Source organism: Triticum aestivum, chromosome 7A (assembly GCF_018294505.1).
Source record: "Triticum aestivum cultivar Chinese Spring chromosome 7A, IWGSC CS RefSeq v2.1, whole genome shotgun sequence".
In the NCBI taxonomy this organism is placed as follows: Eukaryota; Viridiplantae; Streptophyta; class Magnoliopsida; order Poales; family Poaceae; genus Triticum; species Triticum aestivum.
Genome location: NC_057812.1, coordinates 52,610,709 through 52,682,797, shown reverse-complemented (window position 1 = coordinate 52,682,797; position 72,089 = coordinate 52,610,709). Strand labels below are relative to the sequence as shown.

Genomic DNA, 72,089 nt, shown 5'->3' with positions numbered 1-72,089 from the left:
ATTTACAACAAGTCAAATACTTCCTTGTTTTTGCTTATCTATGTTGATGATATTATTGTCACTAGTTCATCTAATGAAGCAGTGGCAGGACTGTTGAGGGATTTGAGTGTTGAGTTTGCTCTCAAAGATCTAGGAGACTTACACTTCTTCCTAGGTATTGAAGTACAGAAACATGGAGATGATCTTCATTTGTCTCAGGAAAAGTATGCAACAGATCTTGTAAAAAGGGCTGGTTTGCAAGGATGTAAACCCTCATCAACTCCCTTATCAAGCTCTGAAAAATTATCTCTGACAGAAGGAAACCTCTTGAATCAAGAGGACAGTGCCAACTACAGAAGTTTGGTAGGTGCACTTCAGTACTTGACCCTTACAAGGCCAGATATATCCTTTGCTGTTAACAAAGTATGTCAATTTCTTCATGCACCCACTACTGTTCATTGGACTGCAGCTAAGCGCATTGTCAGATATGTTAAACATACTTTGGGTACTGGTCTTACTTTCAACAAATCATCATTTGTGCTTATCAGTGCTTTCTCAGACTTTGACTGGGCAGGCTGTGTAGATGACAGACGATCAATAGGTGGTTTTGCGGTGTTCTTTGGGCCTAATCTCATATCATGGTGTGCAAAGAAACAAGCCACCGTATCAAGGTCAAGTACAGAGGCAGAATACAAAGCTCTTGCAAATGCTACAGCAGAAATTATCTGGGTTCAGTCTTTGCTAAGGGAACTTGGCATTAAACGGATTCCAGCTTCATGCTTATGGTGTGACAACCTTGGTGCTACATACTTATCAGCTAACCCAGTTTTTTATGCCAGAACGAAGCACATTGAAATAGACTTTCATTTTGTCAGAGAAAGAGTTGCTAGCAAGCAACTGGACATTTGGTTTATCCATTCTAGAGATCAAGTTGCTGATGGATTTACAAAGGCGTTGCCTACAAAAAGCTTTGAAGAATTCAAGCGTAATCTCAACTTATGTAAGTTGTGAATAAGGGGGAGTGTTAAACATGCTACATGCGACAGGTTTAGCCAGGTTGGACTTGTAGATATACATTGGTTGTTTAAGTTAGTTCTATCTCTTGTAACCAAATAGATTCTTCTCTATCCCTTGTATCCCAAGTTTGTAATCTGAACAACCTGTACGCATGTACCAGAGATAAGCGCTGGTTATATAAACATGAACCCGTCGCCCTCGGTAGGGTACGACGTTTTCCCTAAACTTTCCACAGTTTTCTCCCCCTGTGATTCTCCTTGAACATGCTTGATAATTCATGATGTGAGATATATCTGTATGATTCATGTGGACCCAACCAGTACTGTTGTTGGTCCTTCCAGGACAAGATCTAATGATTTCAAAATTAGAAAACAAAACTGGTTTCATCAACGTGCAAATCATCTCAGTTGCTGCAGTTATTTTTGTGATTGAGAACAATTACCTCTTGGAGAAAGTCAGCTGCCGCTTTTCTTTCTGGGCATATGAACCCACACTCCTCAAAAAAATTGAGAGCTTCATTTCGAGGGCCATGGTAGATAATCTTCCCTTCTGCCATTAGTATGAGGTCATCAAAAAGATCAAATACCTCAGGTGTTGGTTGAAGAAGTGAAATAACCATCGTGTACTCGCTGATGTTTGTCAGTTGCTGGAAACAATTGATTATATGAAAAGTGGTAGAGCTATCCAGACCATTTGATATTTCATCCATAAAGTATGCTTTTGCAGGGCCCACAATCATCTCGGCTGGTACAAGTAGGTGAAAGATTATATACAAGGTGATCCCTTGTTGGTTAATGTATTTCCCATTGGCTTTACTATACCTGTGGTTAATCTTTTCTTCTGCCCCCCTGATATTCCTCTTCTCATTGCATCCCCAACCATCGTGTCTGCACATATCTCTAGCCCCATGATCTACAAATAAATCAGTAGTGTGATTCTGTCAGTATATTGTTCCTATCTGCCTTCAGCACCAAGTTATGCATAAACTCATATGTTTTGGCAAGAGGTACCTTCAAAATATAATCTGTCTGTAGGCTTCGCTCTGAAGCTTCAACTGCTACTACCTGCATTAGCCGCTTTACTTTTGAAAAACAGTTATGTTTAATTTGTAGAAACAGAAACAAAAGTGTTGACTAATAAAAATTGAAAAGCTAGCTTAGCTTTAATACAACCAAATATTATTCTGCTAGAGCAGTTCCAATATTCATTCGACGTTGAATTACCTTGTTCTTTGTAACTCAGATAAGCAGGTCTGCTTTTTTTTTAATTGTAAAGTGAGAAAGGATAATGCCAGCCAGTACATAGGATACACGATTTTTTACCTTCATGTATAGATCGATGTCCGCATCAGGTATGATCCCAGCCACACTCTCCCTTGTGTTCACCTCCTTGAGTATTTCTTTGGGCAAACAAATTTAGTGAGCAACAAATGTTGTGATTATTTAAGAACTTGTTTCTGATCATGAATTCTTGTGAGGACTGTCCAATAGACTTACTTGGTCTTCTTCCAACACCTTGGCACTGGGCTGAGAAGTCTAAAGTTTCCCTCACAGTCATCTCAGCTATGTGCAGATCATGTTGGTTGATATACACAGCTGTTTTCTCAGGTACAAATTCATGAAGTTCATAACCATTATAAGAGATATCCCCTGTTACCTGTAAAAGCTTGCATCGTTACATTCAGTTTGCCATTTTGTTTTCTTTTGTTCATGATTTTGCAAAATTGTAGCTTTGAAACTAAGTGTAGTGTCAATGGCTAAAGGGCATTTGTGCTGTTCTGCTCTGCTTTTCTGTGGTTATATCTCTAAGCAGGAACACCCAGCAGTACCCATAATCTATTGTGTGCTGTTATTTACTCCCTCCGTTCCAGAATATAAAAGGTGCACCAGTGTTCGTGCAAGTCAAACTTATGTATGTTTGACCAAGATTATAGAATAAAATATTAATATCTGCAATATAAAATAAATAAAATATGAAAAATACTTTTCGTGATAAATCTAATAATACAAATTTGGTATTGTAGATACTGATATATTTTTTCTAAAAAATTGGTCAAACATGAACATGGTTGCCTCTTGAAAAAACTAATACACCTTATATTTTGGAACTGAGGGAGTATTAATTAGAAGCTGATCTGAAAATAGTTCTCTGAAAGTACTTGGATCTGAAAATAATTAAAAGCTGTTATTTATTAGTATTCAGCAGTCAGTATCTTCATGATGAACTACTCATTTAAGCCAGTAAATAGTGCCGGTTTCATACATGTGCAGACCATGCCAATAATTATATGTTTTGACATGTTTTGGGACAATATAGGTGGCTTTGCTGGGGAGTTGGGACAGTTCAATTTGAGAACTCCAGCATCAGTTGTTGGCTTGTTGCTGTAAAAAAGCAACTTAAGTATACGGATATTCGTCATTCAGTGCAAGGCATTGTCGAATTTCAGCCTTTGTCAGAGGTCGTTAACCATGTGCAACTAATGAAAACAATAGACTATCAGGTGATGGACAACTTTTGCTTTTGATGTGAGTAGTGTTATTCTGTCAGTTGTCTGACACTCATTCAGATGACAGCCTGGTGCTTACGGAAGCATCACAATGATGTATCCTTCAATAGGGCTAGACCTAGCGTTGTGCGGAGGTGACTTGCTGGGTTTCGCTGCTGCGGCGAAACTCCAGCTCCTCCTACCTGGCGTGTAACCTTGGTTTAGGAGTTCCATGAGTCCTTCTTAGGGCTTGTAATCCTGAATGTCTGTTATTCTCTTTCCTTTTAATGCATCGAGACACGCACAAGCATTTTCTCGAACAAAAGAAAAATCTGTCAGTAGGATTGATTCTTTGTTTCGCACAGCCAAATGTTTGGGTTAGATTTCGGTAAATAGGCTTAATGGTAATATTGCCCATACTTTCTGCAAGGTAATCATGCTAATTTACTGGCAAGTATCAAGCAGGCGCCCATCTTTGCCCGCCGCTTGTTCTAGCAGGACCAGTAGTACGTTAACGCTGCTAGGGCGTATACACAGTTAAAAAGATGGAACATGGGCCTGAGTTTTATATCCAAACATGGTCCAAATTTGACCATCGATGTATCTAATTGGTCTGTAAGACTGTGAGATACATCTGATATAGGTATCTTCCGCTGGAAGGCAAGGCTGTTGTCTCCCTCCTCTTTCTTCTCTCTAGCTTGCTCTCACTCTCCCCGTGCAGTAGTAGCAAACCTACCTAGGAAGTAGGAATTGGATGAGAGCGCTGCCCTGAAGGTGACTCACCCTGCCGCCACAGTGATCGCCTACTTTAGGGGGATCCAGCGGGTGAGATTCTCTTTCCTGGCTGCCGCGGATGCCATGGAGGAGAGGGCCGCGGAGGTGTCATGTGTTGAATCTCAGGATGCTGCTGGAGGTTGGGTCATATGCGGATGATGGTGGCTCGTTCCTGTCACCAGAAGACGGAGGAGGATGTGCAAGAGTTCTAGGAGGAGGTTCTTGACGTCGGTGTCATGGTTAGGGGACAGGAGCGCCGGTGTGTTCTCCGGCGTGCGCGGTGCCAATGAGTAGTTGGGCACATGTATGTGTGGCAACACTATGTATAGGGATTAAGGTAATTGTGTCGTCTTCCCTGGCAGCGTCAGCGTCGTTGCCTGTTCCGGTATCAGGATTTGGGAGCACTGGCGTATGACCACGAGTGTCCCGACGAGTCCGAGTTAGAATTGTCAGTGCGACGGTACCAGAATGGTGCTGCAAACACTTGAGCATGTGCATGAGAGCTTGCTGCTTGTCGGAGCTCTCAAGAGGCACGAATTTATTGTTTGTGGGGTATTGATAAAAAAATTAAGTTTGGCTCTTTGGCTATTCATGAATGATGTAGATTTTGAGAAAAGATTGTAGGTTATACATTTATTTATGTGCTGGCTTCATATGTGGTCTATTCTGTAGCAGCCGGCTGAGATCTTAATTTTGATTTTCTTTCATTTGGCCAAGTATTGAATAATCTTGAGATCTTTATAGGAGCAGATGCAATCAGTGAAAACTGAAAACAAATACATGCATTTTTCTTTAATTATGAAAGGAAGACAGTATTTGTACCTTTAGAGATTTATCTAGTTTCCCGGCAAGAACTCGCAACAGAATGCTTTTGCCACATCCAGGAGGTCCCAGTAGAAGAGTCAATCTACAAAGATGGGAACATATGGAATCAGAACTAACCTTAATCTCTAAAGCGAGAACTATAGACACTTGATGCAGTAAATTTCACACGTTTTCTTTTGTATGTTTATGGTTTCTTTTCCATTTTACTAAACACTCCTGAAACATGGCACATACCTGCAGGGTTTGATGATTCCACTGACATCTTCTAGACCGTTGGTTTTTGCTCTTTCCGTTTCGAAGCCTAGCAACTTCACGAGGCCCTGTAACTCAAATGAAAAACCGGTAAGTTAGTCAATACCATCCAACAAATAACTGTGTCTTATCAGTTCCATTCTCATTGATTCGTCGAAAAAACAGTAGCTTCGGAGGTTTCTTACCGAGAAGGCACCTTTGGTACTATTCCATAGAGACGACAGGTGATCATGGTTTTCAATTTCAGTTTCAGAAAAATTTCAGCACCAACCGAAATCACTAAAATTCAATGAATTTCAGTTATTTCAGTTTCCATTTCAGCCAAATGACCGAAATATTCACTTGAATTCAATTAAAAATTTGAAAATTTTAAAAAATATTTTGAAAAATATTGGAATTGTTGTGCTATACTGAAATTGCTGAAATATTTTGACCGAAACGTAATATTTCAGTGTCTGCTGAAATTACTGAAATTCAGTGAATTTCACTGAAATCTCACTGAAAGTGAAAACCATGCAGGTGATTTCCTTTAGTAACTATGCACTCTGCTTCCACAAACAGATTATTATACCTCACCTCTATTGCTGGCAACTTGACATCAACCCTGGACACGGATCACATGGGAAAAATAAACAGTTGCATAGGCAGAGTCTAATCTTCACCCAGATACTTAGAACAGTGTTCTGAAAAAGAAAACATGCCTGTCAATTCTTTCCTTTTGTCCGCGCAGAAAGCGGAGGTGGTCATCTTCGAGGTTCTTTTGCAGGTTGTCGAAGAACTCGCGCCTCTTGAGAGCTCCGAACTTGCTGCCGTCAAGCAGCATGTTCTCACTCACATGCTCGGTGTTTGCGGCACCATTCTGGCGCCGTCGTGATGCCAGTTCTAACTGGGACTCATCCGGGCGCTCGTCACTCGCACAGGAGGTGAAATCTTGATGGTGGGATGATGAGTTGGTCTCTCTTGTAGCGGGGCCCTTCATCTCAAGATGGGCGATTCAGATGGACGCCCTTTGCTAGTGCCTAGCCGTAGTATAAGCAGTTATTTCCTTCTCTTTAGAGTAAGAGTTTGAAAGACCAGTCATGTGTTGACTTCAAATTAACTATTAGCATGGAAATGCACATTCTGGAACATGACAGCCATAAGTCATGTATTATATACGGTACTACTAGTGACTTCGCAGCACCTCTGATTCGGAGACCTGATTTGCCTTATTTTGGGTTTTCTTTGTCACGGGAAAGAACCCCACCACACTTTTTTTAGATTGTAAATTGGATATATGCCACCGCAAAACGGGACTTCAGAAAAAGAGTGAAGTGCATTTTTAGTCATGGATTAGAAAGGGAGTAACCGAACATGTTATGTTACGCAGGGATTCACACGGATAGGGTTAATGGGGGCTGGATGACAAGCATGGATTATGAGTCGAAGGACAAGTATATGGACTAGACTTCGCAACTCCAGGGCCGACTACACTTCGGTGTCGATTAGTATGTGAATCGCGACTCCAGTGTCGACTAATCACGATTAGTCTATGAGTCTCAACCTCAGAATGACTCGTTGACTCGTAAACCTTTGTGGCAAGTCGTGGATCACCCATTCTCCGGGAGGATAGAAACCACTCGTTTGGAAAGACCCCCTCAGCTGGTCATCCTTGATGTTGCTCTTGCTCGTTTGGAAAGACTTCACGAGACCTCTGCTTGGATGCATGCACTACCGGAAACTGCACTTTTCCCCACGGCCAGAAACACACAGGAAATTGGCGATTACCGTCAGGAAAATATTTCCTGTCGTTCAACCGACAGGAAAAACCCGCCAGGAATAAAACGACAGGGAAATAGATAAATGCCTGACGGTGGACCGACAGGAATTATTTTACTGGCGGTTGTTCCTGTCGGTGGCTCACAGGAAAATGCTGCTCCGTCAGGTTTATAATTTAGCTTCTTGTGACGCCCCCCCCCCCCCCCCCCAGGAAAAGGGCGCCAGGAAAACCAAATTTCGTGTCATTCTACCCGACAGGAAAATGGCAGTGCATCACATAGTGGATGTCCCACTGGAAAATAACTTGGCCTACAGGAAATCAAGCCGCACGTGATTAACCAAGCGTATATCAATATAAATTCATCTGATAAAAAGATAGTAAGCAAATTGTCCACTTCATATATCAATGACAGCCAAGCATCCAAAAGGAATATATACATCACATAAAAGCTGAGTCCATACATAGACTTGACCAAGAGTTGCATACAACAGTACTCTACAGGCCAACACCACTCTAATTATCATCCATCACACTGCACAAGGCAATGTAGTGATAGCAAAATACATAGATAGAAAGCCTCCTAGGTTGAAGATAAGGGACATCACTTACATACATATCACTTTAGAAAAGTGAATGCAACACAAGGATAAGCAGCTAAGTTTGGCCTGGAGCATATGGTACTTCTACACACATATCCAAAATACCGTAAGGACGATTAGTCATCAATTGCCATGCAAGTAGACTAGTGAGATCCTCCTCGTGAGGCACCATCAAGATTGAAGCCACAATTGTTATCGTTGACACCAATGTTCCCCTCATCATTGTCGCCTTCAATATTGCCATGGACGACGTCATGGTCAATAGGGCCATCCTCTGAGCTAACATGAGATGAATCGGTATTTACCTACGAAGTCATACACAACATTAAAGAGAACAAGCATATAAGAACACATGATTTGAAGATATTTCAGTAATCTCAAACCATTTTAGAAGATTGTGTGGACTGATGCAATGTTCCAATTTTATAGGCAATCAACAAGCAAGAGGTTTTACTAGCATAAATGATAGGTTTCATTGGCAGTAGGCAATCAACAAGGAGTATGTCTCACTAGCAAACAGAGAGCCAACAAGTAGGATATACTGACCTGTGTATGAGCATTAGATCGACCAAGAAGGAACCACTCCGGTAGATCTTCTCCCATCTTTGCAAAAACCATCTGCCAAGAATAAAGTATACCATGGATTATGGTAAAACATATTTATTCAAACTTAAACAAGGATTCTAGTACAGGATATTTACATTACCTTGAACAATTGGTCGTGCATTTCTGTTTTCCTTTTTAGACTCTCATTTGCACGACGTAATTGCTCATTCTCTTGGATAGCATTCCGGTAAGCAATGGAAATAGATGGCTTCAGATTTGTTGCCCTAGCAGCGGAAAGAACAGCAGCTTTCTTCACAGCACCGGATGCAATCGCTACACGGCCATGAGGCATGCCACCTGATGTGTTGTACAAGACCCTTTCATCCAAATCTATGTCCTGCCAATTCTCTGGATATGCTTCCTTCATACCAGTAGAATAATCATCCTAGAACAACAACAATAAACTCATGTCCAACATAAATGACAAGCTAACACAAAAAAAAGGGATAAGAGAAGGAACATACAAGGCATTTTTGTGCTTTCTGGCTGCTGATTGCACCACTATTGCCATTGTCATCGAGGTTTTTCATACCAGATTTCATCACAGCATATGTGTTCATTATGGTGGCCTTCTCAGGTCCAAACTTATGTTCCTACAAGTGCAAACAGATAGTTAAGTGAAAGCATGCTACAGCCACTAAAGATAAATTGCGGTCAAATGTATATTCAGTTCATGTCTTACCAAAAATTGCCTACACTCCGTGAATGGTCGTGAACCTCCACGATTTTGAGCAACATCTTCAGATTGCAAGCGGGATTTTTGGGCTCTGCGCCTTGCTTCCTTGAACTCTTTCGAGCACCAATAACTACAAATGTGAGGCCATACAGTAGGACTAAACCAATCAACTCTGCTAGCTAAGTATTGTTCTAACGTTAGTTCCCTTGCACATGCCAGCTTGTCATCAAGCTCCTCTCCTTGGTCATCACAATATATCTTGACTGCATCCACACGAGCTTGGTACAAGATGTCTTTCACTTTCCTCCTCGCATAGCTTTCTAAAATACGATCAGCCTCCACCCTATTTGCCTCATCAACTTCAAAGCAACGCTGATAGGACAAACACTATGAATTAGACATGGACTGCTATTACTTGATGCCAAGTTGAAGTAAATTTAACTCACCCAAAATTCTTGCTTCACCCGGTCAGCATTGGAAACACCTTCATCATCATGCACAAGATAGTAGTCCTCCCATTCTAGTGCTGGGCGGCTTCTAGTTACACCACTATCGTCCATGTACTTAACTAAACCTGGATATTCCCGCTTGAGAATGACTCCCAACTGTGAACCATATTTGTATCCATTGGGAATGCCACCAAGATATTTAAATTGCCTATACATAATGCAAGTAAGATGCCTTAACCTTTTTTTCTAGAGATAAAATTAATATATGTTACCAGATTTCCAGCTAGCTAATTTATAGGCATATGGCATATATGGCAGCAATGTGATAAGTAGGCGTTACACTAAATTTTAACGCTTCAGGAAAGAATGGATAAAACTAATTAATACTTACGTTTCACCGTTAGGTTCGAGTTGGACCTTGCGACCATTAGGAGGCATTCTTAGTGAGGTCCTTGCTCTCTTTGCCCTCCCCCTCTTCTTTGGAATTGCTTCACGGGCATTGATTGTTTGGCCACCACTTGAGTTATTGCTGCCAGCATTGGTCCTTTGGGGGGCATTGTCCCCTGAGTCACCGCCATCACGGTTGGTCCTTTGGGAGTTGCTGCTATTAGAGTTGGTGCAAATACCAATTGAGTTGCTAGCAGCCTTGCGACGTAATCTGGTGTGGCGAATTGTGCCGGTCATCCTGCATTATTACATTTAGACATTAGATCTAGTGCAGCACTAATATATACAATTAATTGCTAGCAGTAAACATAATGAAACTTACACAAAATATTACAACAAACAACTCAGTTTTAGAAGCACAAAGTCAGAAATCATTTGGGTCATAAGATGGGGTTTCATGATCGAGGTCATCGTCTACTTCATCATCTTCATCGTCATCCTCACTGTCGTTAACTTGAACACCATCTTGCTGCTTCTTTAACCGTTCCAGATCCTTCGGATCAGTAATCTCAATCTCGTCTGATATCAATGATGTTGTAACTTCTAGGTCAATCCCTAAGTCTATCACAAAGGTGCCTTCCAAACCATCTTCTTGATAGACAAACACGTCATCTCTTGGTCCTTCATCATTGCATCCATTAGGAGGAAGATAGCCATGTGGAGGAACATGATACGCAATCGACCAATCCAATAGATCTGGTCTGGTCTTACATGCGTACGCCAGATAATATACTTGACTGACTTGACTTCCCAGGACAAATGGATCAAAATTTGACAGCCGAGATGTGTGTTTAACCTCCACCAAGCCCAATTTCTCAGTCCGTTTAAGTCCATCAGGTGTAGGGTCAAACCAGTGACAATCAAATAAAACTAGCTCAAGTTGCATGCTTCCTTCCCAAGTTATTTTGAAGATGTCTTTAATCACACCATAGTACTCAAGCACATTGTTATTTTCATCCAAAGAAGACACACACACACACCAGTATTGATTGTTGATAATCCTGATTTCTCACTTTCATACAACTCTGACCGGAACCTATACCCATTGACATCATAGATGCCATACCTTCTAACTCTACTACGAAATTCATAAGACATTTGGCGCAAAGCATTGTGAATATTAGACGATTCCATAAACTGCAAGGAAAAGGTACTTTTGTCAGTGCTAAATGAGTTTTCAGGCTAACAATAGTTGAGTTTCATATGTCCAGGAACATTACATGTGTTTTAAACCAGTCAAAAAAATCTGGACCGCGGCCTGATTTCCAACCATTTAATCTTAACTCACGGATTTGCTTTGGTGTGGGTTTGGTTCTGCTCTTCCATTGTTCTTTATCAAATTGTCTGGCAATAAAAATTTTGGTATTAGTTGTGTAACAGAAAATTAAAAACTAAGAGTTAACTTATCTAACTTGAATACGTACTTGAAGAAATCATCCATCTCTGGTATGTTGGTTAATATATATAGGAGAGCAACCTTGTACTCCTCTCTTGTAAGTGTACGATATCCCTGAGGGCTAACGCATCGTCCGGAGCATTGAAATATATCAAGATCACATGCAGGGGCGAACGAAGAGGCTCCATCATCATATCGAGGTGCCTTATTTCTAACTGAATGGGCTTTAGGATTGAAGTACAATGATAGAAAATTTGTGGTCTCCTCAACTAGATAAGCTTCAACAATAGAACCCTCAACGCGAGCCTTATTACGCACTTTTGGTTTAAGATTTCCAATGCATCTACATGTCCAGAGCAACAACTTTGGATTAAAAATATAAACATACACATAGTATTTTATATGATAAACTAATAGTTCCATATTTACCTCTCATAGAGGTACATCCATCGAGATAGAACAGGGCCTCCTAGTCGAGCCTCATAGGGAAGATGCATGATTAAATGTTGCATGGGATTAAAGAAACCAGGAGGGAAGATCTTCTCTAATTTGCAAAGAAGCACAGCAACATTCTCTTCCATTGAACGTACAACATCTCTGCTAAGTTGTTTTGCACACAATTGCCTATAGAAAAAACTTAGCTCGGCCAAACACAACCATATATCCTCAGGAAGGAAGCCACGGAATGCAGCAGGGAGCAAGCGCTCGATAAAGATATGGTAGTCATGACTTTTCAAGCCAAAGACTTTTCTTTGAAACAAGTTAACTCCACGTGATATGTTCGCTGCATATCCATCAGGAAACTTTAGTTCTCGGAACCATTTGAGAATGGTTATAGTGTCGTCCTTACCAATGCAAAATGGTGCCATTGGCTTAAACCACTTTCCATTGTTCTTAAGCTTCAAATGCATATTAGGACGATCACAAATGTCAGCTAAATCTTGCCTTGCCTTCACATTATCTTTGGTTTTGCCAGGTATATCCAAGCATGTGTTCCATATAGCTTCAGCCACATTTTTTTCATTGTGCATCACATCAATGTTGTGTGGGAGCTTTAGCTTCGGAAAGTACTCAAGTTGGGAAAAGCAATTTATGTGGGTCCAATTGTGCAACTTGCCATAGTTTTTTGTATCAGCTACATTGTTGTACATGTGAGCACACAACTCCTCTCCCGTTAGACGCCTTGGTGGCCACTCAAGCACTATTGTGTTCTTTCTAAATGCATTGGCTTGGTATCTGAATTCATGATCTATAGGTAGAAAGCGTCTATGGCAATCAAACCAACAGGGCTTATGTCCATGTTGGAGCTGAAATGCATTGGAATCAGTCAAGCATATGTGGCAGGCTAGCTTACCATGGGTGCTCCATGCAGCAACCATACCAAGAGCAGGGAAATCATGGACCGACCATAGATATCCAGCCCTCATAGGGAAGTTCTGCTTCAGAGAAGCATCCCAAGTTTGTCGTCCCTCCCATAGTTCCATAAGTTCATCAACTAAAGGCTGCATCAGGACACTAAGTTTATTCCCAGGATGTTCAGGACCTGGAATAACAAGGGACAGGAATATGTACTCTTTTTTCAAGAGCTTGCCAGGAGGGAGATTTAATGGAGAAGCAAACACTGGCCAACATGAGTACGGAGCAGCATTTAGACGAAACAGTGTGAAACCATCCATTGCAAAAACTAATCTCACGTTTCTTGGGTCTCCCGAAAACGAGGGATAATCCTTATCAAACTGTTGCCATGCTTCCCCATCACATGGATGAACCATGTTACCAGAAGTAGAAGGCCTATGTGATCGCATATCTTTTGCTGTCTCCTCATGTGCATATAGCCTTTGTAGTCTTTCTGTAAGGGGGAGGTACCGCAGAATTTTACGTGGAACTTTATTCTGGCCTTCTTCATAGCGGGATGTACCACAAAAGTCACACTTTTCTTTATGCAAGTTATCTTTGTAGAATAGCATACAATTGTTCTTACACACATCAATTTTCACATATGGCATACCTAGGCCCTCGATTAATTTCTTGGAATGGTAGAAGTCCTTCACCATATTAGACTCTCCGGGGAGAAGTTCATGGATAAGTTGCAAGACAGCATCATAGTTTGCAATGGACATGTTGTACTGTGACTTTAAAGCTAGCAAACGAGCAATAGCAGAAAGATGTGAGTGTGTTGTGTTCTCATGGACTGGTTCATCGGCACTAGCAACCATCCTATAGAAGGCTTGGGCAGACGCAGATGGCTCCTCCTCAATAGGTGGGGGGTGCGGACCAGCCAGGTCAATTAACATTCTGTCCATCTGGTCAATTAAGATATCCTCATGATATAACGAAGGCCCAGACTCTTCACCCCTAACACCACGGCTCTCACCATGTGCAGTCCATATTTCATAGTTTTCCTTAAACCCATTGTAACACAAGTGCAACTCTATTGTGTCCCTTTCATGCCTAAAGTGGTTCCGACACTTCATGCATGGACATGGACACTTGATGCTGTTACCTTCAGCTACACCGACAATAGAGAAGGCTTGATCTAAGAAATGTTTAGTATTTTCAATCCATTCATTAGAGGGGGCTTTACCACGTTGCCAACCACTATACATCCATGTACGGTTTGCCATAAATAGCTCTGTGTTCGTAGATATAAACACATGAGTTACAAATTATCTCACAACAAAGGGATACAACACACAATATAACTTGCTTATGTAACATACAACACGCAGTTGATGAACTGAGAAACGACAATGACTAATACTTAGGTAACAGCCAACACATCATCTTATTCATGCGCAAATTACCACGTCAAGAAAAGAAAATAGATTGCTAAGGTGTAAGAGGTACCTTAGGGTTTGCCTTGCACTTCACTGTAGCTATGTTATATGGCTTCCTTCCTTCCTTCCGCCACAAAGATTTCTCAATATGAAAGCAACAGTTACAATGGGCTGGCACCATTAAGCAAATGGTTACTTTCATCTCCACAAAATAGAAGAGGAGCAACTTGCTTCTTAAACTGAATGCTTACCGCAAAAATGATTTGTCAAAAGAGGCTTGTACCAGTGGCCTACAACTTCAACCACGGATGGATAATATGACAGGTTCAAGCTACAACACATCAAGCATGGAAAACAAGTCAACATTTGAGATATCAAGTTTCAAGACATTATACTGCAATTCACTCATAAAAGTCATGATCAAATGTGCATAACTACCACTAAGAAAACAATATGTCTCATCTTCACATGCATACACTACATATCCAGAAGGCACATAGCTAGTAAGGGTAAATATATTACATGGATATTAACCGTTCCAGTTTTTCAATGACTTGACAATGGGATTGCTAACATCACACATAACAATACCACCCAAACTTTGAGCTGGCATACAAAGAGTAGTGCCATTTTTGCAACATCAAAACTGAAAAATCCAAACACTTCAAAGGTAAACAAAGAAAGCCATTCTCATGCATAAGACTAATATTTTCACCAATGAGCCAACAAAAAAAGGGCATTAGCCTTGCTGTTGTCGGACCTAGATTCTAAATAAATTCTATAGGCAAGTGAATCAAGCAATATATCACGTATTCTTTGCTTTTGACGACCAAGGCACAAACTTACCACAACAAATGGAGTAGTTGTTCTGGACAAAAGGAGGGATGGTGCAGTTCCCGGATGAAAAGCAGCCCCACGATGGCCAATGGATACTTGCAAAATGAGGTGAACAGAGCAGCAACAGGTCAGCAAGATTTCTACAACTACCCGCTCTGGGATAACCAAAGAGAAGAAATTAAGGGAATGAGTAGGGCAGAGGGGAAGAGCAAAGTTACCGTGACGAAGTGGGAGACGATGGGAGGCGATGGGGACGGGAGAAGGGAGACCGGTAGTGGTGGGGTGTATCCGATGATGGGGGCCGGAGAGAGGAGACCGAAGACCGGCGGTGGTGGCGGGAGGGCCGCGGTGGAGACCAGCGATGGTGGTGGGAGGGGGCGGAGATGGAGATGGGGTGGGGCGGCGTTGCAGCTGGGGTAGGGGCGGCGGCAGTAGGAGGGCGGCGGCGCTGGTGACAGGCCGTGGAGGTGTGGCCGGATCGGGGGCGGCGGCGGCAGGACTGTGGAGCCGCGGTGGTGGTGAGAGGGGGCGGTGATGGAGGTGGGATGGGGCGGTAGCAGTGGCAGGACGGCGGCGGCGGTGCGGCGAGGTCGCTGGATCGGGATCGAGGGCGGCGGCGGCTGGATGTGAGCTGCGAGTTTGTTTTTTTCTCATTATTTTTATCTCCCGTGGGCTTTCACGCACAGGAAAATGGAACCCGCAGGAAGCTTCCAGTCTGGCCCGTGAACCTTCTTGTCTATTGGCGTGAGAGATAGAATTTTTTCGCGCGCGCAGCGATTGTTTTGGCGCGAACACAGGCTTGTTTCGGCTGGGCTGACTCTTTCCGCGTGGGCCAACTCACAGGACAATCCTTTTTCCTGTGAGTAGCACCCTGCCCTACAGCAAAATGAGCTGTTTTCCTCGCAGCCTGAAAATACCCGTCAGGAAAATACATATTACTGTGAGGTGCTTCGGGCCTCACAGAAAAATTGCTCACCGTCAGGAAAACTTAAGTTTCTGGTAGTGATGCATGTGGGACACTCCGTAGGTTGCACATCACCATCTTGGAACTTTGAACTTGTTACTGGCAGGCACGGACCCATGAAAGTTGAAATGGTATCTATCTATCTATCTATCTATCTATCTATCTATCTCTATCTATATCTATACCTATACTAATTACAGACTCTTAAGAAATTACCACGTTAATTAGTAATTAGGAGCCGTTAATCTCGGTGGGACCGAATTATTACGATCTGGATTAACCCATGTAACACCGTATAGGCATCTGCGTTTGATCTAGAAAAAACATCTAATATTTCAGAAGGTCAACCGTACGATCATATATGTCAAGCGTGTTGGGCTGAAACTCTCCGGCCAGAGCACGACTTCCCCCAATCTTGTGATTTCCCTGGTCTACACGACCACCCGCCTCTCCCAGATCGTTGCTTCTGCACCGTGTGGCTGCCGCATCTTCTTTCTCTTGGTGCGAGACTTTTGTAGTTTGCTTCTCGCCGTCATGATTTCCTCGCGGTATCCCACAGTCACACTTTGCGAGATGCACGGCCGCCAATTGATAGATGTGAGGCCGCCTTCTTTTGTCTTCTCACCATCGTGAAATCTGCCACTTTTAGGAGGAGGAAGGAGGTGTGGCCGTTCTGTCGGGGCCGGATCATGAAGGCGCAGAGGAAGATGATATGTCTGGTGCAAGCATCAGACCAGCTACATGATGAGACATGCACCAGCACCACACACATGTCTTGCACGTGCCCAGACTTGGGTATGTCTAGCTGATTTCTACGATGGCGAGATCGACCTGGTAATGCGATACTCGGTCCAGCCAACAACATACAGTACTTTTTTTTTTCCTTAGGTCTCTTCCTCTACCAGTCTGAATCCAATCTAATTCTTTCTATTTGACAATGCATTCAAAGTGTTCGATGAATTGTTCTTTCTCATGTACAGTCAACCAGCAAGCGCTTCGCAACCAGCGACCTAGCGTCCACCCTATTCCGTTTTCTCTGGACGTAACCCAACTCCACTGGATCCACTATGTCTCAAAGCAAGCCCTAGAGGAGAACTGGATTATTTGAGTGCTGATCTCCTTTCGTCACCATCTGTCCGTGCCGTTCTTGGCAGTAACCGAGCTTAGCAGTTGATGCACATGCAGCACGCTGCAGAGAGCATCGAGCACATTTGGAAGTCTGCTCTTCAAGGCTACAGTCGAATACATAGCGCCGGTGGCCCTGAACCAGATCCTTGGCGTGACCAACAATAAAGAATTGCCATCTAATCTATCCATCAAGGTATGTACAGCTATTATCAATTCACGTACAGTTGTTTAGTTCAGCCTTTCATCATCCCAAGCTCTTTTCTGTACCAACAAGAAGTTCTTAATTATACACAACAGATCATAATGAGGTAGTATTCTCTTAATTCATAAAAATCTCCAGTGATTTTAGTATTTTTCATGTAAGACATTAAGGGACAAGGAAGCTGCAGTTTTTATTTCACTAGGTTGCCTCCTCTAGCTCGCAAAATCTGGCGACAGACTTATGGTGGTGATGGTATCTAACATTGGTCATATATCTGAGTAGGGCAAGGAGATAGATCTCTGTGTTTGATCGATCATGAATTCATGATTGATGCAAGAAGATGAAAGCAACTTCTACAGATATATCTTAATGTTTGCATGGTGTACGTGTTACTTCTTTGGATATCCAAATATCTCATCAGTGATGTTATGTTTCGGCACATGGAGTGATACCATTACCATTCACCTTGGAAAATAGTATTTGTAGCTTCTTATTTTCCTTCAATTTATACCATATTAGCAAGAACAATAGCACTGTTCAGGTGTCGATATATGTGTTCCCTTCTGACTATGGTTTTTCTGAATAGTGGATCAAACTAAAGGTAGACCAAAAGATTCAAAGATCAGGTAGCATCGCTTCCTTCCTTAGTTACTAGAACATATCTCTTCTCTTGCAGCATGGTTACGAGAAATATACGAATTCTAATAATCATAGTCAGTTTCTCAAGTTTGTATTTGCACATGCTTTTTGTAAAGGACCATGTTAATATTACAGACTTCTGTAGTTTTTTTTATCAAGGTATTGATGGTATCCAACTATATATTGGCCACTCCAAAGATAGCGTTATTTCTTCATGTATCAATGAGGTAAGGCGATGAGAAGAATTATGGACTGATATCATTGCTTGCACAGTAAAATAAATTTTCATAAATATGAAGATCTCAATAGTTATTAGGTTTGGAGATGATTTTCTTTGATACTTCTATATGATAAGACAACGATAGTAGTTGCCTATTTTTCTTTCTACAATATTAATTAGAAAGGACTCAATCAGAAGAAGCGACCAAGTGTTTGTGGGTTGCCGCAAAATGAAAAGAATAAAGAAAATAATCTCCATACTTTCATGTTTGAACATTCACTTCTCTCTCTTTCAATAACATGTTTCTAGACTTGGATTACTTTCTTCTGCCAGTCCTTTTCAGTTAATCTTCATCTCATATATAGTCCGTGCATTTAGAGGAATGCTAAGGTTTGCTATGTCCGTATCCATATTTTGTTTTTGGATTAACTACGGGACATATAAATAATTAATGATGAATTATCAGGGTTAAATATTATTCCAAAGAAAAAACAATTAATGTTGCATTCTCTCTCTCCAGTGGTTCGTGCATTATATGATGGTACATTTGCTCATTTCATTATCTGTACGTAGTTAGCAAAATTTAGGTGTCCTCATTTTACGTTTGATTTGTACTTTAAGACTGGGTCGGTGTGTACGGTATCTCTATTCTCCATGTTCCCTGGAATAATAGAGATGAATGTAAACATGGGATTTGTCCTATTTTTCTTCAATTTGTCAGCCAACTTGTGATACATCTATCATGACCTAATATTTAGCTAGCTTTATTTTTTCTAAATAGTCCATTTCTTTTTAGGCAAATCCCGATGATGTTTTTTTTCCTATTATCGGTCAACCCAATTCTCCTTGGATAATTTGTCCACAATCAAACACCTTTTATTGTGTTTTATCGTGCATGATATGTATCATTTATCAACATTATAATAGATGCTACTAAACAAGTACACATCACTGATTAGAAATTGAATTTAAGCTTCACACTTATTCCAGTTGCAAATTTTAAAAAGTCTGTCCAGCAAAAAAAATCTAGATCAGAATTAATAAATAACATGATGTATTCCTTCTATGTTCTTCCATACTAGCTAGCTCTCCTTTTTTTTCTCTATAAAAAGGCGGGTAGAAATTGTGTTATGCCGATCTTATTGTGTAAGGTGTCAAAATACTTCGCATATGAATTAACCCAATGCAGTTGCATTGTTTAGATGTGCCCTCGACATGTTTGGAGCAAAAGATTGTCCTTTCTAATATGGTTGCGTCAAGATCCTTCCATGATACCCAACTGTCAGATAAAATTATTAGAGGTTCTAAATATATAGAGATTTCAGATGGTAAAGGCATCAGATTACAATTATCCTCTATGAGTACTTTTCTTTTCAACGGGCAATTAAATAAGTTTGCTTCATTGGTGTTTAGTATATCTATTGGTACCCTACCATATGTTTGAGAAAAAAAATACTTGAATCAATTTTACAATGCCTATATTAATATAATTTTGGTCATTGCCAATATTTTGCAATACGATGTAGACCTCCGAGCGAGATTCCAGTATGTTGACCATCATCCCGTTCCAATTCAATGGACTATTATATTTAGTGCTCACCTCCATGATTCATTTTCATGGCCATGAAAAATCGATCAATATATTTTCCTAATATTTATTTATATAAAATTTTACATAGTAATAAAATTATTAACTTCATTTTATAATTCATATTTTTTTAATTGCTAGCCGGTGCGGATGCACGGGTTGACGACTAGTTGTAATTAATTGATGAAAGAGCCTTCGACGACATTGACCACAGAGTCGCACTCGGCAACTTGAAACTGCGATATGTGCAGTACGGTTTGCTTGCGCTCTTGCGCGAAAAACTCGCAGGGGCACGCAGGCACGAGGCACGCACCTGCCCGGCTGCTCGATTGTTCCGCACGACGGCACATCAAGTTTTAAGTTTCAGTTTTGAAACATGTGATTTTGCCGTTCGCTCGCATCAAGTTTCATGATTTTGTCGTTCGCTCATACCCAGCAGTCAGCAGTTGAAACTTAATGATTCAAATCCTATTAAAAATGGATCTTATTTGAAAGCCCTTGTAACAGAAACACGAATATGCAACCAAAACTCAATTTGGAATTTTGGTTGTAAAGATATAAAAGATTACGATTGCTTTCTCCCCCTTCTCGGAAGACGACTAGAAAAAGCCTTCCTCCCCTCGATCTTCACCGGCGAGCCCGGGGAATCGCCTCCCCTCTGCTTGCCGCTCCGGTGGCTGGTGGAGGGGAGGGGATTTCTGATGCCTTGTCTTCGGCTAGTAGATATGTAGGGTTATTGTTCTCGCAGGGGCGGTGTTTGGACACATGGCGACGTTTTTTCTTCAAATCAGTCTTCCAGGCTCCGATCGTCCTCAAGTTTGTCCGCTAGGATGAATTAAACTGCGCTTAGGCGTAGATTCCTGCTATCTCCTCAGGGCGGCGAGATTAGGGTTTCTCGCCGTGCGTACGCAATGATGATATTTGGTGTCAAATTATTCAGATCGATTCAAGAATTCAACGATGACGGTTGCGGCTTTGGGACGCTGGTCCTTAAGGGCACGTGCACAAAGACTTCCCGGTTGTCATCAACAAGGTCAGGCCGACAACGGCGACAGAGCGCGTCGGCGGCAATGGTCGTTCTGTGGTCCATGAACCTCGATGTAATTTTTATTATGTTTGACGTGTTTTGTACTTCTGAGGGTGGGGCGTCCAGGACCTCGATGTGGAAGAAGCCCATGCCCTCAAGGCCGTGCCCTTACATCATCATCAACTCCTTCGAAACCGGCCGGTTCGGGCACGATAGAGCGGGATGCCCGAGATCCTTACACAAGTAGCACATCTGATGATTGGGCCAAGTGACATGGAAGTGACTGGGATCCCACAGTTGAAGCAAGGTGGCCTATCATGGTCAGAATCGACGACCGGCTCAGTGGAGGCAACAATAGCCGCAGAGGGAGGGGGAGCTTGTTGGCACCCGACGGTGCGCGCCGGCCCTCTCTTCTTCTTATTCTTGGCGCCTGGGCGCCCCTTGCTTCCATTGCCCCCTTTCAAAGGGGGAAGTGCGGCTAGTTCCGGGGCGTCTAGTACCTCCTTTGGGTGGAGGCCGGAGGCTGTTGAGGGCGCTAGGAGGGGGCCGATGAGCGAGTGTGTAGCAGCCCGAGACCGACGTTCCAGATGCCTTCCTGTTGCGTCGCACTCTGTTGCCGTCATTTTTTGAAACTTGCGTCCATGTGTAGTTGCCGGTTCTCCCCGTTGTCGTCGTTGACCGTTTTGAGACCAACCACACTTCCACACGATCACCTTGTCTATCTGCACAGTGCACAAACCCCCTTGCATCCTAGCGCAAACAATTCCCCGAACCCGAACCACCCGGTCGTGACCGATGGGTTCAGATCAACCCCAAACATCTTCAGTTTCTTATTTGGACTCCCCTAAGCATTTTATCTCGGCCGTCTGATCTAATCGGAGGGTCCGAACCTCGTCCTATTTCCCTATATAAAGCTCCCCTAGCCCTATTTTGGACCAAACCCTAGATATACCCTAAAAATCCTCCCACCGTCGCCACTTCCCCCGTCCATCTCCATCGGGATCCTCCCAAGATGCATCTGCAACCTCCACCACTGACCTTCCTCGTTTTTCGCGCCGATGCAACCTGGCGCCGCCAAGTGTCGCCGCCTCTCCCTCAGCCCTCGCGGCCCATCTGAGCCCATCTGGAATGCCCCACCGCTCCTTCTCTCTGACCCATAGCGACATGATCGCACCTCTGGTTCTCGACCTCGCCGACCCCGTCGGCCTTCTGCGCCACCGCCGGAGACCTCTGACCTCCCGAGCAACGTTACCGCTCCTCTCCCTCCTTTCACTCTTTCGACCCCTCTTCCTCTCACCTTCTCTCTTGCCTTATCTCCTGCAGGGGCTTGCCGCCGCCATGGAGCTTCGCCACCTCATACCAAGGCCGGGAAGGACCCGCTGCCTCGACCTCCATCGGATCCGCTGGATCTTGGGCTCACCGACGCTGCTCCAGTGCCCCAAGACGCCGCCGCCATTGCCGCCTGATGGGAGCAGCGTCGAGCACTCTTGTTGGCAGTCTTGCTCGCCCCCGCATCGTGACGTTCTCCGATCCAAACAGAGCCCTGCACCATGACATCCACAACTCTGACCTGCACCACGCCAACCGGGGACCCCCTCGTTCCCCGAACGAAACACGCCTACCATCCCCGGATCTCACCGTCCCGTTCCACTTCGAACCACGTGGTGATTTCACTAAGTCCCCGGAGTTGTCTGTTTTAAACATCATGTAGGCATATGCAAGCTGTTGTGACTTTTCACATGTGCATTCGATGGAAATGTTCCATATATGAAAAATCATCTACTCTTTCTGTACTACATGATGGTGGCGTTTGCATCCATGTTAGGATCCATGCGATTGACGTAATCTCTGTTGCAATAGTGCATCATAATGTTAACTGCAGAAACTAATAAAACTTGTCAACTTTGCTTGATGATCGCCATTGATCTATAGCTTATATGCATTTGCTTCCTTCATGTGTTCTGTACTACATCATGTGTACTTTCATGCCATGCCCTTGTTTCCTATGATAATCATCATTAGCATGTTCATTGCTTGCTCTAAAGTAGATATCTTGTTATAAATGCATTCCTGTTAACAGAAAGTTGCATATTGTAAAATTCATAGTAATTAATCCATGCATCCTATTAACATGTGCCAATGGAGTAAAATTAAGGTGTCATGTCTATTACATGTACATATCATTCTCATAAATATTAAAACTGGTTTACTTGCTATTTTGTGCATCCCAAGTCAACATCATAATGTCATTATTTTCAAACTCAAGATTTTTTCTAAGTCCCTAAACCTTAACAGAACATTGCATTTTAAATCATATTAAATTAATCTTGATGCCTATATGAACTTGAATACTACTCCCTCCGTCCCACAATGTAAGACGTTTTTGCAAGCTATGTTAGCTTGCAAAACGTCTTACATTATGGGACGGAGGGAGTATATGTTAAATGTAGCATTTTAACTCTACTATCAGTGCATGTTAGGGTCATGCATATTGATGTTTTATTGCTCTCAAGTAGGCATCACAATGTTTGGGCAGATTATATTTAAACTTCTGTTGATTGTATCTTTTGAACCGTGGCTCCATTTTGATCATGTCATATATGAAAATTGCTTAGAATTGCATGTAGTTTCTTAATATACTTTTGCATCCATGATTAAAATGTTTATAATTGTTGTATGCATTCACTTTGCATTAATGGCATGCTAAACTTGTCTAGCTCATATCTTTTAAACTGTAGCTCCGAATTAAATAAATTATATATGTAAATGGCCTAGAAAAATGTGTAGATTAACATGATGCACTTACTTTGCATGTTTAATAACTATAAAATTGTGTTTAGATCAGAATAGTACAAGATTGAAATTTGCATATGGAAAATTTCAATGTTTTAAATAGCGGGCTATGCTAAATAGCGGTGGACCTCCAAATCAGCTATAGCAGAGCTATAGCGGGCTATTTGTACATGGGAGCATTTAGCGGCACCCTGCTGAAAAGGCTATTGCGGGCTATAGCGAGGCTATAGCTGGCTATTTAGAACTATGGAAAATTTTCAAAATTGTTATGTGATGTTTCCAACCTCATTTAAATTGCCTAGATAGGTAGTTTACATATGCTTCATCTCTTGCCATGTTTAACAATATTTAATATTTTTGAGTGAATAACTGGGAGCGAACTAAATAGTTGAGCTTCACTTAATGTATAGTATTGGTTGTTGCATCTTGCCATGCCTCATTAAACCGGACATAAATCATACTTGAGTGTGCATCATGTCATGGTTATGTTATGTTTGTTTACCATGTTGTTTGCTTCTTTCTGGTTGTACCTCTTCTCGATATTTACCTGTAACATTGCGAGTGAGGATTCGTTCGACTATGCAAGTTCGTCTACTTCATGGTTTCCATCTTCTTCCAAGCGAGATTCTAGGCAAGATGACCATTACCTTGAATATCACTACTATCTTTACTTGCTAGTTGTATCGTTGCTACCGTTCGGTCTTGCTAAGTAACACTGGTTTGTAAACCTCCCAAATTGCCATGATACAGCCTCTAACCTCCACCATCCTAGTAAACCATTGTTTGGCTATGTTATCGCTTTGCTTAGATCCTCTTATAGCATTGCTAGTTGCAGGTGCAGTTGTAGGTTGTTCCATGTTGGGACATGGATATCGTTGTGATATCATGCTATCTTGATAAGGCTGGCCATAGTGAGGGTATCTTAGCCGGTATCATGCACTCGGGAATAGCAAACATGGTGATATGGTAGAGAATTAAAGAAAAGAGAGAGGGTTAGAGTAACATAGGTAGATACCGTAACATAATAAATGATATACTACTTTGTGTCATGCATGGCCATAAATAAGATCATCTATGATACTAGTCTATGATAGTATGCAACTATGAAGGTAGTATCATACACTAGTATCATATACATGATACTACTATATGATACTCCCCTCTATGAGCAGCCTAAGAAGTTTCCCATATTACAATTAGGACCAAAATACAAGCCAAGTCGTTTCTTATGGGAAATACAAGCCAAGTCTTTGCGTACACTGGTCATCATCTTCGTCGTCTTCTTCTCTGTTGTCCTGTCCCATCAAACCGTTTGCAATGTCTTCATGAATGCCATTCATGTTGCCGTGCTCAACACCCACATGAAGACCATGAAGTAGTGTAGATTGCTCAGATTGAATGTTACCCGACATATAGTTCTCATCTTGATCACGCAGATCACACAAGTAAAACTCCTTGTCAAGGTTGGCAAAACAACTAGAGAAGTCACACAGAACCAAAAGCAATCTAGTGGAGAAGTCATGCAATGAAAAAACGGTATATAGGGATATTACCCTCGGGCAGGTCAAGATGCGTAGACCCCCTCCGCTGACAACTGGTCGTGCTTGATGTTGTCTCGTTTGAAAAAACTTCACTAGAGATCTGGTTGGATGTGGACTTGGGACTACATATCCTTTCCTCCCAATCCCCAAATGCTACCATGCTACCTTCTTTTAAAAACATTTTTTATTGATTTCAAACATTAGGAAAAAACGTGAATGTCCATAAGACATGTGTCCACATTACCGAAAAGATACAAATCTAAATTGAAATACACAAGGAGAAAACAAAAAAAAAAGAGAAATCTGGATTTGATTTTTTTAGGCATTATAGAGACATGTCTTGTGAACATCCATAATTGCTTTCACATTTTTTCAAACATTCAAATTATTTTTTTATAATTTTGGAGCATGGAAATATTTGAGATGTGGCCTGTGAGAGCACCTGATATTTTCAGGTGGATGTGGGACGCTAAAGTCAGCTGTACATCGCCATCTTGGAACTTACTGGCTATGCTGAAACTTACAGGCGGGCATGCCGCATGCACCCTTGAAATTTGAAGAGGTCTTGTAATTAATTGATGAAAGGGCCTCCGACGACATCAGCCACACAATATTCCATGGACCATAGCCGTACTCGCCCTAGTTCTCACCTAAGACCAGCCATAATGGAAGTAACTTCAGCAGTAACATCAAGTCTAACTCAGCAAATTTGTTTATGTGGCAATGAGTTAATGAGGAGAGAGGTAGTTTTAGTAACTTAGCTAGTTACTGTAACATCACATGCCCAATGCAATATGAGTCTATAACCTAATAAATGAAGTTTTGCATGACATCACATTTTTGTTACTACCGACTGTGAAGATAGTAACATAGTCTAAGGATATGGGTATGTTACTGGTGTATGTTACTCTCCATTGTGGCTAGTCTAAATCAATGCTCGGATTCAAGTCCAACTGAAGGCACAGAAAAGTATCTAGTTCTCACCTAAGTCTAGCTTCACTCGGCCTTACAACACTGGTCATTGTTTTCTTCCTCAAAAAGTTATTACCAGCCTCCGTGACTTCGTTACAACTTTTCATTCATGGTGTGACAACCGACGACCAAGACTATTGACCGTAATCTTGTTTAGGAGACATGATGCACTGTTGGCTGGTATGGGCCTAGACATCTCTGTCCAACGTTCCTGTTGGGTTTACCGGGAAAATTCAACGGAACTGTTCGAGCCGCGATACACAACACTCGTTTATAGTCAGGTTGTAAGTCTTGCCTAAACACGTGCACGACTTTTTCCACCTCTTTGTTGGAACCTGCGTGCTATTACATCCTTTCATGTTTCTTCACTTCTTATTTCACTAGTAGAAAAAGAGGCTTTTGTTTGGGTTGGTAAGGCCCTTTAGTCCCGGTTCGAAAACCGGGACTAAAGAGTCGGTATTAATGCCTCTCTCCTTTAGTCCCGGTTCTTACACGAACCGAGACTAAATAGCGCGGCCACGTGGAGCTCCACCTTTAGTGTGTAATCACCACCCCTCGTCATTGCTCAATTTATCCTTCAATCACCCTTCATTATTCCAAATTATCTAACTTCCCGAACGGTCACACCCATCCTCCCACTCCCCCAACCTGAGCACGCTTAACTTCCGGGTTCTATTCTCTCTCGTTTCCAAGTCTGCACTTGTTGTTTTCCTGACAATAGTAAGATGTCAATCCTATTAACCTTCATGAATTTTGCTTGAGCATGAAGTGACACATTTCACTGTTTGATTTGAAACTATTATTTTAAAAAACAATAATTATTTAGTAACACTAATATTTCTTGAATAATTAGTTTGACCAGAGTTTGACTAGATTTGACCAAAATTCAAAATAACTGAAATAATTATTTAGTAACACTAATATTCTAGAATAATTAGTTTGACCATTGTTTGACGACTGTTTGACAACTGTTTGACCAGATTTGACTAGTAATTTTATCGATTGTTTCCACTCTAGATCTTAAAAGCCCCGTAACTTTTTTCTGTTAGGTTTTTGAGGATTTTGAAAATGTTTAATGGAGTTCCCTCGGTTAAATTCGGATGTAACTTTTCGAGTAGATGATTTTTCATATAAAAAACTTTTTAATCCGAGTTCGTATGCAAAAGTTATGCCCATTTTACAAATTCCAGAGAGATTTTACAAATAAAATCGAAATTCATATTTGTAAATTTTCCCAACAAGTAGACCACATATCACATGGGAAACTTATTTTATTTTATTTTTTTAATATTTCCATCATTTTCTTTTGTTTTTTCTAAAACTGAAAAGGCGGTCCACAGAGGGGGGGAGAGTCTGAAAATGGGACCTTTAGTACCGGTTCGTGCCATGAACCGGTACTAATGCCTCAAAACCCATTAGTACCGGTTGGTGGCACCAACCGGTACTAAAGGTCTAAACTTTAGTCCTGGTTGGTGCCACTAACCGGGACTAATGGGCATCGCACCCTTTAGTCCCGGTTCGTGGCACGAACCGGGACTAAAGGGCCCAGGTGAACCGGGACTAATGCCTTAGCCGCACGAACCGGGATAAATGCTCACATTAGTCCCGGTTCTTGACTGAACCGGGACTAATGGGCTGACCCGGCCTGCACCAAAGCCCTATTGTCTACTAGTGTTTGTATCAAAAACTTGCAGAGGCACACCCTAGACTGTATTTAAAATGCATCTTGTTTGAAAGCCCACTACAAAAAAAACACGAATATACAAACGGAACTTAATTTGGACTATTGGTGTGTGTGTCGCCTTGCGTTTGCGGCATAGCGATGTGGCTTGCCCCGCCGTGAACAGCCCACCCTAGCCCCACCTCACCAGAGTTCAAGTCCTAGACTTGACGTTGGTGCTCGTAATTTTTTGAATTTATTTCAGCCCTTCGAGCGATATGCGTTCAATGGAAAGAGATGTTCCTGTCAACTATGAAGGCGTCCGTGGTGACTTTGTCAATATCAAGATAATGTGTCAACTCACTTTTGGAGATGCTCATAGCAGTAGGGTGTGCATGCATGCACTCATAGGATTGAGTGCATGTGTGTATGTATGAGCGTCTATGTATGTACGGTGTTAAAAAGGTAGAAATATTCTTTCAGCGGGAGCCGACGTTTCCGTCGATAGCGAGACTACTGTGGTGACTTCGCCAATCTCAAGACCCGCCGGCGCAGTATCTCGGAGGTGCTCATAGGTGCATGGTGTGCATACGTGTGTTCCATGTTTATGAGCATTTGTGTCGGTACCGCGTTTCTCAAAAGTAATACAAATGCTCTTAAAACTTACCTAGAAACTTAAACTAATACTGGATAATTACCTGTGCGTTGCAATGGAGTTTATATATTCTAATACAATTAGTCTATGATTTACCTGCCATATTAATGTTATTATATACATAAATATTTATCAAATCCTGCCATGATTTACCTAACAATAACTTTTAGGATTTTATTGCATAACCACATATTTGGAAAGAACTTATTGACTTAAAAAAAATTTTGATAAGTCAACAAAAGGTGAGGCGATTAAGATGGCTTTCAAGAAAACCGATGAAAATACTAGAGATAGGAGAGAAAATCCCAAAACAGAGAGAAGAAGGGTAACGTACGTAAGGTTGAAGAAAGCACCCTGCTGGCAGGAAAAGGAACACTACTCTTTTCCTTTTTTAACATAGTACAGAGCATGCATTCATATACACGCGTATACACTCATCCATATGAACCCAACACACTATACCCCTGTCAGCACCTCCCAGAGACCAAGCCAATATATCATCTTGAGATTGACGAAGTCACCAAAGGCGCCTCGTAGTAGACGGCAATGTCTCCTCCCATTGAAAGCGCATCACCAAAAATCCTTAAATAAACCCATGCAGCAATAGGACTTGAACCCTAGTGGATTGTACCACTGCCCTCCTAACCATCCAACCATGGTTTGGAGATTATGTCTTCTATGATATGCTGCCATGTGGGCTACGATCGTAATACAAACCTGGATAATAACATTTAGTTTTAGCAATTCATAGAAACCAAATGGGCAAAAATGATACATCTAGGTGTTATCGTAGATTCAAAGATATTACAAGAGATGACATTGTTCCTTTTTAGGAAAGGCCATCATGGCTAGCTTTATTGAGTAGAAATAACGTTTACATCATCCACGAGCTCCTTAACCAAACAGCCAACAGGCTCATCCAACCAACTAAGAGAGTACTTATTACAAAAACTAAAACTCGCTAGAGCATGAGCTGCTTGATTACAAGAACGTAAACAATGCATAAAGATATCCTTTCCAATTGAAGAGACTATCCACACACTCCACAAACACTGCCGCTACTTCGTCCCACTATCATGTATGACCAATGCAAAAGTTAATAACTTGGAGAGAGTCAGATTCCGCCTTTGTCCGATTAGAGCCAAGAGAACTAGCAAATAAAAGACCATCTCTCAATGACAAAGCTTCAGTAGTGATTGCATCAACTGTGAAAGGAATAAATTTGCATTGGCAGGTGATGAAGTTTCCCTTCTGTCTCAAAGAACAGCCGATGTCACCCCCATTCCTTCATCTACAAAGAACGTTGCATCCACATTAGCTTGGTGAATCCCGGATGTGTTTTTGACCATTTTGTTTGAGGCAAATCCAATACCCTAGTAGATGATGATTGGAAATTCTGAATAATGGAAAGAATTGATATTTGCCATCTCCAAGAAGGTGGGACTGCTTCAGTGTGCGTCATTTTTTTCCTAATCCACCACAGGTACCATACCCCTATAGCCAAGGCTTGCTTCGAATTAACATTCGAGTGTAAAGATATATAGGACGATCAGGTAGCGATAGGATATGCTCAAATATAATTGAACCCGATCTATCAGCTGAAATCGGTTGTTCAATAAGCTCACAAATGCCCAGCCGACGCCAAAGATTCTTCCCATGCATGCACTGAAATAATAAGTGTCTGATGTCCTTCGTCCCCTTATGATAGATTGGGCACGCTCTGCTCCGTTCGAACGACATGTCTGTTCGTCAGGATAGCCATTATAGGAATGATTACATGCAAAACCATCCATCCGAATACCTGAACTTTACATGGCACTGGTACTTTCCATAGCGTATTCCGTACTGCCAAAGGTGTGGAACCACTCGACCACTCCATCCTATTTGCACGCGGGTGTAACCATTGCAAATGGTAAGCTGTTCGGACCGAGGAGAAACCTGAACGGTTGGGTTGCCATGCTACGAAATCATCGAATGCTTGATGGTGAATAGGAATTTGTAGTATTCTTCAAGCATCCACTGGATAGAATATATCTCTCACAAGGTCCTTATCCCAAGTGTCGGATACCAACCTATAAGTTCACAAACCCTTGAGAGAATTGTTTGGTTCCTTGGCGTGATTACTGTCATGTCTAAGCTAGAAGGAATCCAAGGGTCCTTCCTAATGTTCACTTCCTCTCCTGTATCGATTCTCAATCCTAATGTACCTTTTTTGAAGGTTTCTAATCCTTTTAGGATACTTTTCCATGTGATAGAGGACCCTTTCTTTGGTGTAGCACTTAATATATTTCCACTAGGATAGTACTTAGCCTTTAAAACTCTTGCCACCAAAGAGTCTGGTTGAGTAACAAGTCTCCAACATTGTTTTGCGAGCATAGCTAGGTTGAAAGAGTATAGGCCACCAAACCCCATGCCTCCTTCACTCTTAGGAATACAAAGTTTCCACCATGCCATCCAGTTCATCCTCTTATGAATTTCATCGTCACCCCACCAAAACTAAGCAATAATACCTGTAATTTCCTTGCATATCCCCTTAGGAATACTAAACACTGACATTGCAAAAACAGGACTAGCTTGTGCGACAGCTTTTGTCAATATTTCTTTGTCCCCAGTGGACAATTGTTTCTCCATCCTGCCTAATAATTCCACCTTAATTCTTTCAACAAAGTGCCTGAAACAATCACTCTTATCTACCCAACTATAGCTCGCATCCCAAGATATTTATCTGATAAGGCTTCTGTCTCAAATAAAAGGTGTGAAACCGATGGTCCATTTTTGCACACCCTAATCCCATCCATGCCACCAACTTCTTCTTCAGACCGCAACATACTAGACAGACCTTTTGCACATATAAGGAACAGATATGGAGAGAGGGAGTCTCCCTGCCGAATTCCCCTAGAAGGGATAAAAATGTTAGTTTCATGGGAATTAAATCTTACTTTGTATCTCACAGATGAAACACATGCCATGATCTTATCAATCCAAAGGCTATGAAATCCAAGTTTCTCTGTCATGCTTCTCAAGCAAATCCACTCCACACGGTCCTAAGCCTTATGCATATCCAACTTGATTGCACAAAGTCATGCCTGCCCTGCCCTTCCCTGCCCTAGTATTCTTGATTTTATGAACACATTCATAGGCAATTAGAACATTGTCAGTGTTGAGTCTTCCAGGACAAATGCACTCTGAGTTGGAGAGATGATATCAGGTAAAATCCCCTTATGTCTAGCAGCTAGCATCTTTGAAATTGTTTTGTACAACATATTACATAAGCTGATAGGTCTATATTGTGTACTTAACTCAGGGGAGTCAACTTTGGGAATAAGAACAATGAAGTGTCATTCCAATCTGCAGGTATTTGCCTTGAATTGATAGAAAATAGGACCTCTTGAGGACATTGTTTTCTAATTAAGATAAATAAGTAGGTTTGCTTTATTCCCGTTTTAGTGAAAAGTGACTTTTTTGGCGATGATGCACTCTGCCATCCATGTGTCGCATCATTACAAAAAGATCCACATAGCCAAATCATTACAAAAAGGAGGGGAAAGAAAGCAATGATGATCCTAACACAAAATAAATATCACCAAAAAGGCGAAGAACATGCCATTATATTTCATTACATTTTACACGAGCAATACATAATTATAAACTATTTTATTTTTATTTGGTTTGGATTAGCCTCCAAATTTATTTGCTGCATACACGAGTAATTCTTTTTGTCCTGCTGGCACCAACCTTTCTAGGGTGTGCAGACAACTGCACCTATTCAAATTATGATCACTCGCTTTTTATTCAAGTCAGTGATGGTATGGTTTGGGAACTAGCACTAGTGGCGTCTTGCGGTGGAAGATGAGCCTCCCTTCTTCCTCCATGTTCACATCGTCCGCCGTTGTCCCCTCCGGAAGCGTCCACTCGAATTTGAAGAGCAGATTGGCGAGTGTAAACTCGATGGTGGCCACAGCCATGGACATGCCTGGGCATATCCGGCGCCCCGTGCCGAATGGCATCAGCTCAGGATGCTCGCCCTTGAAGTCTATCTCATTTGCTTCAAACCTATCAGGGTTGAACTCCTCTGGGTTGTCAGGCCAGCTTACCGGGTTTCTGCCAATTGCCCATGCATTCACGTAGATCTTTGTCTTGGCTGGCACGTCATACCCACCAATTTGTATGTGTCGCATGGTCTCCCTCGGCAATAGCAGTGGTCCCGGCGGGTGCAGCCGTAGGGTCTCCTTCACCACCATCCTGAGGTAGCTGAGTTTTGAAATGTCATCTGATTGCACACTTTTGTTCTCTCCCACCACATCCCTGATACTGTCCTGCACCTTCTTCAGCACGGGTGGCTTCCGCACTAGCTCTGACATTGCCCACACAATGGTCGTTGCATTTGTGTCAATGCCAGCAACGAAAGTTGACTGCACATCATAAATGCAACTCATGACGGATTAATATAATTATCAATGATGATACCTATTTTTTCTTATGTCAGAATCCATAAATGGAGTGTAAGTGTGGAATTATTGACATACAAATATTATGGCCTTGACGTGGTCCTTCGTGAAGATGAATGTACCACGCGGCCTCTTCCAAAGATCGATGAGGACATCAATGAGGTCGCCGCCATTTTCAGGCAACACGCGGTTAGGGTCCAGGTGTTGCTCGATGACCATCTCGAAGAAGGCATCGAGCTGCAAGAAGATCCGCTCACGCCGGGCGATGAAGCCGGTAAGGCGATCGACGAGACGGCCGACAGCTATTGGGAACAAGTCTTCAGCGGAGGAGCCAGAGCTAGATAGCATCTCCATAACATCGTCGAGTGCATCCTGAAAATTGTTATTTTGGGAGAACTTATCGCCTCCATAGATATTGCCAAACGCCACTGTGCCGATGATACCGTCGGAGAGGCTCAAGATGTGCTCATCCAAGGCCACCGGCTTTCCTTCCGCACGGTTGAGGGTGCTTATGAGTTTCTCCACCTAACCATGAATACAATATACATTATGGTATTTTTATATAAATAGTTGTGTGCATCAACGGACGCAAAGGTCAAGGCCTTTAAAAAAAGAAAATATACATTATTATTTTAGTATATTATAATTGAAGTAAAATAACTAACTAGGAAGACTATTTCAGCACAGCATGAGCCATGTCTGGTGAGTAGGCATGTGACACATGGATTGAATTGTATGTACCTGCTCATGGCGTGCGTACCATGCAGCCTTAACGCGTTGCGCGCTGAGGAGCTCGACGGTGAGGAGCTTGCGCACCTCGCGCCAGTAGGCGCCGTAGGGCGCGAACGCCACATTCTTGAGGTCATAGGTCAGCCGCCTCGTCCCCGCGGACACGGGCCGCGTGCAGCAGTCGAGGTCGTGAGTCTTGAGCGCCTCCCACGCCGCCTGCGCCGACGACAGCACCACCGTCGGCGCCTTGCCGAGCTGCAGCTGCATCACCGGCCCGTGGACCTCCGCCAGGTCTCGCAGGGTCCGGTGCGGCAGCGGGCCGAGCTGGTGCAGGTTGCCCAGGAGGGGCACCGTCGCGGGGCCTGGTGGCAGCTTCAGCTTCAGCCCTTTTCTCCTGGTCAACAGCAGCAGGGAAAGGACAGTGACAAGTGCTAGGAGCAGGGGCTGCCATTGCTGGGGCAGGGAGAGGAGCAGCGAGGTGAGTGAGATCGCCATTTTTGTTGGTGGTAGATAGAGAACTAACTGCTTCAGCTAGCTCGGGTATGTGTGAATTATATACAAGTTTGCTGAGCAAATGATCGATGAAAAATCTGACCATCTCATCGTCACTGTACTCTGAAGTCTACTAGAAGGGCTTGAAACGGCCCGGTCTTCTCCTGCCGGTCGACGTATGCTTGTGTTTGGAGAATGACAACCGTGCGTTTGCATTCTCACGCAAAGTCACCCAAAGAGCCATATTTGTCTAAGTTCTAACTTCTAAGTACTACATGCCTTTCAGTAGGCAGGTTCGTGGAGTGAGGACGAAACAAATACTAGACATATTACTAGAAAGATATATAAGCATAAAACCATTGCATTGATCGATATCACAATAGAGTCATACAAGCAAATTAACAATTCGTAAGGCATGCATAAAGTCGGACCATCAGATTGAGACTACTAGTACCATATACTATGATAACATACCAACTTCAGTGGCCTCCAGCGCGGCGAGCCGCGAGGCGTGCTGAGCGGCGGATAGGTTCACGCACAGGGTAGTCGTTAGCCTCAAGCGGCATGGCTATAATGCCGGGCTGCGGCGCAGCAACCACCATCTCCACCGCCCTACATCATCGGCACCATCCAGGCATCCACCACCTGCATTGCTTCCGGATTGGCGCCGTCATCCATCATCTCGTCATCGTAGTCCTGCTCCAAAATGATGCTTGGTGTGGCTAGCGGTGCCACCGCCTCTGCCGGAAGATAGATAGTTTGTCATTTCTAGTAAGTTCCTTAAGTTATAATATCTTCTTTTCTCGAGAGAACGTATTCCCCTAATGTTCGTGTTTTAGAAGACCTCAGTTCCAAATAAGTATACTTTGTTCCATCATCTGGCTTATGTTCTTCATGTAGCATTTAGATCAAATGACTATCAAATTATGTCAATACTTCCACATATCATGGGTACTGTATGGAGACATCCCTATTTCCCAAGGTGTCTTAGTTACCACTGTTTTCAAGTCTAAAGATTAATCATACTCTGGCAACTTTACATTAGGCAGAATTGGGTTTTTGAGGGTTGACAGTGGAAAAAAACACATTTTCTAACTGACTCAGTTTTGAAGTGTAGTTCTGTTCAGGCCAGTCAGGCTTACCAGATTTTTGAATTTAAAGTAGTATTAATCCCTTTTATTTTTAAAAACAAGGAGCAATGAATCAGGCCCGGTAGCATGTTTTTCAAACAAGCCGTAAAAGGAGCTCTATGAACTCTTAATTTTTGTTTGAATACCGTGTTACATTTCCATATGATCCATATGATTCATTAAAAAACAAGGAGCAATGAATCGGGCCGGAGACTGCCGCGGCCATGGGCACAACATAGATGACTCTGGCGATGGGCGGCGCAAGAGATAGGGGCGGTGTCCGTGAGCGTGGCGGCGGCCCCGATTGGGATGCCTTTTTGAAGGGCCCCGCCACGTCTACCCATAGCTTTTTTGTTACAAGTAGTAATTACATGTGACATTATTGAGGCTCTTTTATTGCGTTATATAGTACAATAGGTCATAGAAAACCAAAAATCCGCATCTAAGCCCTCCCGCTCAGAAAACAATTTAAAACAAATACTAGAAAAATCCGCATCTGAGCCCAGACGAGGAGGTTGGTCTCGCTGAACCCCTTGGTCGCCTGGCCGCTCTTTTCGTTGCTTTCACTAGGTAGGTTCGTGGAATGAGCGACCAACCCCCGCTAGCCACACCATGCACACCATTGATTTTTATTCCTCCATCATTTTTTTGAACACAGTACAGACGCAAGCGCTTATATAAACACGCATACACTCACCCCTATGAACGCATACACGCACACCCTACCTCTATGAGCACCTCTGAGAGACTGAGCCGGCATATCATCTTGAAATTTTACGAAGTCACCGTAGGCGCCTCGTAGTCGACGGGAACGTCTCCACTATTGATCCCCGTGACATGACCATGCCTTTCAGTAGACACTGGCAAGAGAGTTTCCTCTTGCTAACTCCCGGGAAGCACACAAACAGTGGATTTAGTTAGTATTACAAAAAGCTAAATCAGTCGAATACCAAAGAGACAGACGCCCGATCGAGCAAGCAAACGGATGCACAAGCCATGCCTCTCCAGCGCTTCCACTTGGTCGCTCTGCTCCTTCTCCTCGTGGCTGCTGGCCGAGGTCTCACGGCCACCGTCGGCGCCGACGACGGTCGGCAGTTCGCCTACAATGGCTTCGCGGGCAGGAGCCTCGACCTCGACGGCGCGGCCGAGGTCACGCCCAACGGCCTCCTCATGCTCACCAACGGCACCATCCAGCAGAAAGGCCACGCCTTCCACCCGTCCCCGGTGCCGCTCCGCGCCGCGCGCTCCTTCTCCACGGCCTTCGTCTTCGCCATCTTCGGGCAGTACATCGACCTGAGCAGCCCCGGCATGGCCTTCTTCGTCACCACCTCCAAGGAGGTGCTCGCCACCGCGCTGCCGGGCCAGTTCCTGGGCCTCCTCAACGCCACCAACAACACCAACCCCAACGCCCACATCTTCGCCGTGGAGCTGGACACCCTCCTCAACTCCGAGTGCCGCGACATGAACAGCAACCACGTCGGCGTCGACGTCTACAGCATGGTGTCGCGCGCTTCCGCCGACGCCGGCTACTACGACGACGCCATGGGCCGGTTTCAGAACCTCAGCCTGATCAGCAGGCAGGCGATGCAGGTGTGGGTGGACTACGATGGCGCCGCCGCCGAGATCACGGTCACCATGGCTCCCCTGGGCGTCGCCAGGCCCAAGACGCCCCTGCTGCGGACCGCAGTGAACCTCTCGGCCGTGGTGCAGCACCAGGACACGGCGTACGTCGGCTTCTCGTCGGCCACGGGAATCCTCTTCGCGCGCCACTTCGTCGTCGGCTGGAGCTTCGCGCTGGACGGGCCGGCGCCGACGCTGAACATCTCCTCCTTGCCCGCCCTGCCGCCCACCGGGCCCAAGCCACGGTCCAGGGTGCTGGAGATCGTGCTGCCCATAGCGTCGGCGACGGTGGTTCTGGCCGCCGGCATCGCCGCGTACATCATCGTCCGACGGCGACTCAGGTACGCGGAGGTCCGGGAGGACTGGGAGGTCGCGTTCGGGCCGCAGCCCTTCTCCTACAAGGACCTGTACCAGGCGACCAAGGGGTTCAGCGAGACCAACCTCCTCGGGGCCGGCGGCTTTGGAAGCGTCTACAAGGGCGTGCTCCGCAAGCCCGACATGGACACGGAGGTGGCCGTGAAGCGGGTGTCGCACCAGTCAAGGCAGGGGATGAAGGAGTTCATCGCCGAGGTCGCGAGCATGCGCCGGCTGCACCACCGCAACCTCGTGCAGCTGCTCGGCTACTGCCGGCGAAAGGGGGAGCTTCTCTTGGTCTACGATCACATGCCAAATGGTAGCCTCGACAAATACCTGCACGATCCCATGCCTGGCAAGGCTACATTGGAGTGGCCTCGGAGGTTGCACATCATCAGGGGAGTCGCTTCCGGGTTATCTTACCTCCATGAGGGTTGGGAGCAAATCGTCATCCATCGAGATGTCAAGGCAAGCAATGTGCTCTTGGATGCCGAGATGAACGGGCGGCTAGGGGATTTGGGCCTAGCAAGGCTCTACGACCATGGGTCCGATGCGCAGACCACACATGTGGTCGGCACCATGGGCTACCTAGCCCCTGAACTAGGCCACACCGGCAAGGCAACCCCATCTACCGATGTCTTTGCCTTCGGTGCGTTCCTCCTGGAGGTCACCTGCGGGCGGAGGCCGATCGAGGAAGACGAGGGGAACAACCGCGTCATGCTCGTCGACTGGGTTGCCGAACATTGGCGTAACGGTTGCATCAATAAGGCGGCAGACATTAGGATGCCAAACAACTTTAGTCTTGACGAGGTCTCTCTAGTGCTGAAACTCGGGCTTCTGTGCTCCCATCCTTTGTCCAATGCAAGGCCAACCATGCGACAAGTCATGCAGTACCTCGACGGCGACATGCCCCTCCCAGAATTTTCGTCAGAGTACCTCGGCTCAACCATGCTGGAGCAGATGTACAGCGCAGAGTTTTTTAACAAAAATGTAACGTCATATGTGTCATCGGGTGTCATCTCTGATCTCTCCGGAGGAAGGTGACAAAGGTGCATGCCGTGCCAAAATAATTGAGTTGGACTTCTAATGCTTTTATATCCTTGTAAGATGTAACTAGCACTTTGTAGAAGTTTGTTTGACGCTTTGATATTTAATTTTGAATGATTGTAATGGTTTACTTTCTTTCGGTATAGATGTATGTTTATAAAAAACAGGTGAATCATCCATTCTACCTGCTTATGATAGATGTTCCTAACCGATTCATGTTTATGCATGGTAGATGTGCGTATATTAGAGAAAACAATTTTCCTCAGCCGGACGTGCTACCATCGAATCGGGTGCGATTGCACGGCTGCCTAGTGCTCGCTCCATCGCTTTGCATCTTATCTCCACGACAGCCACTCATTCCCTTCTGTATCTCTCTCTCCTTGACGAGGTTTCTTCTTCCTTCCGATCCAGCGCCTTCCTCGGTCTGCTGCACAACAACGTGGCTCCCGAACTGGTGCCTTCCTCAAGATGCCAACGTTGTAGATTGGGCCTAGGATGCTATAAGCATGTGTCGCTCACCATCGAGGTGTGGACTAAATCCACGAGCTGATGCTACAAGTGTTTCAGGTGGAGTTCTTGTGGCGGTGTTGCAAATCGGCCATCAACAACGGCGATGTTATGGAACACGACGATGTCTGCAACATTAGGGATATTGTGGGATGTGTCGATATTCGCAGCATCACATTTGTTGAATTTTTTGCGACAACAAAAATGTTGCGGGAATACAAAGAAGAGCCTTGAGATGTTGTTGTATTTTTTGCAACAAGGGTCTTGTCGCAGTAGTTTTGCAACAAAAGTCTTGGTGCACGAGTATAGAGAAGAGGTCAAGGATGTCACTGCAATTTTTTACAACAATAGTCTTATTGTAGGAGTTTTGCAACAAATGCCTTGTTGCAGGAAAATAAAGAACAGAGAATAGAAACGATTGGAATGCTTGCGGCACACAATCGGACGGCTCACGACCCGGCTGATCTTTTAAAAAGATCAGCCGGCGGACGCGTAGCAGGCCCGATATATTACTACTTCTTATATGTTTCCAGTGAGTTCATGACTCTTTTCAATAGAATATTTTATTTGTTGAAAGCGATGCGTTTCCTATCAGACCAGAACTTTGAATCCCTTACTTTTCTACGTTCCGACTTTGATTTCAACATCTGACAAGGACTGTTTCATTTATCTACTTCGATTTGATTGATGTTAAATTGTTAATACGTTGTATCAAACAATGATCGTTCGTCAACACTACTAGAGCTATGACTTTTGGCACCTATATAAGGTGGCTGGTTGCTAAAAGTTCAAACTTGGTTATTACCAAGGGTTGCAAGTATGTTTTGTTTGAAAGTTGTCCAGTCATTCAACATTGCATGGTGTAAACATCGTTACAGTATACACACTCACATTTGCACTATGCAAGAAATCTTAGAACTACAGACATCCACATCACATGTAGATGAATTGGAGTTGTGCCCCTGAAGTTAACAATTTTGTAGAGAGAGCGGAGAATAAATTCGACTAGATTCATTTTGGTAGATAAGAAACTGCAAGATATTTCATCCGTGGTGAACAGCTATGGTAGTTGTCCTCTTGCAGGCAGCATCAAAAGATCAGCGCGTGGGTTCTTTGACCCGCCAGTCATGCATCTTTTTCCTACCATCCCTACGCAGTGACAGCGATCTCACCCAGCAATGCAGGGCACGGCTTCTGCCCAGCTTTTCTCACAAGATAGGATTCTACTTGTAAACAAGTAGAACGGCAGTTGAAAAATGAGCAATCTGTGATGGTAACAACGATGGATCGCAGAATTTTCTGTGGCCTGCAACGCCGGTGCCGTATGATCTAAGGAATTTGGGTTTTTTATTCTTCTTCTCAAGGAGGACTAGTACTCTTACGCTGACATATTCAAGATCCATCCATAGCCGTCGGAGTAGCATTCCAACACTTCATTATCATATCTCTGTGTAGTAATCTGACTTTCAGGATGCTCAACGGCACATTCATGCACCAACTGCACAACCACCATCTGTGCTGTGCACAACCACTACACCGTTAAAGTCTAGCGCATGGTCACAAACGAAGCAAATTGTGGTTAGTCTATGATTCCGTCATACTACCGAGTTTTGTCCAGGATACTATGGCGCCGGCGGCCCTTCTTCTGCTCATACTCCTGCTGTTGAGCCGTGACGGGGAGGTGGCCTCGTCGCAGGACGATGGCCAGTTCGCCTACCAAGGCTTCGCCGGCGCCAACCTTATGCTGGACGGCCTCGCCGCCGTTATGCGAACGGCGGCCTGCTCGCGCTCACCAACTTCACGCAGCAGACAAAAGCCCACGCCTTCCACCCCGCGCCGCTCCGCTTCCTCGGCGGCTCCGCCAACGCCACGGCGGCGCGCTCCTTCTCTACGTCCTTCGTCTTTGCCATCGTGTCGGGCTACGACGGCCTGAGCGACCACGGTCTCGCCTTCGTCGTCGCCCCGACCACCAACTTCACCACCGCCAACTCCGGCCAGTACCTGGGCCTCCTCAACACCACCAACGGCACGGCCAGCGCCCCCATCTTGGCCGTCGAGCTGGACACCATCCTCAGCCACGAGTTCCGCGACATCAACAGCAACCACGTCGGCATCGACGTCAACAGCCTCGTGTCGCGGCAGGCCCAGCCGGCCGGCTACTACGGCGACGACGGTGCCTTCCGTGACCTCAAGCTTAACAGCCGCAACCCCATGCAGGTATGGGTGGACTACGACGGCCAGGCCAAGCGACTCGATGTGACACTAGCCCGCGTGCACGTGCCCAAGCCCAGCAAGCCTCTGCTCTCCGAGGCCATCGACCTCTCCACTCTCATGGCGGACGCGATGTACGTCGGCTTCTCGGCGTCGTCGGGAGTCATATCGGGGCATCACTACGTGCTCGGATGGAGCTTCAGCTTGGACGGGCCTGCCCCGACTCTTGATTTCTCCAAGCTTCCTGCCCTGCCACGCCTGGGACCCAAGCCTCGGTCCAAGGTACTGGACATCGTGTTGCCGCTGGCCAGCGCGTTGCTCGTGGCAGCAGCGCTGGCTGCGGTCTTCTTCTTTCTGTGGCGTCGGCGCCGGTTCGCCGAGGTGCGCGAAGGCTGGGAAGACGAGTTCGGCCCCCACCGATATGCAGACAAGGATCTGCATCGTGCCACTGATGGGTTCAGAGAGAAAAACTTACTTGGCGTCGGAGGATTCGGGAGAGTGTACAAAGGCCTGCTTTCTGAATCCAATTTGGAGATCGCCGTGAAGAGGGTGTCGCATGAATCAAGGCAAGGACTGCGCGAGTTCGTTGCCGAGGTGGCGAGCATTGGTCGGCTCCGCCACCGGAATCTCGTGCAGTTATTGGGCTACTGCCGGCGCAAGGACGAGCTTATCTTGGTGTATGACTACATGTCAAATGGCAGCCTTGACAAGTACTTGCACGATCCAAACATGCCCGCCATATCTTGGCCCGAAAGGTTCTCGATCATCAAAGGGGTCGCATCGGGCGTGCTGTATCTCCACGAGGATTGGGAAAAGGTTGTCATCCACAGAGATATCAAGGCAAGCAATGTTCTCTTGGATGAACAGATGAATGGATGCCTCGGCGATTTTGGCCTAGCAAGGTTATACGATCACGGAACTGTCGCTCAAACAACCCATGTTGTCGGCACCATGGGATACCTTGCACCAGAGCTTGTGCGCACCGGGAAGGCAACACCCATAACCGATGTGTTCGCATTCGGTGTCTTTCTCCTAGAGGTTGCACGTGGACGACGACCGATCAAGCGTAGCGAGCGAAACAACCCTGTAGTGATGATTGATTGGGTGCTTGAGCACCACCGCAGTGGATCGTTACTCAAGGCGGTGGATCCACGACTAGCGGGAAAGTTTGACACAGAGGAGGTTACCCTCGTGCTGCAACTAGGTTTGTTGTGCTCCCACCCATTGCCTGATGCAAGACCTAGTATGCGAAAGGTTACGCAATACCTAGATCGTGGGAAGTCGGTTCCTGATCTGTCGCCGACTTACATGAGCTACAGTATGCTGGCGCTGATGCAAAATGATGGCTTCGATTCGTACATTATGTCGTACCCTCCATCAGCGGCTAGCACTGCTGCGGTGTCTTATGGATCTACGATGACAGTTCTCACTGAGGGCAGATGAAGTTGTGTGTATGTGTTCAACTTATTTTTGATGTTTCATTTAGAAGAAGCTTATCTTTGAGGTCGGGTAATAATTAATTTGTGATCCTAACTTTTCTTTTTGATATGATTTGTGATCCTAGCTAGCTCGAGCTGGCTGATTTAGTTGAGTCTTACTTGAGCTTAGTCGATTAGATATTTTTTTCTCAACTCATGCCTCAGAATCACATCCCTAATGGCTCGTTTTGTCTACCTTAGTTGAGTTCTTGCTATACTCACTGAGATCAAAACCAGAGCAGCGGCGTTTAATTGTATCTTTAATTCTGAAAGTCATGCGGTCAATGTTGACGCACATAGTTTAGCTAGATTTTCGCTTTTTTTGGCTCCTGGTCATCATGTCTGTTTTTGCCAACCACGAGACACAAATTGTAGTTTGGCCTTACCCCTCCAAAAAAAAAGTTGAGCTCTTGCGATTTGATTATCTTTGTTGGGCTGGTATCAGCCCATCTAGCATGGGCTTAAGCATGTTTTAAAAAGCCCATTAAATGGACTAATAACTGTCAAAATCACTTATTAAAGAATACTTTTTGCAAAGGCCACTCTTACCTCCTAGGTTGCGGCAAGTGGTGCAGTGCATGTGTGTCACTTGTCGTAGCCTGGGAGTTTTCTCTTTTTTTGTACATTGTTTATTCAAAATGTTTTATCTCTTAAACAGTGCATCCAAATCTCGAGCCGTTTTCACCGTTGGATTCCTCGCGTTGAGATGTTCAAAACAAGATACCCGTTGATAGGTTTTAACGAACTTTTTTTGACAAAAAAATCGGACGAAAAAACCAAACCAGAAATACATAATTTTTTTCCTTTCCGAAAGAGGCTCGACTATGTCTCTCGCGGAAGAAAATATGTGCCTCCACGAGAAGTAGCCCATGCCTCTCACAGAAGGAAAAAAAGAAAAACACGTCTTTTTCATTTTCAAGAGGCACATTTGTGCCTCTCGCGGAAACAAATCTGTGCGTCTCGCGGAAGCAAAACCTCGGCTCTCATGGAAGGGAAAAAACAAGTTTATTTTTCAGTTTTTGAGAGGCACGGGCATGCCTATCACGGAACCAAATCCATGCTTCTCACGGAAGTGGAAGGAAACAAAAAGAAAATCCGTGTTTTTTTTCGATTTCGAGAGGCACAGCCGAGCCTCTCGCGGAAGCAAAACCGCCCCCCTCACGGAAGAACAAAAAAGAAAATGGATTTTTTTTTCATTTCTGAGTGGCATGCCCTTGCCTCTCGCAGAAGCAAAACCGTGCCTCTTGCGAAAGAAAAGAAAAGAGAAAACACTTTTTTTTTTGTTTCCAAGAGGTATGGCCGTGCCTCTCGCTGAAGTAAAAAAAGCGCATTTTCGCGCAAATTTTTCTGGTCCAAAAGCAAAGAAAGACCAGCGAAAGACCGAGAAACCCGAAAAAAACCCATCTAAAAAGCTGAAAACACGCACAAAAAAAATCCGAAGGAGCTCCCAAAGCGCGACATGTGGTCGTGGCTGAGTGGCGCGCTCTCAGGCCACCTGAAGTGACCCTTTATAAGAAATGGTTGGAACTACTATCTTTAGTTCAGAATACAACTCCTTCTGCTAGTAAAGACAAACTCATTTGGGTGCTTGAAAAATCAAGTCTTTACACTGTTAGATCTTTTTACAAACTAATTAACTTTGGAGTGGTTCATGATGTGTTTCAAGATTGTATTTGGAAGATTAAAGGCCCTCCGAACATATCCATGCTTTCTTGTGGCTTATTATTCATAACAAGAGTTTGACTAGGGACAATCTAGTCAAGCATCAGGTAGTTCCTGAAACTTATTGTGTTTTCTGTTCAGAAACTGACACTATCAAACATTTGTTCTTTGATTGCATTCTTGCTAAACAAATTTTGATAAATTGTGGTTAATATATTACATATTCCAGTACCTTGATCCTTTAAGTCTGTTATCCTTTTGGTGACTCTGCCACCTTGTGCGGCTAATGGCGATTGTGCAATGATTTTGTCTTTTAGGGACGAAAATGGTGAAGTATGAAGTGCGTCGTGGGTTTGGTGGGCTCGCTGGTGCGTTACTGGAAAATCCTCTATTCCAATGTTAAAGCTTCATTGCTCCTAAGTGCCTAAGACTACTTGGTCATCGGCGAGGAGAATTACTTAGAATTGCCTGGCATGGTCCCCCATCTACCCAGGGCTGTACAAAGGGTTTCATCTTCCCCTGTGACAGATGTAATCTTCCTCTATTAGCCTGATACTTGGTTGAAATTGCTGCTTCACAGCTATAATAAGGGGGTCGTTGCAGTTGCAATAAATTGCAAGCCGAAACCTGTAAGACATCTGTTTGATTTTGTTTTGCCTTGGCTTTAATAAAAGGTTGGGGCGAGGGCAAACCCCTCGGATTTCAAAAAAGGAAAATTAAATGGTTTGTTAGTTGCATCAACCGTCATGCTAAAAGGGCCTCAGAAACATCTCTCACAAAGAAGACACACAGTTATCTATCTTCTTGCGAGAGGCTGCAAAGTTCAGGACTTGCCGACGACTTAAGCCACAACATGCGGAGGTCGGAGAGTCGTGAAAGGGGAGAAAAGGGAGGCTCAAGTTGGGAGGCAGGTGTTGATGAGTCAAGAAGGCCCATGTGCTGCGAGTACGTTGTTTGCAGCAGCGCCACCGCACAGAAGAGATGAGCAGGGGAAATACTACTTGTTTAGGGTTAAGACACGAGGCAAACGTAATGGAATGTTTCAGAAGTTCGATCAGGCCCAAAAAATCAAACTGGGACGAATATTTTGGTCAACAATGACATTTTGTAGGCCCAGTATGATAGCCAAAATTCGGCCGAAATAAGATTTTCTCGACCGAAATTCAAAACCCTGACGAAGTAGGATTGTATGCCGGTTGTTGCACCTTGCTATAGTGGCCCGGTGGGATGGAGGTAAACGCGGCCGCATCCATGGTGAACCTGAACGGGTCGAGACGGAGAATGTGGTGAGGATTATGCCATAATTGATAAGAAATGTAGCATGCAGCGGTGGTTTTTAGAAAAATAAGTGAGAATAATGGCGCCGCTCATTCTTCCATCACTACTCGCTGATTTGCTGCACTTCTTTACTTTGTCGCTGTTTTTGTTTGCCTTGAAGCCATCATTGCCATACTTTTTTACCTTGAACCGTCATTGCCGGACATGACTGACTCAGTGTTGTTGTCCATTACCGTAAATCGTCAAGGCTCTAGATATCAATTGTTGATTTGAAGAACACTGGATCGGTTCAACCGAACGCAACGAACGTACGTGTAACCAGAGAGACGTATGTACGCGCAGCTTGCTCAGTTCCGCTGCGCCACGACCGAATTGACTTCCCCAGCCGAACGGCAAGAACAAAACATGCGCCCAACTGGAATCGATGAATTGTAACATGCTTGTCTCAAGGCTGGTATATGCTTTATTGCTTTTATTTTTTGGTAGTTCACAACGTGGGTTACATAGGTACTTCCTACGTCTCATAATGTAAGCCTTTTTTATATTAGTGTAGTGTCAAAAAACGTCTTACATTATAAGACGCGGGGAGTATAAACTAGCATATATGTCCATGCATTGCAACGAAAGTGATGTTTTCTGTGACAAGCAACAAGAGAGATAATTGATGTGTCCATCAAAAACTGTCTCCACGGCGAGGAGCTGCAGTCTTCTTCTGGCATATTTGGTCCACGAGATCTTGATAATGGTGGGGTTGATCAGCGTGGCGGCGACCAGCCAACTCGTGCATTTTTTCCTCCGGGCCTGCCTCCATCTCGAGGTGGTGGTTGCCTCCTCATTTGGTGGCTTCCTGATGACCTTCGGGGCATGGTTGGTTCGACTACTCTCTTATACGATGGCGTAAGCGAATGGATTAAATGCCACATATAAACCCCGTTTCATTAGCATAATCTACGCATAACCAGGCATGAATATCCCTTCTTTATCAGAGTCCATTCTCTTTGATTATTATAGAACTCACGTGCCCGTAATTTTTTAATTTAGAATCAAACCAACATATTCTCGTTTATTGGCAATGTGCCCGCAATTTCTTTCAATTATAGCCAACAGCATATTCTTTGTTACTGGGACCAGGTGTGGAACGGATGGAATAAAATCCATACGTATTTTAATAGAAGGACCAGTCGTTTTTATGTAACAAAGTTGCCTAGCTTAGTTGGCATCCGCCAGAGGAACTAGATGGGACGTGGAAGTTCGGTTCCTCGACCACAAAATATTTTTGCCTCCCTCCACGAGGATCGATGATCCGGATGTAGAGCAGATCTAGTAGGGGAGTGCAGTTGAGGCCCAATACAGCCTAGGCGACATAGCAATTATTTTTGCTTTCTCTTGGGCTAGCTGCGTGGGAGCTACTATATGATGCTAGATGCATCAAATAGCGCGTGGAAGGTACAGTTCGCGTCTGGGTCAGCCCACTGGCAGTCACCGAAATGACCTATGTTTGTAAGGCCCGAATAAAAATCTCAAAAAAAAAGACACGTTGAAGAATAGAACTCTTGACCTCAAAGACCCGATCACGTGCTGCTAGACACTCGAACAAATGCGTCATACTAACCCATGGCCAACGTGATTATTTAAGAACATAGTGCAGCTTAAAATTTGAAACTTTTTTTGCTTTTTTGATTGTTCATTTTTGAAATTTCAAAATAATAATAATTAAGAATTTCTGAATATTCTTGGCAACGTTAACAATTTTTGAAATCCCGAACATTTTTAAATAACGTGAGCAATTATTTTTAAAATTCCATTCATTTTTGGAAAAACATGAGCATAACTTGAAATGGGAACATTTTTTTAAGATCACAAACATGTTTTGAAAACATGAAACTTTTATAAAAACACAAAGATTTTTTTTAATTTCGAATCAATTTTTCAAAACTGTAACATGTTTTGAACATTCAGAAAAGTAAAAAAAATGTGTTGTTTAAAACAAACATTATTTTGAATTTTTGAACATTTTACTAAAACAATAATTGTTTAGAATTTGGAAAAATGCATATTTTACAATCTCGAACAATTTTGGAGAACACAAACATTTATCAAAAAAAATGGGAACATTTTTTTATTTTTATTTTTTTATTGAGAACAAAAATTTGAAATTTCGAATAAGTTTTGAAACAAGGACAAAATTTTAAAATTCTGAATATTTTGGGCATGAACATTTCAAAATATTAATGCAACTATTGAAGTTCAGATATAATATAATGACTCACATTAATTTTCTTGTCCATATGGAGAGAGAGAGACTAGTAGAAAAAGGGTCTGTTGTCCAGGTTTCTGAACCGGGACTAAAGGGTCGGTACTAATGCCCTGACCCTTTAGTCCCAGTTCAATTCAGAACCGGGACAGATGAGCCTCCACGTGGCCTGTGCGCGGAGCCCAGGCAGGAGGGCCTTTGGTCCCGGTTGGTGGTACCAACTGGGACCAATAGGCATCCACGCATCAGTATTTCTGTGCCTGGGTTTTTTGTTTTTTTGAAGGGGGGGAGGGGGGGTTGGGGGTTTTGGGGGGTTAATTTAGGTGTCTCGTATATTGTGTTAGCTAGCTATAATTAATAGAGAGAAGTGTCCTCTCTTATGTCCGTGCTTGGTCGACACTACGTACTATACATACGTATAGAGAGGACTAGACACGCTAGCTAGCTAGTAAGCAAATGAAGGAAACAGAAGATCATCATGAACATATATGCATACAGAGAGAAGTGATATCGACCACCTCTCCTTCTCTGAGAGATTGGTTGAACAACAAGTTCTCGTATATCTATCTGACACTACCAGCTACATATATACAATAATTATCTCTTACAAATATAATCTCCTAACATACGGACTCATGGTCCACATAGTATTCTCCGTCTTCAGCGATCACGTGGTCAAGAAAGAATGCCGCCAATTCCTCTTGAATTGCTGGCATGCGAGCTGGTGCTAGGAGTTCATCCCGCTTCCGAAACATCTAATTTGAAGAAGGGGGTCAATACATATATATATATATGAATGAATGAAACTCAACACAAATGATGGTAATAAAATAAAATTGTGAATATTGTTATTTACGCACTTCATATTGTTCGTCAGAGTAGCCCCGCTCACAGGTCGTGTGGCGGATGGACTCGCAAACGTAGTATCCACAGAAATCATTCCCTTGTTCCTGCCACAACCACTTTACAAGAAATAGAGGTCAATCAAATTAATAAGTAAGAATGCCAAATGATACTGATGAAACTAGCTCTTGAATCAATAGGAGATGCGCGGAACATACTACTATAGTACTTACTTTCGGGTGTCTAAATTGCAGCTTCTTCGGGAGTCCTGGAGCTTTTTTGGTGATTTTTTTCCAAACCCTGCCAGACAAAGAAAATAATTACTTGATATATCAGGAAATGAACAAAGTTGCTGATATGGTGGATAATGATCGATTTAACTTACTTTCTAAGCATTTGAGTCATGTTCGCATAGTCCTGGGGATCTTTTCGTCTTGAGTCTAAGACGGTTACTAGTCCCTGCTCAAGCTTAATCTCTAGGAGAATATAGTGGAAACTGCACACGCATGCATAACTCATCAATTACATTACTATAACCTTGACTAATATATAAGGGAAACCGAATACGCACAAAACAGTAACACTCACTTGAAGTTGTAAGGAAAGAGTATTATATCTTTGTTTTCATTTATTACCAATGATCGTAGCAAGTTGGCCTCGGTATCTGCGGCATGAAATTTAACCTGAGTTGCATCTATGATATTGTGTTAATGAACCCAATATCACCGATTTGTCTTTTGTTCAATTCGACGATCTTGAATCTGCATAATATAGTGAGGATAATTATAAATACATGCAATGAAAGAGCTGAGCTATATAGAGAGACTTAATGACAGAAGTAGTACTACTTACAGACAATAGCAGGTGACCGTTGCTTTATCGAGGGCCAATTGATTGAAAAACTGAAAGAACTCCTCAAATGGAACATGCAAATAGATCGATTCCAACGAGGTCATGCTCCTTTTTAACTCTCACATACAAAGTACTCCTCCTCCAGACTCTCTGCAGATTTTCAAGTACCAATCATGCAATCTTCGCATCATCGTTGATAGAGATCTTTCATCTTTGACGAGAGGCTTCCCGTACTCGTATCTTTGTATCTGCACCTCCATGAAATCATAATGTACATCGTCGGGCAGGTAATCTCCAAGATTGCTATAACCGGGCACCATCCTCGGATCATTAGCGACGAGGTCGCTAGACACCTTGAGCGGGGGGCATGATTGCTTCGCTTGTTCGCCGAGCTGGGCAATTTGTTTCCCAGCTCGTCGTTCTTTCAGCCTTTGATCACTGACAGTACTTCACGACCGCTCCGCTTCGGCAAATTCCTTTCCAATAATGCGCTCATAGTTTCCTTTCGGCGGAGACTTGGGTGGTTTTGTCAGGGCAGCCAGAGTGCGCTTCGCTTTCACCGGAGCAACCTTCTCCTCCGGAGGTGGATGTTTCTTTGCTTTCACCCCTTTAAAGAAGTTCCTCACTTCTTCTCGCGCGATCTCGGCGTTCTCCTCCGGGGTCCTCTCGTATGGTAACTTCTCTGGAGTCTTCAGAGAAGGACCGAATCTGTATGTCCTCCCGCCTCTGGATGTACTGCTAGACGCCGCCAAAGCAGACGGAGCGGTTGTCTTCTTTACTTGCTTAAGAGGTGGAGGAGAAGGACTACGACGTGCCAAAGCAGCCGGAACAGCGGCAGGTCTCTTCCGCCCTTGCTGACGAGGCGGAGAAGGAGGAGGCTGGCTGCTCGGGCGCGCCGACGCAGGCGGAGAAGGAGGCGGAGTGCCGCCACGCGCCGGAGAAGGAGCCGGCCGAGTGCCCTGATCATCACTCGCCGGAGGAGGAGGCGGTGAAGGAGGCGGAGTGCCCTGACTCGCCGGAGGAGGAGGAGGAGGCGAAGGCGTCCAGTTCGAAAGGTTGATGAGCTCCTTCCGCCATAGGCATGGAGTCTTCAGAGCAGAACCTAGCCGAGTCTCCCCTTCACCGGTAGGGTGGTCAAGCTGGAGGTCCTCAAATCCCTCCGTTATTTCATCCACCATCACCCTAGCATATCCTTCTGGAATCGGCCGGCAGTGAAAAGTTGCACTGGGTTCAGTAGGAAAAACAGAGCCAACAGCCGCCTTGACCTTCATATTAATCCATTGCGTCATAAGGTGGCAATTTTGAGACTCCGTGATGGCATCCACAGGATAGCTGACAGGAGCCGTCAAGACATGCTCCGGCTGAAGCAGCTCGGTGGAAGCCACGCTGCTTCTCCGCTGAGATGGCGGGGTAGCTTCGGGGGAAGCTTGCCTTTCTTTCGACATTGATGGTTGGTCGGAAGAAATCGACGATGGCCCAGGTACACATTCTTCCTGCATTTTTCCAGGTATATACTTTCAGTGTCATCTAAGCAGTGCGTGCATGCGTGGTATCCTTTGTTTATCTGTCCTGAAAGGTTACTGAGAGCGGGCCAATCGTTGATGGTCACGAACAGCAATGCCTTTAGGTTAAATTCCTCCTGTCTGTGCTCATCCCACGTACGTACACCGTTTCCATTCCACAGCTGTAAAAGTTCTTCAACTAATGGCCTTAGGTACACATCAATATTGTTGTCGGGTTGCTTAGGGCCTTGGATGAGAACTGGCATCACAATGAACTTCCGCTTCATGCACATCCAAGGAGAAAGGTTATACATACATAGAGTCACGGGCCAGGTGTTGTGATTGCTGCTCTGCTCCCCAAAAGGATTAATGCCATCCGCGCTTAAAGCAAACCATATATTCCTTGGGTCCTTTGCAAACTCATCCCAGTACTTTCTCTCGATTTTTCTCCACTGCGACCCGTCAGCAGGTGCTCTCAACTTCCCGTCTTTCTTCCGGTCCTCACTATGCCATCGCATCAACTTGGCATGCTCTGCGTTTCTGAACAGACGTTTCAACCGTGGTATTATAGGAGCATACCACATCACCTTCGCAGGAACCCTCTTCCTGGGGGGCTCGCCATCAACATCACCAGGGTCATCTTGTCTGATCTTATACCGCAATGCACCGCATACCGGGCATGTGTTCAGATCCTTGTATGCACCGCGGTAGAGGATGCAGTCATTAGGGCACGCATGTATCTTCTCCACCTCCAATCCTAGAGGGCATACGACCTTCTTTGCTGCGTATGTACTGTCGGGCAATTCGTTATCGTTTGGAAGCTTCTTCTTCAATATTTTCAGTAGATTCTCAAATCCTTTGTTAGCCACAACATTCTCTGCCTTCCACTGCGGCAATTCCAGTACGGTACCGAGCTTTGTGTTGCCATCTTCGCAATTGGGGTACAACCCTTTTTTGTGATCCTCTAACATGCGATCGAACTTCAGCTTCTCCTTTTAACTTTCGCATTGCGTCCTTTCATCGACAATGACCCGGCGGAGATCATCATCATCGGGCACATCGTCTGGTTCCTCTTGATCTTCAGCAGCTTCACCCGTTGCAGCATCATTGGGCACATCGTCTGGTTCCTCTTGATCTTCACCAGCTCCCCCCGTTGCAGCATCACCGTATTCAGGGGGCACATAGTTGTCATCGTACTCTTCGTCTTCGCCGTCTTCCATCATAACCCCTATTTCTCCGTGCCTCGTCCAAACATTATAGTGTGGCATGAAACCCTTGTAAAGCAGGTGGGAGTGATGGATTTTCCGGTTAGAGTAAGATCTCATATTCCCACATTCAGTGCATGGACAACACATAAAACCATTCTGCTTGTTTGCCTCAGCCGCATCGAGAAACTCATGCACGCCCTTAATGTACTCAGAGGTGTGTCTGTCACCGTACATCCATTGATGGTTCATCTGCATGCATTATATATAATTAAGTGTCCAAATTAATAGAAGTTCATCATCACGTTAAAACCAAAGTACATACATAGTTCTCATCTAACAACATATAGCTCTCCAGAGCATCTAATTAATTAAACAATACATTGAAACTATGTAAAACATTTCAATGCGAAAACAAATGCGATCATAATCGCAACCAAGGTAACAATTGATCCAACGGCATAATGATACCAAGCCTCGGTATGAATGGCATATTTTCCAATCTTTCTAATCTTCAAGCGCATTGCATCCATCTTGATCTTGTGATCATCGACGACATCCGCAACATGCAACTCCAATATCATCTTCTCCTCCTCAATTTTTTTTATTTTTTCCATCAACAAATTGTTTTCTTCTTCAACTAAATTTAACCTCTCGACAATAGGGTCGGTTGGAATTTCCGATTCACATACATCCTACATAAATAAAATCTATGTCACGTTGGTCGGCATAATTTTCATAAACAATAAATGAATTAATAGTTATAAAGATAATATATATACCACATCTGAATCATAGACAGGACGAGCGCCGACGGGGGCGGATACCAAAACCATCGCACTATATAAGATGCAATAATAAAAGTAAGAAAATAAGACAAGTATCTATGTAAACATACAAGTAAGAATATTTTTCCTTTCAGAAAGAAGATAAGAACAAGAGGCTCACCACGGTGGTGCCGGCGATGAGCTCGGCGCGGGTGATCGACGGCGGTGAAGACGGGGACGGGGCGTGACGGACCGCTAAACCTAGACAAATATTGAGGAAAATGGAGCTTGGAGATCGAGCTTGGAGAGGCGAAAGCTTAAGTAGTGTGGCTCGGGCATTCCATCGAACACCTTGTGTGCATAGGAGGTGAGCTAGAGCACCACCAAGCCCTCTCCCCCTCGGCAAAAAAACAGAGTAGTGTGCTCTGCTCTTACGCGAGGGGGTATATATAGGCACCTCATTGGTCCCGGTTGGTGGCATGAACCGGGACTAAAGGGGAGCCTTTGGTCCCGGTTCAAGCCACCAACCGGGACCAATGGTGGTGGGCCAGGCGCGAGGCCCACTGGTCCCGGTTCGTCCCACCAACCGGGACCAAAATGTCCAGATGAACCGGGACCAATGGCCAACGTGGCCCGGCCGGCCCCCTGGGCTCACGAACCGGGTCAAATGCCCCCATTGGTCCCGGTTCTGGACTGAACCGGGACTAATGGGCTGACCCGGCCTGGACCGTTGCCCCCTTTTCTACTAGTGAGAGAGAGAGAGAGCATTGTGATCACTTTTGTTGTCACAATTTTTTTATGTTTTTCTTCTTATGGGAATGCTGGTCGAATAGAGAGGAGCGTCGTTGTGTAGGTCTCTCTGGTGCTTTACCAGGACTGCACGCATGCATTGATGCCTTCCAGGCCAACTTTTTGTAGCAGGTTTGGATATGAACATGTGAGAGCCTAAAAGCAAGTCTAGTAGAGTCGCCATATTAGGAGTCTCCTTAATAGTAACGGATCATCCCTTATAACATTATGGACAGCGGCGAGTTGATGCGTAAACATAAAATCACCATAAGCAGAGCTGCCAAAAGTTGTTTGCATGTGGGATCTGCCTGTCATTGGCTAACAAGACCTTGTTCTTCCCCATCTCATCAAACAAACAATGCAAGTTTTTTTGAACTTGATATTAACAAAGGTTCTACAACAATTTTAACTTGAATTCCTACAACGGTTTCAACTAGAATTTCTCCTACAATTTTAACTAAGATTAGTTAAGATTTCCACTGTGACTTCAACAAGTGGAGTACACCAATTTGTCCTTTTCCTCTATTTTGAAGTGACTTCTATGGTCACACTGTCAAGGATGGAGCCAGGTTTCACGCGTAGATGGGGCGAGTTTCTCATGGAGGGGTGCAACTCTCACGGAATATTTTTGTCTGCACCAGCTAGTGCAATAGAAGTAGTTCGTTGAGGGGGGGGGGGGTCTAGCGCCCCTTCGCCCCCTTAAATTCATCCCTGCACACTGTTGGCGAATGCATGTGCATCCTTGATGTGGGAGAATACAACAAATTTGTAGCCCTCCCTGAGTGCAGCGTCCCTTTCATGCGAGCAAGGTAGCGGTGGGCTACGGAGGCGCTCCCTACCGATGACTGGTTCAACCCTACAAAGCTTGCGATTCTTGACACTGAGAGTGGTCCTACACCCTCTCCCAGAACTTTTTCTCGACGCATTCGGTGAAAGGTCGGCAAGGAAAGCTCGTTCGTCGCGATATGGCTGATAAGGGGTGAGTATCGCGGTGATGGGTAAGGGGGAGATAGGTGAGGAATGGCACCGATGAAGGGGAAGATTGGTGAGCAGTGGCGTTTCTGAGTGGGGTGGGCCGGTCTATATACCAACAAGTGGGTATGCTAGTGGGCAAATGATGCCGGATTTGGTGCACGCTGGTGGGAAATGTGTGCCAAACATGGAGATGACCACTAATGGGCGCTCTTCCCGGTGGAGAAGTGGTTTCACAATTGGCAGGAATGGAAGCGGTAGTCATATGGATGGCTGCACCATTGGCAGGGCCGGGCGTGGGAGTAAGGGATGAGCTAAAACTTCCCCCTGTGCAAGTGGTTTGGTTTGGACGTTGCTCTATATCATTGCCCCCGGACTCCAAATATGAAGGCCGGCGGGCTTGATGTGGAGCGGCCTTCAAAAATTATGCAGGCCGAGGCCGGTATGGCGTCTCTAGTCGACAACCCTTTTCAAACACATCACCACGAATACGATTATTACGACGATCCAGACATTCGGTGCGTTCCTCCTGGAGGTCACCTGCAGGCGGAGGCCAATCGAGGAAGACGAGGGGAACAACCGCGTCATGCTCGTGGACTGGGTTGCCGAACATTGGTGTCGGGGCTGAATCACCAAGGCGGCAGACATTAGGATGCCAGGGTTTAGTCTCGCTCAAGTCTCTCGAGTGCTGAAACTCGGGCTTCTATGCTCCCATCCTTTGCCCAATGCAAGGCCGACCATGCGAGAAGTCACGCAATACCTCGACGGTGACGTGCCCCTCCCGGAGTTTCCACTGGAGTACCTAGGCTCAATCATGCTGGAGCTTGTGTACAACGCGGAGTTTTTCAACAAAAATGTAACGTCATATGTGTCATCGGGTGTCATCTCTGATCTCTCCGGAGGAAGGTGACAAAGGTGTGTGCCGTGTCAAAATAATTCACTTGGACTTTTTTTATGAATATTGAGTTGGACTTCTAATACTTGTATATCCTTGTAAGACGTAACTAGCACTACTTTGTAGAAGTTTGTTTGATGTTTTGATATTTAGTTTTGAATGATTGCAATGGTTCACTTTCTTTTTGGTATAGATGTATCTTTATAGCAAACAGCTATATCATGCATGCTGCCTGCTTATGATAGATGTTTCCTAGCTGATTGATGTTTATGCATGGTAGATGTGCATGTATTAGTACTTCTTATATGTTTCCAGTGAGATCAACTCTCTTTTCAATAGAATATTTTCTTTGTTGCTAGTGATGTGCTTCCTATCATATCAGAACTTTGAATCCCTTACTTTTCTACGTTCCTAAATTTGATTTCAACATCGGACCAGGACTGTTACATTTATCTACTTTGATTTAATAGATGTTGTATCAAACAACGATCCTTTGTTAACACAACTACAACTATGACTTTTGGCCACTACATAATGCGGTTGGTTGCTATAAGTCCAAATTTGGTTACGTACCAACACTACTTGGTGTCTTCATGGCGGCTACAGCATAGTCGTTAAAGATATATGTGGACTAACATTGTGATTACTACTCCCTTAAAGTCATATCAATAGCTATTGACCATCTTGATGAGAAAAAGTGAAAGCAATAGCTACCAAGCAAATGGTGGTGACTACAATCACTTCTTTGGTTCACCCTATTTTATTAATAGTTTGCACCACATTGATATTCATATTTTCACATCTAATGTCAAGTAGAAACTATGGATTCTAATTTGAGTCGTCACTCCAAGTGTTGCTCTAATATTTGTACCATATGGAAATATCAGCTAGATTGATATGTAAAGTTGAATTCTTTGATGGCGTGTAGTATTCTGCACGAATGATAGATACAACCATTCACTAATATGGTGTTCTTAACAATCATTATTCCACAAATTATAGACCATAATATTTTATTTATATTCACGATGGCTATTGTATTACCTAACCTATAATATGAACCCTACTTTCAGCACACTATAGACAGCGCCCTAGCAAGTGCTTTGTAACTACAAACAACGGGATTTTATATTCACATTTTGGTCTCAGTTTTTCTTTACACAAAAAAAATAGTATGTTCTCATTATAAACTTTCTAAATTTCTAGCCTTCAGCGGGCCACTCTGCTAGTTGCCTCTAAAAGCAGGCCCACATGCTAGTAAAATATATTACTTTGCATAACAGAGACAGGTGTTGTGAGATGTACATACGCTGACAAGTGGGGTCCATCAATTATTTTATGTGGTAGAAATCCATAGCGTCGGCCTCTATGTTTGGAGGCCCCTCCAAGCATTTTTATCTATGGGGCTGCGTGTGCAACGTATAAGAGCATCTTTAGCCGCGCCTCCAACAGACCCTTCCCAGGTGTTTTTGCCGCGCCGGCGCCGAAAAAATGGCCCAGTCGTGCCCTCAGAAGCCCGTTTTTCGCCGGCTCGGGCCGAAACCGGTTCTAGCAGACCCAAGCCAAACCCGGCGCCCTGGGGGGCGCCTGGGGCGCCGGCACAAGCGAAAAGGGCGCGTGGGTCCGCCCTGTCGGCGAGGCGAGCGCCTCTTCCCGCCGTTTCTTCACGCTTTTCCCCCACTTCCCTCCCGTACTCTTCCTTCCTCCCGCCAATCTCCCTCCCGCTCGCCTCCCTCCCAGCCGGCCGCCATGCCACCGAAGAAGTACGTCGCCCCCCGCGCGGCGGCAGCCGCGACCGCCTCCGTCGCCCAGCCGAAGCAGAGGAAGCCGAGGGCGCTGCCGATCAAGCCACTGGGCATGTCAAACGCCGAGTGGAGGACGGAAGTTCAGCGACGGGAGGCTGTCACCGCCGACTGGCGGAACAGGGCCATCGCCAAGAAGGCGCGCGACAACACGGCGCATGCGGCTGCGGCTGCCTCATCGGCGGACCAAGCCGAGGCCGAGGCGACTCACGCGGGGATGATGAATCCACCCGGAAGCCACGCCCAGTACGCGCCCTGGGACCAGCAAGGCGACGACTCTCCGCAGCTATGGGGATCGCCCTCGCCGGGCTACGCCGACGGGGACGCGCATGGTGGTTTCAATCCAAACGTCACCTTCCCCCATGGATACCCGGCCCAGCGCACGCCCTCTCCCGCCTTCGCCGGCGTGCAGTACCCTCCATACAACTACTCGCCGCCTGCCTACGCTTCCTCCCCGACGCCCCCGCTACGCCGTGGCCCGCTGCCCTTCTCGCACGTCGGCGACACCGATGAGACCGAGGCCGGCATGGATGACATCATCACGGCAGGAGGAGCATGGACGGCGAGCTCGGCTACGTCTATGGCGAGGACGAGCAGGAGAAGCAGGAGGAGGAGCCGACGCCTGCGACGATGAAGGGGCGCAAGAAGAAGAAGCGGGCGGCCAGGACAGGCGAGCCGCGCATCAAGTGGGCGTCCTAGGAGGAGGAATGCCTCGCCGAAGTATGGAAAGTCCTCTTCCTCGACCCGACGACCGGCACGAACCAGAGCATCGACACGTACTGGGACCGCATCAAGACCGAGTTCGACGAGTGCAAGCTCGTCGACCCCTACTTCAAAGGCGTCTACAGGCAGCGGGGCTCCAAGGTGATGGCGAACCATTGGGGGCATATTCAGGGGCGTGCAACAAATGGCATGGTGTCGTCGAAGAGGTCGCGGCTCGCCCGGAGAGCAGCGCCAGCGTCGACGATCAGGCATGCCACGCTGGTCTCCCGCCTCTCTTCGTTGTGTACGCGCGCCAACTGTTTGTTCCTCCGCGCAGCTGCTGCGCATGTTCGCCCTGTACCGGCAGAGCAACATCGATGCAGAATTCAAGTACCTCCACGTCTACAAGTGCATTGACAAGTGCGAGAAGTGGGCGGAAGTCCGGCGCACCCTCGACAAGGCCAAGGAGACCTACAAGCCGGACGCACCGACTCCTGGGGCATCGGAAGGGTGGTCGGACGGCAACAAAGTTGCCAAGAAGGGGAAATACGCCGACGCGGCCACCGCTCGAGTGCAGGAGTCCATCGAGCACTGCCTCGCCGACGCGCAGGCCCGGGCCGTCCTTCGTGAAGAGAAGACTGAGGCGAGGTGGTCGGCGTTGATGTCGAGCAGCGCCGTCAAGCTTGACCTGCTGTGGACGAACGTCGCCGCGAAGAAGAGAAACACCGACCTGGCTTTCCTACTGAGCGGGGCGGACATGCTCCAGAGCACCGACGAGGAGGTCAAGGCATGGTACTTGGCGGAGCGCGGCCTCATTCTGAATCAGCTTCCCTCGACAAGGCCACCAACGCCGACGCACACGCCGACGCCGACACCAAGCCCGCGTGATGACGCCTCCACGATGCCCGGCACCACCGAAGCCGCGCCGACACCGCCCAGCGCAGAAGCAGCTCCGAAACCGCCAAGCCCGCGCACGCCAACTCCGCCGATGCCTGGGGCAGAGCTCGCCGAGTGATGCGTTGCACACACGAACTTCTGCCGCTCTATTTTTTTGTACGCCGAACTGTGGCTTGCGATCGCTCGACTTGTGGCGTCTTTTGTGAGCGGGAACGACCAAGTTCGGATTTTTCACGTCCTGGCGGCGCCGCCCGGGGGCGTGACTGGGAGCTAGGTCGCCCCCAGGGGCCGAACTAGCGCCGGTTCACCCCCAGACCGCCCTTTTTAGTGCCCTGAGGGGCCGAACGGCTGGAGATGCTCTAAAGGCAAACTTCCAGGTGTTAGAGGCGGCACAACGTCACGCTGTGAAGATTGGCTTTATCGTGTCGAAGAGAGTTACGTGCGTGACTCAGGCAGCCGCCTCCTTCCCAACTAGGGTTCATCAGCCTCCCACCGGCGCCGTTGCCGGTCCTCCTCGTGTCTGGTGGCCTTAGGGTCATCGGAGCGCGGCGGATCCCGACCCTTGCCGGTGGGAGGGATCTGTTTTTAGATATGTCTTGGAGATTTGTTTGGGTTTGTGTCCATTTTAGGAAGGCGAGACGACGACGGCTCCCTGAAAATGGAATAAGGTTCTCCCCGTCTAGCCCCCGTTCTGGTGGTGCATTTAGCATCGTCGGTGGGCGTCTGGACATGTGCCTCCGGCGGATCTGTCGTTGGTGGATTTGCCCGGATCTGTTCGTCGTTCGTCTACATTCCTGTGTTTTCAGGTTGGATCCTTCCGATCTATGCTACTCTTCATCGGCGGCGGTTGTTGTTCTGTTATGCTGGTCCTATGGGGACTTAGCACGACGACTTCCCGACTGTCTAGAAGTTTTGCCCTGCTTCGGTGATGGAGGGGCGATGACGACGGCGTGTCTTCGCCTCACTTCAGTGCTTATAGTCGTCGCTAGGTGATCTATGGATCTAGATGCAATTTTTATTATTTCTGATGTCCGTTATACCGTCATGATTGAAAATGAATAGATTAGATGTTTTCCCCTAAAAAAATGTCACGCCGTAGCCCTTATAATAATCTAATAGTCCATAAAAATTGTTAGGGAAAACGAATTATGAAGTTAGGTAAGGCTAACTAAACGAGATTCGCGGACGTCGATTATTTGGCATTTACATCACTAGGTTCTTTGACGGGTCATCTTTGTCCTACCATCCGTACGCAGTGACAAACGATCTCACACCAAGCAGTTCATAAGGTGTACTTGTATACAAGTAAACAAGTCGAACGGCTGTTGAAAATGTAGCAATCTTTGATGGTAACAGCGTTTGATGGTAACCTCTTGCTTCTACTATTATGCAGACTGATATTATTCAAGAGGACGGTCCAGATATTCTGTTTGGGACCTTACCCCTAATGGTATTTGTACTTCTAAATCTACTTATAAGCTGTGTTTGTAGGATATTCATGCCAATCCTAGATTTGCACCTTCTCAGGTTTCTTTGCAGGTCAAGAATCTTCTAAATGAGGTTTGGAAACAAAAGATGATGATTCCCAGGGTAAAAACTTTTTCTTGGAGGCTTCTTAGAAAAGCTCTTCCCACAGGTTTGAGAGCTGGCCGCTTCTCCGTGCACATATCTCAACTTTGTAGCAAATGCGGTAAGCCTGAGGATGAGATGCATTTATTTTTTCTTTGTGATTTTGCTAGAGCTGCTTGGTTTCTGAATCCTTGGTGCATTAGAATGGATATTTTAGTTCAAAGTAATCCTAATATTCACAGTATTTTCCTTGCTCTGATTAATATGAATCATCCTCATGCTTCTCTACCCAACATTCTCAACTTTATGTGGTGTCTTTGGAAAGCTAGGAATGATTATTTATTTAGTAGGAAAAAATCTCTTCCTTATCATATTAACACTGCTGCTATAGCCCTGTGTAATGAACTCGATGATTCTATATATATTTCTTCTCAGCTCAAATCCAATGAGATGGCCAGTGTTTTAACTCTTACTAATCAGATTCCTATGCAGGGGAAAATGATTAAGTCTGATCTTTAAGTTACAGGACCAAGAGTATACTCTGATGCAGCATTTAGATGCAAAAAAATTCCAGGTTTGACTCAAGGATCTGTTGCTACTGGAATTGGAATTTACCTCTCTTTACCACAAGACCAATTGGAGGTCAATGTGCAGATCCAAGCTTCTACTGTTATCACAGATACACCTTTACAAGATGAAGCTTTGGCGCTTCTTTTGGCGGCTAGAGTGGCCAAACAGCTATGCATTTCTCAGCCCACTTTCCTCACTGACAATCTGTCTTTGGCGTCATGGGCGGCTAGTAGAAAGATTAAGGAATCTACTACTCCTTCGACTATAAGGAAAATTCTGGCTGATTTCTTCTGCTACTCCTCAGATCTTCAGTCCCAGGTGTTTCACATCTCTTGGAAGATCAATGATATTGCACACAATGTAGCTCACCAGATTCTAACATCAGTGGTAGAACCTGATATATGTTGTTTTGCTTCAGCTCATCGGAATATGACTTGCCCTGTAGTTTTTCTTCTCTCTACTTTTCAATTTCAGGGCTTTGTAATTCATGCTGTACGGTGTTTCTGAGCTGAAATAAGAAAGTTTGGCCCCTAGTGCGCCTTTTGTTGTTAAAAAAAAAATCCATCCATCCATAGCCATCGGAGTGGCATTAATTCCAGCACGTCCTTGTCATCTCTCTCTATATCTGACTTTCAGCATGCTCAACGTCAGTCAGACACCAACCGCACAACCACCACACCGTAAAAGTACAGCGCATGCAAACAAAGTAAGTTTTGGTCAGCCATACCGAGTTTTGTCCAGGGAACTATGCCGGCCCTTCTCCTGCTCATACTCCTGCTGCTGAGCCGTGACAGCGTCGGCCAGGTGGCCTCGTCGTTGGACGATGGCCAGTTCGCCTACCAAGGCTTCGCCGGCGCCAACCTTACCCTGGACGGCCTCGCCGCCGTAACGCCCAGCGGGCCTGCTCGCGCTCACCAACTTCACGCAGCAGACAAAAGCCCACGCCTTCCACCCCGCCCCGCTCCGCTTCCTCGGCGGCTCGGCCAACGCCACGGCGGCGCGCTCCTTCTCCACGTCCTTCGTCTTCGCCATCGTGTCGGGCTAGGATGGTCTCAGCGACCATGGGCTCGCCTTTGTCGTCGCCCCGACCACCAACTTCACCACCGCCAACTCCGGTCAGTACCTGGGCCTCCTTAACGCCACCAACGGCACGGCCAGCGCCCCCATCTTGGCCGTCGAGCTGGACACCATCCTCAGCCCCGAGTTCCGCGACATCAACAGCAACCACGTTGGCATCGACGTCAACAGCCTCGTGTCCAGGCAGGCCCAGCCGGCTGGCTACTATGACCACAACGGCGGCGCCTTCCGGGACCTCAAGCTTAACAGCCGCAACCCCATGCAGGTGTGGGTGGACGACGACGCCCAGTCCAAGCGACTCGAGGTGACACTAGCCCCCTTAAAAGTGCCCAAGCCCAGAAGGCCTCTGCTCTCCGAAGCCATCGATCTCTCAACGCTCATGGCGGACGCCATGTACGTGGGCTTCTCGGCGTCGTCAGGAGTCGTGTCCGGGCATCACTACCTGCTCGGATGGAGCTTCAGCTTGGATGGGCCTGCCCCGCCACTGGACTTCTCCAAGCTTCCTGCCCTACCACGCCTGGGGCCCAAGCCTCGGTCCAAGGTCCTGGCCATCGTCTTGCCACTGGCCAGCGTGTTGCTCGTCGTAACGGCGCTGGCTGCGGTCTTCTTCTTTCTATGGCGTCGGCGCCGGTTCGCGGAGGTGCGTGAAGGCTGGGAAGATGAGTTCGGCCCCCACCGATATGCATACAAGGATCTGCATCGTGCCACGGATGGGTTCACCGAGAGGAATTTACTGGGCGTGGGAGGGTTCGGGAGAGTGTACAAAGGTCTCCTTTCTGCGTCCAATTTGGAGATAGCAGTGAAGAGGGTGTCACATGAATCAAGGCAAGGACTGCGAGAGTTCGTTGCCGAGATGGCGAGCATTGGCCGTCTACGGCACCGGAATCTCGTGCAGTTATTGGGCTACTGCCGGCGCAAGGACGAGCTTATCTTGGTGTATGACTACATGTCAAATGGCAGCCTTGACAAGTATTTGCACGATCCGAACATGCCAGCCATATTTTGGCCAGAAAGGTTCTCGATCATCAAAGGGGTTGCATCGGGATTGCTGTATCTCCATGAAGATTGGGAAAAAGTTGTCATCCATCGAGATATCAAGGCAAACAATGTGCTCTTGGATGAACAGATGAATGGATGCCTCGGCGATTTCGGCCTGGCAAGGTTATACGACCATGGAACCGTTGCACAAACAACCCATGTTGTCGGCACCATGGGATACCTTGCACCGGAGCTTGTGCGCACCGGGAAGGCGACACCCTTAACTGATGTATTCGCATTCGGTGTGTTTCTCCTCGAAGTTGCATGTGGACAACGACCAATCGAGCGAGGCGATCGAAACAACCATGTAGTGATGATTGATTGGGTGCTTGAGCGACACCGCAACGGATTGTTACTCAAAGCGGTGGATCCACGACTAGTGGGAATGTTTGACATAGAGGAGGTTATCCTTGTGCTGCAACTAGGTTTGTTGTGCTCCCACCCATTGCCTGATGCAAGGCCCAGTATGCGAAAGGTCATGCAATACCTAGATCGTGGGCAATCGGTTCCTGACCTCTCGCCAACTTACATGAGCTACAGTATGTTAGCGCTAATGCAGGTCGAAGGCTTCGATTCGTACATTATGTCGTACCCTCCATCAGCGACTAGCAGTGTTGCGGTGTCTTACGGGTCTTCGGCGACCGTTCTTGCCGAGGGAAGATGAAGTTGTTTGTATGTATTCAACTTATTTCTTATGTTTCTTTTTTAGAAAAGCTTATCTTCAACGTCTGGTAGTAATTAATTTGTGATCCTAGATCTTCGTTTTGAAATTATTTGTGGTCCTTGCTAGCTCGAGCTTGCTAATAATTTAGTTGGCTTTGACTTGAGCTTAGTCGACTAGATTTTTTTCTCAACCCATGACTCAGAATGTTTCTCTTAATTGTTTTAAAATAACCACATCGCTATTTAAAGGTGCCCCAGGTAGGAGGCTCCTCACCATATCGACTCCCGGTCTGGTGGGCCGGGCTAATGCCCCCTTGTCGGATACATCATGTGCCACTTTGAGCGACCCATGACAATTTAAAAGGAAAAGGAAGAAGCATCGCCGTTCAAGACAATGACTCCTCTTCACTGACGTAGCCGACTAAGAATCATGTAATCTTAGGCCTCCGGTAACTTATATGAACCAGACTCGGGGCTAGTCCATAGAACACAACTTAAATCATCAGATTAACACACATCGATCTTGTGGTAGATTATCTGTACTTTGTACTTCACCCAAAAGCAATAAAACACAAGCATTACGTAGGGTTTACCTCTGAGGAGTGTCTGGACCTGGGTAAAAATTCATGCCCATTTAGTTGAGCACTAATTGAGCTTAGTCGACTAGAAAAATTATTTCTCAACCATGCCTCATAATGTTTCTTTGATTTGTTTAGAATAATCACATTCCTATTGGCTTGTTTTTTCTACCTTTGTTGCGTTCTTCCTATTTGATTTTTTAAAATTCCTATTTGATTATACTTGTTGTGCTGATCAGCCCATCTGGCATGGGCTTAAGCATGTTCTAAGAAGCCTATTAAATAGACTACCAACCATCATTGCTTATTCAAAACACGGCAAAGAAAACTAGCAGGCCTCATTGAACCAACCGATTGACAAAGGGTTGCGATGGTTGACCTTCAGGGTCCACAACCATTTTTTTTGCATCCAAATATACTTTCTTTATTACTCAATAATGCGCATAGGCGTACAACTCAAATTTGGTGGGTTCAGTAACCATACATGGCGACCAAGACCCAACCCAAAAACATGTTTGGCAAGGCTATGTGCCTCTAAGTTTGTCCCTCTACCTTTGAAAATAAAGGTACACTGATGGAACTGATTCAAGGTGGCGTTTATCTCCTTTACCACCGCAGCATAATTTCCTCCTATTTTTTTTGATTGATGTCTCTTACCACACCCTTGTTATCACATGCTATTATCACATGTGTGAGTCCAAGATCCAAGGCCAGGGCCATCGCCTCCCGACATGCCAAAGTTTCAAGTGTCGCAGGGTCATTCACCCCCGGGATCTTTGTAGCCGATGAGCCGAAGTAGTGTCCCTGCAAGTCCCAGCAGACCGCACTAACGGAGCCTTCAACAACCACCCTTGACAGAACGCCGTCCACTCTAATCTTGGCCACCCCCCCCCCCCCGGGAGGAGGAATCCATACTGGACGAGATCTGTTTGGGGTTGCATTTAGTTGAGCATCAGTCTGTTGTGGCTTGCATGCCTCCAGCTCATGCAAGTATTTCATGATAAAAGCATGTGCGGCTTGGGGACTTTGAAAAATATTCTCGTGCGATGCTTGCCTTCTTTCTTACCAGATGGCCCAAAGGGTGACCAGCACTTGAGTGAATTCACTGGAAGGGATTGTATCCATGACGGCAAAGACCCAGCGTTTAGCGTCCGGCTCCCTGATGCTGTTTATTGCCTCGACCAAGTCTGGGTTCTGCGAAGCCCACACACACACTGAGCTGCATGGCAGTGTAATAGAGAATGTTGCCAGGAGTCCTCACTGCCGCACAGTCCGCATGTCGTCACCGTAGACATGTTACGGTGATGGAGAAGGTCTGAAGTTGGGATAGACTGCTGAGCTAATTTGCAGAGGAAGATTTTGATCTTTGAAGGAACATCTATCTTCCACAACTTCGTCCAAGATATCTGCTCGCCTTCGAATACACCTGAGTGAAGGGCATCCAAGTTCCAACGGGCCGCTAGCCAGATACCGAATCACTCGGGGTCGAAGAACCATAGTCCAGGTTCTGATTCAGACATGGATTACGAGGGCATTCCTAGAGGGACACTAGTCGGACCTTATTGCTACGTCTTGAGCTTGCGTTGGTTTTCCCCGAAGAGGAAGGGATGATGCAGTAGAGTAGCGTAAGTATTTCCCTCAGTTTTTGAGAACCAAGGTATCAATCCAGTAGGAGCCCACGCTCAAGTCCCTCGTACCTGCACAAAGCGATAGCTACTCGCAACCAACGCGATTAGGGGTTGTCAAGCCCTTCACGATCACTTACGAGAGTGAGATCTGATAGATATAATATTTTTAGTATTTTTGGTATAAAGATGCAAAGTAAAAAGTAAAAGCAAAGTAAAAAAGCAAAGCAAGATTAAAGTGATGGAGATTGATATGATGAGAATAGATCCGGGGGCCATAGGTTTCACTAGTGGCTTCTCTCAAGAGCATAAGTATTCTACGGTGGGTGAACAAATTACTGTTGAGCAATTGACAGAATTGAGCATAGTTATGAGAATATCTAAGCATGATCATGTATATAGGCATCATGTCCGTGACAAGTAGATCGAAACGATTCTGCATCTACCACTATTACTCCACTCATCGACCGCTATCCAGCATGCATCTAGAGTATTAAGTTAAAAAATAGAGTAACGCCTTAAGCAAGATGACATGATGCAGAGAGATAAATTCATGCAATATGAAATAAACCCCATCTTGTTATACTCGATGGCAATGATGCAATACGTGCCTTGCTGTCCCTTCTGTCACTGGGTAAGGACACCAGAAGATCGAACCCAAAGCTAAGCACTTCTCCCATGGCAAGAACTACCAATCTAGTTGGCCAAACCAAACGGATAATATGAAGAGACTCGCAAAGATAACCAATCATACATAAAAGAATTCAGAGAAGATTCAAATATTATTCATAGATAGACTTGATCATAAACCCACAATTCATCGGTCTCAACAAACACACCGCAAAAAGAAGATTACATCGAATAGATCTCCACAAGAGAGGGGGAGAACTTTGTATTGAGATTCAAAGAGAGAGAAGAAGTCATCTAGCTACTAACTATGGACCCGAAGGTCTGAGGTAAACTACTCACGCTTCATCGGAGAGGCTATGATGATGTAGAAGCCCTCCGTGATGACGGCCCTCTTTCGGCGGAGCTTCGGAACAGGCCCCAAGATGGGATCTTGTGGATACAAAAAGTTGCGGCGGTGGAATTAGGTTTTTGGCTCCTGTTCTGATCGTCTGGGGGGTACGTGTGTATATATAGGAGGAAGAAGTACGCCGGAGGAGCAACGAGGGGCCCACGAGGCAGGGGGGCGCGCCCTAGGGGGGGCGCCCCCACCCTCGTGACCGCATCTTTTGTTCCATGGAGCAGGGTCCAATTCTCCTGGATCACGTTCGGTGAGAAAATCACGTTTCCGAAGATTTTATTCCGTTTGGACTCCGTTTGATATTCCGTTTATCCGAAACACTGAAATAGGCAAAAAGCAGCAATTCTGGGCTGGGCCTCCGGTTAATAGGTTAGTCCCAAAAATAATATAAAATTGGAAAATAAAGCCCAATATAGTCCAAAACAGTAGATAATATAGCATGGAGCAATCAAAAATTATAGATACATTGGAGACGTATCAGGCATCCCCAAGCTTAATTCCTGCTCGTCCTCGAGTAGGTAAATGATAAAAAGAGAATTTTTGATGCGGAGTGCTACTTGGCATAATTTCAATGTAAATCTTCTTAATTGTGGTATGAATATTCAGATTAGAAAGATTCAAGACAAAGGTTTATATTGACATAAAAAATAATAATACTTCAAGCATACTAACAAAGCAATTATGTTTTCTCAAAATAACATGGCCAAAGAAAGTTATCCCTACAAAATCATATAGTCTAGCTATGCTCCATCTTCACCACACAAAGTATTCAAATCATGCACAACCCCGATGACAAGCCAAGCAATTGTTTCATACACTAACTTTTTCAAAACTTTTTCAATCTTCACACAATACATGAGCATGAGCCATGAATATAGCACTATAGGTGGAATAGAATGGTGGTTCTGGAGAAGACAAAAAGGAGGGGAAGATAGTCTCACATCAATTAGGCGTACCAACGGACTATGGAGATGCCCATCAATAGATATCAATGTGAGTGAGTAGGGATTGCCATGCAACGGATGCACTAGAGCTATAAATGTATGAAAGCTCAACAAAAGAAACTAGTGGGTGTGCATCCAACTTGCTTGCTCACGAAGACCTATGGCAATTTAAGGAAGTCTATTATTGGAATATACAAGCCAAGTTCTATAATGTAAAATTCCCACTAGTATATAAAAGTGACAAAATATGAGACTCTCTATATGAAGAACATGGTGCTACTTTGAAGCACAATATATCAGACTCGCTATATCATGGTGCTACTTTAAAGCACAAGTGTGGTAAAAGGATAGTAGCATTGCCCCCTTTTATTTATTTTCTTTTTTTGGGCCTTCTTTTTTTCTTTGGCGTTTCTTCTTTTTTTCTTTTTTTATTGGGACAATGCTCTATTGAATGATGATCATCACACTTCTTTTTATTTACAACTCAATGATTACAACTCGATTCTAAAACAAAGTATGACTCTATATGGATGCCTCCGGCGGTGTACCGGGATATGCAATGAATCAAGAGTGACAAGTATGAAGAAATTATGAATGGTGGCTTTGCCACAAATACTTATGTCAACTACATGATCATGCTAAGCAACATGACAATGATAAATGTGTCATGAAGAACTAGATGGTGGAAAGTTGCATGGCAATATATCTCGGAATGACTATGGAAATGCCATAATAGGTAGGTATGGTGGCTGTTTTGAGGAAGGTATATGGTAGGTGTATGATACCGGCGAAAGGTGCGCGGTATTAGAGAGGCTAGCAAAGGTGGAAGGGTGAGAGTGCGTATAATCCATGGACTCAACATTAGTCATAAAGAACTCATATACTTATTGCAAAAATCTAGAAGTTATCAAAGCAAAGTATTACGCGCATGCTCCTATGGGGATAGATTGGTAGGAAAAGACCATCGCTCGTCCCCGACCTCCACTCATAAGGAAGACAATCAATAAATAAATCATGCTCCGACTTCGTTACATAACGGTTCACCATACGTGCATGCTACGGGAATCACAAACCTTAACACAAGTATTCTTTAAATTCACAACTACTTGACTAGCATGGCTTTAATATTATCACCTCCATATCTCAAAACAATTATCATGCTTCAATCTTTTCTTAGTATTCAACACACTCAAAAGAAAGTTTCACAAATCTTGAATATCAAGCATATTATTATTAAGCAAATTACCATGCTATTAGGAGACTCTCAAAATAATTTAAGTGAAGCATGAGAGATCAATAGTTTCTTTAAAACAAATCCACCACCGTGCTCTAAAAGATCTAAGTGAAGCACATAGAGAAAAATTATAACGCTCAAAAGATATAAGTGAAGCACATAGAGCAAAATCATCTAGCTCAAAAGATATAAGTGAAGCACATAGAGTATTCTATCAAATTTTAATTCATGTATGGCTCTCTCAAAAGGTGTGTACAGAAAGGATGATTGTGGCATACTAAGACACAAATACACAAATAATACAAGACGCTCCAAGCAAAACACATATCATGTTGGTGAATAAAAATATAGCTCCAAGTAAATTACCGATGGAAGTGGACGAAAGAGGGGATGCCTTCCGGGGCATCCCCAAGCTTTGACTTTTTGGTGTCCTTGGATTATCTTGGGGGTGCCATGGGCATCCCCAAGCTTAGGCTCTTTCCACTCCTTGTTCCATGATCCATCAAAAGAATTCACCCAAAACTTGAAAACTTCACAACACAAAACTCAAAATAGAAAACTCGTGAGCTCCGTTAGCGAAAGAAAACAAAAGACCATTTCAAGGTACTGTAATGAACCCATTCTTTATTTATATTGGTGTCAAACCTACTGTATTCCAACTTCTCTATGGATTATAAACTATTTTACTAGCCATAGATTCATCAAAATAAGCAAATAACACACGAAAAACAGAATCTGTCAAAAACAGAACAGTCTGTAGTAATCTGTAGCTAGCGCAAGATCTGGAACCCCAAAAATTCTAAAATAACTTGCTGGACATGAGGAATTTATCTATTAATCATCTGAAAAAATAATTAACTAAATATCACTCTTCAAATAAAAATGACAGCAGTTCTTGTGAGCGCTAAAGTTTCTGTTTTTTACAGCAAGTTCAACAAGACTTTCCCCAAGTCTTCCCAACGGTTCTACTTGGCACAAACACTAATTAAACACAAAACACACAACCAATACAGAGGCTATATAATTTATTTATTACTAAGCAGGACCAGTAAGCAAGGAATAAAAATAAAATTGGGTTGCCTCCCACAAGCGCTATGGTTTAACGCCCCTAGCTAGGCATAAAAGCGAGGATAGATCTAAGTATTGCCATCTTTGGTAGGCAATCCATAAGTGGCTCTCATGATAGTTTCATATGGTAATTTTATTTTCTTTCTTGGAAAGTGTTCCATGCCCTTTTTTAATGGAAATTGAAATCTAATATTCCCTTTCTTCATATCAATAATCGCACCAACCGTTCTAAGGAAAGGTCTACCAAGATTAATAGGGCAAGAAGGATTGCAATCTATATCAAGAACAATGAAATCTACGGGCACATAATTCCTATTTGCAACAATAAGAACATCATTATTCCTTCCCATAGGTTTCTTAATAGTGGAATCCGCAAGATGCAAGTTTAGAGAGCAATCATCAAAATTACGGAAATCTAGCAAATCACACAAAGTCTTGGGAATACTAGAGACACTAGCACCCAAATCACACAAAGCATAAAACTCATGATCTTTAATTTTAATTTTAATAGTTGGTTCCCACTCATCATAGAGTTTTCTAGGGATAGAAACTTTCAACTCAAGTTTTTCTTCATAAGATTGCATCAAGGCATCAACAATATGTTCGGTGAAGGCTTTATTTTGACTATAAGCATGTGGAGAATTTAGCACGGATTGCAACAAGGAAATGCAATCAATTAAAGAGCAACTTTCATAATTAAATTCCTTGAAATCCAATATTGTGGGTTTAGCAACATCTAGATTTTTATTTCTTTCAATCCCACTTTCATCAATTTCATCATTAAGATCTAAATACTCTGAATTTTTAGGATGCCTTCTAGGTAAAGGAAGATCATATTCAGTTTCATCAAGATTCATATTGCAAAATAAAGATCTAATAGGGGACACATCAATAACTTTTAGATTTTCATCTTGATTTTCATAGGAATTGGAGGAACACGCTTTAGTAAAGGCATCTTTGAAAGCACGCATCCTAGCGGTTCTTTCTTTGCACTCATCAATGGAAATTCTCATGGCTTTGAGAGACTCATTGATATCATGCTTAGGAGGAATAGACCTAAGCTTTAAAGAATCGACCTCAAGAGAAATTCTATCAACGTTTCTAGCCAAATCATCAACTTTAAGCAATTTCTCCTAAAGCAAAGCATTAAAATTCTTTTGTGAATTCATAAACTCTTTAACACTGTTCTCAAATTCAGAGGGCATCTTATTATAATTTCCATAAGAGTTGTTGTAGGAATTACCATAATTATTAGAAGGATTACTAGGATATGGCCTAGGATTAAAATTCCCTCTATAAGCGTTGTTACCAAAATTATTCCTACCAACAAAATTCACATCCATAGATTCATTGTTGTTCTCAATCAAAGTAGACAAAGGCATATCATTAGGATCGGAAGAAACACTCTTAGTAGCAAATAATTTCATAAGTTCATTCATCTTTCCACTCAACACATTAATTTCTTCTATCGCAATCACTTTTTTATTAGAAGATCTTTCAGTATGCCATTGAGAATAATTAACCATAATATTATCTAGGAGTTTAGTAGCATCTCCTAAAGTGATTTCCATAAAAGTGCCTCAAGCGGCCGAATCTAAAAGATTTCTAGAAGCAAAATTCAATCCGGCATAAAAATTTTGTATAATCATCCACAAATTCAAACCATGAGTAGGGCAATTACGTATCATTAATTTCATTCTCTCCCAAGCTTGTGCAACATGTTCATGATCAAGTTGTTTAAAGTTCATAATATCGTTTCTAAGAGAGATGATCTTAGCGGGAGGAAAATACTTAGAGATAAAAGCATCTTTGCACTTGTTCCATGAATCAGTACTATTCTTAGGCAAAGACGAAAACTAAGCTTTAGCACGATCTCTAAGCGAAAAAGGAAATAGCTTCAATTTAACGACATCATTATTGACATCTTTTTTCTTTTGCATATCACATAAATCAACGAAGCTATTCAGATGAGTAGCGGCATCTTCAGTAGGAA

General features: G+C 44.6%; 2 protein-coding genes and 3 pseudogenes across 2 annotated transcripts; 3 read left to right on the top strand and 2 right to left on the bottom strand.

Moving 5' to 3' along the window:
* The window catches only part of LOC123152986 (ABC transporter G family member 50-like), a 45,519-nt pseudogene extending 39,208 nt beyond the window's left edge, over positions 1–6,311 (bottom strand).
* A 25,671-nt stretch (positions 6,312–31,982) lies between these two features.
* Positions 31,983–33,939, bottom strand: LOC123154461 (4-hydroxyphenylacetaldehyde oxime monooxygenase-like). The gene is made up of 3 exons (XM_044573191.1): positions 33,457–33,939; positions 32,794–33,240; positions 31,983–32,679 (listed from the first exon to the last, which is right to left on the bottom strand). The coding sequence occupies exons 1-3, from the start codon at positions 33,937–33,939 to the stop codon at positions 32,065–32,067; spliced, it is 1,545 nt and encodes a 514-aa protein (XP_044429126.1). The 3' UTR covers positions 31,983–32,064.
* Positions 33,940–35,890: 1,951 nt separating this feature from the next.
* Positions 35,891–38,203, top strand: LOC123151533 (L-type lectin-domain containing receptor kinase SIT2-like). Its single transcript, XM_044571230.1, has one exon. It carries the CDS (start codon positions 36,063–36,065, stop codon positions 38,082–38,084), a length of 2,022 nt encoding a protein of 673 aa, XP_044427165.1. The 5' UTR covers positions 35,891–36,062; the 3' UTR covers positions 38,085–38,203.
* Positions 38,204–40,182: 1,979 nt separating this feature from the next.
* LOC123151468 (L-type lectin-domain containing receptor kinase SIT2-like) lies at positions 40,183–42,391 on the top strand (annotated as a pseudogene).
* A 19,198-nt stretch (positions 42,392–61,589) lies between these two features.
* On the top strand, positions 61,590–63,621 carry LOC123149401 (L-type lectin-domain containing receptor kinase SIT2-like; annotated as a pseudogene).
* The last annotated feature ends 8,468 nt before the right edge of the window (positions 63,622–72,089 follow it).

Bases quoted from the DNA above. Each gene is read 5' to 3' on its own strand.
- LOC123151533 (XM_044571230.1), top strand. From the start codon at position 36,063: ATGCCTCTCCAGCGCTTCCACTTGGTCGCTCTGCTCCTTCTCCTCGTG.
- LOC123154461 (XM_044573191.1), bottom strand. From the start codon at position 33,939: ATGGCGATCTCACTCACCTCGCTGCTCCTCTCCCTGCCCCAGCAATGG. The intron at 33,241-33,456 runs GTACATACAATT...ATTCATGGTTAG, and splicing joins GGTACGCACGCCATGAGCAG to GTGGAGAAACTCATAAGCAC. The intron at 32,680-32,793 runs GTATGTCAATAA...TATGATGTGCAG, and splicing joins ACGTCAAGGCCATAATATTT to TCAACTTTCGTTGCTGGCAT.